We start from the raw sequence: 72,089 nt of genomic DNA on the forward strand, positions 1-72,089 counted from the left end.
TTCTAGGGATAGCCAGGGCATGTCATATCCTTCAAAGTTTCAAGTGCATGCATGACACTTCATATAACATTTGATTTTCACCTGTTTCACCTGGTGGCAGAATCAAGCAGCTGAAATGGCAGTTAAAGGGTCCCTTCTATATTACAGTCCTTACCTTCACTGATAATTTGTGGATTGTAAGAATCCAGAAAGCCTCATAGAACTGGATGTCATAACTACAATATTCTTCATAAATTGTCATGCTAATTTAAATGGGAAAAGTTTTTTTTCTTTTATTCCTACAGCATCTCAGAAATATACTGACATGAAGTATGTAGTTTTGAATATGATAGTACATAATAATTTGTTTGGAATATGATACTTTCAATTTGACAAACATTTATGATGCCTGCTATATGCAAGGTATTGTACTAGGCACAGGGGATAAAAGAAACAATGAAAATAATTTAGAAATTCATGTAGACACAAAGTTTTACTACTTGTAATAAATATGAAAAACAGATAACCAATAATTCTATTTCGATAATAATGACTGCCATTTATATAGCACTTTAAAGCTGGCAAATGTCTTTACATAGATTAGCTCATTTGAGCCTCCCAACAACCTTCTGAGGAAGGTACTAGAGGGATTATTATCCCCAATCTTATATATGAAGAAATAGAAACTTAGAAAATTTAAATGATTTTTGCATAATCACAGGAATACCAAGTATCCTAGATAGGATTTGAACCCAGGGTGCCCAACAGTTTACCCAATACGCCATGTTTGTATTGACTTCTGAAGTCTAAAATTAAGAAAACTATCTCCTAATAGCTATCCAGAACCATTGTTTCTTTGACATGTACACATTGATACAAATATTTCTCCCTCCTACTTGACCAGGAAATTCTCCTGAGATTGAAGATTGTATATTATCACTATATAATTGTCAGTGTTGACTGTTTTGTGTTTAGAATCTTTTTTTATTTTACTATTTTTTTCTAAATGTCTAGAAATCACTATGGCAGGCTTCATGAGAAGATGTTATTTGATGTATAAAATTGATTTTCAATATAAAGTAATGCAGGGAAAATTTTGAAATTCTCCATTTGTAGCTTCATGTCTAACAGAAGAACAAAAAGAAAAAAGGACATGAATAAAATATTGATCTGTTCTGACAAAATCAATGACTGTCAATCTCTTTTGGTTCATTGTCATCTATTTTACTATGTTGGAAGATTCCTTTTACTTTGATTATTTGTTTTGGTGATCATGAGGTTTTTGTAAGCAAGTTTTTACAATAAATAATATAAGAAATTAATTAAGCACATACAAACACAAATTAGCAAAGATGCCCAGAGCCAATCAACTAGACTCTATTAACTGATTTTATTATTATTATATTCATATTATCGAATTAATAATTATTTTTCATCCTTTGATTCAAAGAGGACCAATGTCTTCAAGGAGTGATGTCTTGACTTGCATGTGAATTGGATTTAAGAGAGGCAGAGTTGCACAAAATGGTTATCCTCACTCTACTGTCCCATATGGATACTAGCTTTTGAAATAATGTGTGCATTGGTAACCAGTCATTTTATGTTACCCTGTTTCATTTTGTGATATTATTTGTTTCTTGTTGGGTATATAAATCATGATTCTCTTCTTGAAGATAGTAAGCATTACATGTAGGTTAAGAATATTCCAGATAATATAAGCATTAACCCCTTTTTAAAAATTACTTAATCACTCTATGCCCAACTATGCATTGACATTGATATGTTGATTTAATTTTGAGGGATTTAGTGAGTTCTTAGGATTTTTTACATTCCCATCCTGTGCAACAGATGCTGGTATGTAGCCTATTGCTTGTCATGAGTACTAGAATATAAGATAAACAAGTGTTACATGGGATTTTGTTTTATTGCCTTTGGATGCATAGTGAAACAATGCTTTCTATTGCTTTTTTGCCTTTTCACATGTGAATCATCCTGTTCAGCTTGAACTTCCTTGTTGCTTCTGGTTGTACTTCTAGAAAGAATGCTAAGGCTGATATGAAACACCTCCTCCAGTAGTGTGCCCACTTATTGGTGATTTTGTATTTTCCTTGATATCGTGGTCAAAGAGTTCATCACTAAATACATAGCTTATTGGCAATATTTTTTGTACTTAGTTATACTGTTCCTCAGAAACAGAATTAGAGTGTTAGGTCTCTTTGCTAATTCTCTGAATTCAGTGGGAATGAAAATACTTAAAATAACCACTTTCCTATAACTCTGTCAAGACATGTGGAAAAGGATCTAGGAACATTCACTCATCTATGGTGTGATGACCCCCTGGTTCATGAAGCAGTGGATTCCTGGGGTAGAGTCACCTTCCTTGGCTAAATATCACTGGTCTTAGAGAATTTGGAACAGGATTTTGGGAGAAGGTAGTTATGATATTTTTACAATCCTTCCCTGTCACTTTTATTTAATTCCCCTTATCAATCTGTATAGTGTTCAGTGACATCTCTCATTATTTGCACTAATGGGTGATGTGGTGATAAAGGAAGATGGTAGCAAAGATCTATCATCCTCTGCAGAAGTGTGAAAGTAGTGGAGGTAGATAAGTATAACAATTCCATGGACCCTGGCAGAACACCCTTGTGTTTCATGAAACTTCCCCTGACACATCCCACCTTCTACCGCACAGAAGTACACATCTGCTTGGTCTCACATATTGTATGTGTGGTGTGTGTGTGTGTGTGTGTGTGTGTGTGTGTGTGTGTGTGTGTGTTGGGGGTTAGGAAGGAGGGAATAATTGGAAGGCATCAATTTAGAAAGGAGTAAGCCCTGCCTTGACCTCTCTCTCTTTCCTTAGACTAGTTGACTCTTTCTTCCTCAGGAGCAAACATTGAGAATCTTGACTCTTCTGCTACTCAAAGGCAAACATAGTCTGTTACCAGTTCTGTAGTTTGATCCCTTACAATATGTGAGAGAATTTATGGCCCATGGATGGAAGCTTTGAGAACCCAGAATCACCCTGGGACTACAATGAATCACAGCTCATGCATCTGGTGGCCCTCTCCCTTCTTAATAAGAAAATCATCTATTCCCAAGAAAGTAACTCATAGCTTAACATATACTTTGAATCTGCAGTTTAATAATCTTGAAACATTAAAATAATCCTATTAATAGCCCATTTTGTGATGTGACTCATAGTTTACACAGTATATTTTTTGCAATGATCATTTGATGTTGATAGTTCAAACATTCTTACTTTCACTTTATATGTAAGAGAACTGGAGCTAAGAACTACTTTTATGAACTTATTATGAAAACAAACAGAAGAATTGGAATTTAAACTGAGGTCTTCTAATTCTCGGACTATTTTTCTCTTTTCCCCACTATGTGACACTGCCTCTTACTTCAGGTTTATGAATCTGTCTGATTTCCACTTTGGATGAAATTTGATTCTATGCAACTCCAGTCATACTTCCTGTGTGCATCTCTTAATATACCCATTTGTTGCTGAATTCTTTAAATGTCTTTGAGAAAAATCTAATTCATCAGTTTAAAAAATATTATAGGATTCCTATCTATGATTCTTTATATTCATGTATACTAAATGTGTGGTGCCTTCCCCTGGCACCCCCAATTTTGTTAATTCCATAGTCATCTCTGAGAGATTAAATTTGTCTTATTGAATTTATTGTCCAAAATGAACTGTGAATACACAAATAAGAATAGAATTTGGTCATTTAATGATAGATTTATTTTCTGAAAAGTATTTTTTATTTGAACTTAGCAGAAACAGTTTAAAAAATAAAGCACATAGGTCCTAATATTGCAATTATTATCTGTACAAAATGCTATTTCAAGTATTGCAACCACAGGCTTGGTTACCTATTTCATGTCTTGCAATTATAATAATGAGAAAGGAAGGACTCAAAGTGACATAACATGGTTTTGTAGGTGACAGATTATATATATACATAAACTTGCCATTTCTTTTTGGAAAGAAATACATGTGTGACAAATATTTACTTAAAATTGCTCTATTAGATTAAAACATAACATCTTTGGACGTTCAGAAAATGTTATTTTCTCAGTGGTTTTAAGTCAGTTGGTGGCTTGAATAAATTGCAACATATACTTGAAGAGAAAACATTCCATTATTATTGACTATTATGTACATTATTTGCTTTACTTTAAGATGCTACTTGTTTCATGCAGGCTCGTGTTTTACTCTCCAGGATAACCTATTTTATTAGTCTTATTTTACCATAACATCTGGTCTTATATCTTCCTAGGAATAAAAACCCCATCATTTTGTCCATTGTCCTGTCAGCACAGCTGCTTCTCATTCTAGAAATCCCAGAAGCTGCAGGGAGCTGTCCAGAGTTACAGCTTCTTCAAAGTAACAAGAAAGTTAGGTTTAACATCATACCACACAAGCTAAAAAAGGTTCTTAATATAGTTGCTGCAACGAATATGTAAAATCACACACAGACTCTGGCTAGAATTTTAAGACTGTTTTGGACGCCAGTTTTATGAGACTCCTTCACCTTGAACATGCTTTGTTGTTTACTCTTTGAGGTTGTTCTCTACCATATTGTCAACATCGTCATCCTGTTTTGTTTTTAACTTAGAGTCTAGATAATCTTGTTTCCCTGGTTCTTGTTTGTTGAGAATATAGTATTAACTGTCTGTATCCTTTCCAAATACTTATAAAGTAAGATTTTGAGGGCTTGTCTTTCAAAGCTACTTTGGTTTCCTATCATCAAAGTCTGTGCCACGATGGCTTCTAACCACAATCTCTGACTTGTCCCTTCATACTCTTTCTCATTCAGGGACAAATCACACTTATTGAAATACAAATAGATGTATGCTAAGAATGTATCATAATTAATCTAAAATATTATTTAGCCTAAAAACTTGTGAGAGTTAGGCTTCCAGAATCTTATTACATTAAATGAGTCTTTGTAAATATTATAAAAATTTTGTCTCAGGGGATTTTTTGAATCCAATGCCTATATATGTCTTCTCAGTTCCAATCCTTTATATGTTGTCTTCTATCTTCATCTTTCAATGATTCTCTTTTTTTAAGCTCTCATATCTTTCTATAGAGGCAGCTAGGTGACACAGTGAATATAGTGCTAGGCCTGGATTCTGGAAGACTAATCTTCCTGAGTTCAGATCTAGTCTCAGACACTTACTACCTGTGTTACCTTGGGCAAGTCACTTAACCCTGTTTGCCACAGTTTCCTCATCTGTAAAATGAGCTGGAGAAGGAAATGCCAAATCACTCTAGCACCTTTGCCAAAAAACCCCAAAATAGTGTCATGAAGAGTTGGACACAACTGAAACAGCTGAACAACAACACCATTTGGGTCTCCACTTGTTTGTATTCCTGTTGTTTGCAAATATGCTTATGTATCTCCCAGCTTAAAAGAAATACTCTTATTTGACTAACCCTGATAATTCCTAGTATAATTCCTCTTTGTTTCCTTCCTTCTCTCAGAAGAAAATATACACTCACTACTTTTATATCTTTATCACCCATTCTCTCCTTAATTTTCCACATCTGTCTCTTCATATTTTTCTTCTAAAAGTCTCTTTTAGGTCATCAAGCACCTTTTAATGATTCAATTGAGTAGATTTTTCTCAGCCCTCATTGTTCTTAACCAATCTGTAGCTTTCAACATAATAACTCTTCCCATGATGCTTAGAATTCATTGGGCTTCTTTAAGACTTCACTGTCTTGGTCCTCCTCCTATCCCTCTGAAACAACTACTTCCTCCCATCCCCCAAACTGAATTATAATATTTCTGTGTTTCCCTTAATATTCTGTCCATTAGAATTATTACTTACCTTTTTGATTTCAGCTATGATCCCTTCATGGATAACTCCCAAATCTGCATCTCTAGTTTCTTTTTTCTCCTTAGTTCCAACATCTAGACATCTGATAAGCATTGACTCCTTAAACTCAACATGTTTAAAAACAAACTTTTCACGTTTTCTCCTTTAAATGACTTCCCCTCTGAACAGACCTACATCTTTCAATGATATCATGATCCTTGCAAGCCAAGATGAAAAAACATAGAATTATCCCTGTGCCCCACGACTCCTCTCCTCTTTTACACTTAATCCCCATGACCAATTGGTCACTAATTTCTATTGATTATTTCTTCATAAATTCTTGTTACTTTTACCTATTTCCATTGGTGCCACCATACTCCACAACTCAATTACTTTGCTGTTGTCATACTATAGTATCTTCCTAATATGTCTTCTTTCCTTTGGTCTCTACCTGTCATAACTCACTGAGTTATAACTCACTGCTACCAGATTAATCTTAAGACACCACTTTACTCCTGTTATCCCTGTGCTCAAAAACTAATTAAAATTGCTTGAAAAATAAGATACCAATTCTTTAGCTAAGCAGTGAAGACCCTTTTATTGTCTGTCCCCCATCTATTTCTTCAGCCGAATCTCTAACTACTCATTCATATAGTAATGTATCTTGCTATAGCCAGGTTGGTCTTATCATTGCTGTTGCTTCTTATTCTTGAGGAGGACCAATGACTTCACAGAGGTGATGTCTTCACTTAAGTTTAAATTAGATGCAAGTGAGGCAGAGTTACACAAAGTTATCATTTGGATAGTAAAGTAATAAAAAAGTGTAGAAATACAGAACCTAAATGACTTGGGTAAAGCATATACATGTACGTATACATATATGTATATGTTTGTGTGTATACACACATGCATGTGTATATATATATATATATGTGTGTGTGTGTGTATGTGTGTATATGTATGTGTATGTGAGTAGAGATAGCTATATCTAGATGTATGTATTCTTTCCCGCCCCCACTGAGCCCTTAAATTGCTTTGCTCCTATTTATGGCTAATGAAGCTATTTTCACTTAAGGAAAGGAGATTTAGTTCCAGCACTGCTGTCACTAAATGTGCAAAGGTAGGAGCTGTGTGAATATGGAGCTGACACAGTCTACCTCTGTGACATCTCATGCTGAAAGCTTGCCTGCCAGCTTGTCTATCGATTTACACATTTATACAACCTTGACAAGCATGCTATTTTAGCAAGAAACAATACAAAGGGGAAGACCAAAAAAAAAAAAAACAAAACTACTCTTCATTGCATTGAGCCTCAGGCTTATCAGGGCCTAAGCCTAAGGGAATTGAGATTTCTTCTTCCTATGGTGCTATTTGTTGTCTGGACTGAAGTTTCTGATAGACTCAAAATTCTTTTCAATGATGTTGAGTTGGAACATGACCCCAAGCTACAATTTTGTATTAAATGGGTAAATGACTATTATAGGACAAAAGATACACATATGCTAGAAATGATTAAGACAATAAATTGAATGAACAACCAGAAGAGGTATGTAACCTTATTTTAACCCTTCAGCATAACAATGTAGTCTATGTTCTGCAGTGGCTTGGAGCCTTTTGGTTTCTCTGAACAGAGATGAGCTACAGAGAAAGACTTTTGATGACTTCATTTAACAAAAGCTTTTGTTTGGCACTTTATTTTTCACCACAGACTGACACTCTCTTCATATTTTGATGTTGTAGCAGTGCTTTCATACCCAAGGAGGGTGTTGGTAAAACATATTTCATCAGTACTCAGACAAAAAAAAATATGGCAAATAGGGCATTTCCAATTTCCCATATTTCAGATCAACAATATAAAGCATGAAATTATTACTAGCATTCTGATTCAGGTTAGATATATTGATAAGAGAATTGTTATTTACATTAAGAAATGTGATAGGGATATGATCCCTGATTTCTTGTAGTCTTCAAATGATGTATACAATGTCACTTTCCACTTTTTTTAAACAGAATTATATGTAATGAATTTTATATTTATTACACAGATGAAAACATGAGTAGTTAATATCTAATAATTAAACTTTAAAAGAGGATTGATTAAACAAAATGAATGTTAATTCTATAGATCAGGAACTCAATAATCTCTACTTTCTAAGTTTCAGCTAGTTATAATACAACAAAACTCTATTCCAATTGGGCTTGAGAGTCAAGTGGAACGTCAGAAAACATGCCACAGCATTTTATCTCTTTTCTTGGGAATTCAGTAGTGCTTTGAAATATGCCAGCTGTGTGAGCTTGTGCAAGTAATTTAATTTAGCAGTTCTTTAGGCAACTTTCTAAGATGGCAAGTTGCTATTGCTCAGCTAAATTAGTAAAAGAAACTTTCTTCATTTGGGGTTTCCTGTATCAGAGGGGTCAAACTCAAATAGAAAGAAGGGCCACTAAACCATGCATAGAAATATTTGTGAGTGGAATATTGACTTAGAAAAGTACATATTAATATTATCTATGCTTTACTGTATTTTCATTTATTTTGTTAAATCTTTCCAAGTTACATTTTAATCTGGTTCTAGGAGCACTGGTCCCAAGTGTTTGACACTTCTGCCTTATGTTAATGAAATAATAGGGTAAAAAAAAAGTTGGGCTAAGTGATCTCCAAGATCTCTTCCAGCTCTAAATTTCCGTGGCTATAAATTTCATTTCTATCTGTCATATGCTAAGTCTTCATGTGATTGTGGGGGTGGAAGGAGGAGAAAAAATACTTTCCTTTTTTTCTTCTTCAAAAGGTTTCAGTTTTCAATTTTGGGCCCACTCTATTAAACAATCCATTAATAACTTTGCGAAAAGAGCACAATTGCTGTAGTGATAAACATCAGAAACATCTAGATACATTTATATTATACATTACAATGTTGACATAATTAACCTTCTTTCTTCCTCTTCATATTTTGAAACATATCACCTCCCCTATGAAATATTTATCTTTTATATCTGTTCAATTACATTACTGCTTTAAAAGAGAAACACATCCTAGATCTAAACTTTTATCGATTTATCATGTATTAATTACTTCAAGGGACAGTTCACAAATATGTTTTTGTTGAGGTGTGGATCATCATTTTCAGACTTTTGGAAGAGTCCATTACATTTCATCATCAGTTATTTTTGAGTGATCCCATTCCTCATGTGTTTTTTTTCCATCAGTTTCATCTTTAGATATGTGAAACTATGCTAAATGGATAGACTACAAATCAAGAATAAAGACAGCCAGATTATATTTCTTTAGTTATCACTGATTCAATATAAAGTTGAGTAAATCTTGTAGGTATTTCATTACACAATTTTCTCATTAGAAGAATATTAACATCTTAACAACTGAGTTAGATTTCCTTTCTCAATAAAGGAAAAATAATGTTCTCGGAGTTTTCTTTCACTTTATCCAAAGGGGAAAATATTTCTTTCCATTGCACATGAGCTAAATTCCATTATGAAGAGCAACTTTGCTTGCTAAAGAAAAGAAGGGGTAAAATTATATATCTTTATTAGCAGTCTTCCTCCCAGCCATGTAGCAATACACCCTGTACCTGAGCTTTGACACTTTTTCGCTGACATTTCGAAAAGCAAGAGGAAAATGTCAAATGCTACAACTCTACTTGAGGGCATAAATTGAGTATGAGCAGAGAATCTTCTCTGGTTTCTCCATCCTTACAAGTCCAGACTGTTTTAGTTAAGGAAGGGCAAGAGACAAAGGAGAAGAATCAAAGTAAATAAAATAATATGATAGAAAGTACACAATTTTTAAAATGCATAATTTTACCCCTTTATGGCCCTATATTCACCATGTTTTTGTCCTTTCTAATGGAATTCACTGGGTTTACTGTGCAAAAAGGGTTAAAAAAAGGAAGAAGCAGTAATTCTTCCAGTTCTTCCAAACTTAAGAATATGGGGTGAGGAAAATATTTTTAAACCACACTTTTCTCCTCTAAATGGGTGGCCCAAGACACAAGTAAATCCTTTTCTCCATTCATTTCTCTATTTTGTAGACTTGATAATCACCTAGTTGTCAGATTCTGTGAGCTTAGGGTTATAAGGTCATAGGTCAAAATCATATTAGAGCTTAGAACAGAAGCTTAGAAAAATTAGTATTAAAAAAAACTGTAAGATTCTCTCCCAATTGATCCAGCCCTATCCAGATTTAATCTTATTAACTCTCTCTATGACTGCCATTTCACCACCTCTGCTGTTGCCAACCACTTTAAACTCTGCTGCTATTAAGTTCTAATATCATTGCCTTCCATACACAGCAATATCCTTCCCAACTAATATTGAACCTTGAACTTCTTTGGCTGTGTCCTTCCTGTATTTCCAGCATTTATTGTCATCCAAGAAATTCTGTTTTTAGCCATTGATCTTCAATTCCCATCATGCAATTTTTTCCTGTGTATCTGATGAGCAAGGGTTATATTAACATACACAAATTTCACAGGGATATTTTTATACCTGTTAAAGCTATATAGACGTTAAAGACATGCAAAATGTTTATATTTCACCAAAACTCAATGAATCACAATTTTTTTTTTATTTCTAAGATATCATTTTATCAAATATCTTCTAAAGCTAATTTATAATAATAAAATGCAGGGGGGAAGAACAACCAAAAAATCTTGCTTTCTTTTTTCCCTGAATTCTGTGCTTGAGAAGCAGTATGAAGCAGTGAAAAGAGCACTGGCTTTGGAGGAGGAGGGCCTGGGTTCAAATTTTGTTTCTGCCAATTATCCACGGCCTTGGGCAAGCCACATAAATCTCTCTGAATCAGTTCCCTCCTCTGTAAAAAGAAGGAGTTGGAAAAAATAATCTCTAAAATTTCTTCTAGCTCAAAATCTCATGGTTCCATGACCTGACCAGAATAAATGAAAATCCAAATCTGCCAAATAGGAGAGAGATAAAGAACTTAAAAGAACACATTAAAACTGAAGGTAGAACTACAAGGTAATATTTCTGTGCTGAAACTTGTTCAGCAAATCCCAATGAAAGTAATACTTGAAACTGGGCGGGCTGTGCCTCTGCTCTTTCAACTGAACTCTCCTCCATTCTTCCTACAGAGGGAGGAAGAGAAGTAAGAAAAACCTCTCTCGAAAGGCACTTCAATCATTTTCCTCTCTCTATTTTCTTTGAGTGCTGGACAGAGACAGACTTTCTCTCTCTCCTCCTGTCCCATCATGAGCCACATTCATTTCTAGTCTGCAAAATGCCTAGAGGCTAAGGTGAAAGGTGCTACATACATTCTTAAATGAAATGGAATGGAGTCTTGGGGGAAAAGTAAAAAAAAAAAAGATGGGCCCTTCAAAACTAGGTTGCTTTTCCTTTTATCCATTTGACAGCACACTATGTATTTTACTTCTGCTACTGCAGAAAGGCTAACAGTAATTTGATTTTATCCTTCCTTTAAATTAAATTTTTTTCTCCAATGTGTATGTATGTATGCATGTGTGTATGTATATGTGTGTATATGCATATGTATGCCATTTTGTCCTCTTCAAGAATGGAGGACAATGACCAACCATATGTATTTATATATGTATATGCATGTGCATATGTGCACACATATGTATATAGTGAAAGATACATACGTATGAATACACCTACATATATGTACACGTATACATATATACACGCATGGTTTCAACTTGATAACTGGTTCTACAGCTAAGGTCACCATTGATTTCAATCTACAAAGACATAAACAAAAATGCTTTACAAGAACAATGGTAATAGCTTTTAATTTGGCCCTTAGGCTCTAAGTTTAATAGTTGATTGGGACTGAGCTTCCTAATGTCATATAAATTCAGAGGGAACGATAGATCAAACCCAAATATCCTTCACAGTTTTTAGCTTTATAAATTTTACCTTTAAATTCAGTGATGTACGAGAGAACAAAAATAAATTTTTAAAAAGACAAACAGGAAATAAAAGGGCACCTAAAATAAACCTTTAATATTCAAGATAAATAAAATGTATGCATGCAGAATTTCATAACTACCATTTGCATTATATTTTGCATGTGATTTTAAATTCTTACATTTATGAGTCATAGATCTGTTAGCTGAGGAGCATGAGTGTCAGCCTACTGACATTCCTATATACACTGTCAACTCAACCTTTCCCATTACTTATCTAACTTTTTAATTCTCGTTGTTTGGTTTTTGTTTTCCCCCTCTGCAATGCAGACATTCTGCATTTATTATGGAATTAATTTAAAGTAGTCTCTTGATAAGATCACAGCAAGAGGTTAGAAAAATTAAAGCTGTCAAAAACATACACAATTAAAATTTGTAAAATTAATGGGCTGCAAAATAGGAAAGGGTTTGCAGTAGGCAGTCCAGATGATCAGGACAACAGGAGACACTATTAAACTGATCATGATAAATGTTGACAGAAAAGTTTCCATGTTGAAAAGTGTTCTTATTGGAAAATCAAAGGAAAAACTCAAACCCCTGTGTGTTATGGTCAGCTTATATTGCCAATCATGTAAATTTTATATCATAAGTCTCTGTCAAAATACAAGAAACGCTTGAAGACTTCTGAACTCATACTACTATATTATAGAGAACTCATAAGTTAAATGTTTTGAGGAATTATTATAATTCATGAGCTTGATTTTCAACAAATACAATTTGTCAACATGACAGAGAACTTGAAAAAAGAATAGGTCTTAGTCCTTTTGAAGAAATAAGTAAACATATTTATATGGTACCAGTGGTTATATTCATATAACAATCTATGGAGAAGCCAGGACAGTTAGGTGGCACAATGGATAGAGTGCCAGGTCTGGTATCATGAAGAATCATCTTTGTGAGTTCAATTCTGGGCTCAGATACTTACTAAGCTGTATGACCCTGAGCAAATCACTTAACTCAATTTACCTCACTTTCCTCATTTGTAAAATTATCCCGAGAAGGAAAATGGCAAAAATGGCAAGCCATTGCAGTGTCTTTTTTTTTTTTTGCAGGGGGAGGGCAGGGCAATTGGGGTTAAGTGACTTGCCCAAGGTCACAGAGCTAGTAAGTGTGTCAAGTGTCTGAGGCCAGATTTGAACTCAGGTCCTCCTGATTCCAGGGCCATTGCTCTACTCACTGCACCATCTAGCTGCCCCCTTGCAGTGTGTTTGCCAAGAAAACCCTAAATGGAGTCATGAAGGGCCAGCCATTACTGAGCAATAACAATGAAATTGGAGATGCTACCAGATGGTTTTCTTTTTAAAGCATAAGTATAGATATTCTATAATTTTAAATTTGCTTTTGAAATATCCAAAGGGAAAAAAGAAGGCATTACTCATTTTTGAGAATTCTTTCCCTGAATTGGAAGGCTATTTGGGGAAAATATAGTATCTTAAAAAACTTAATGCTAAGAAAATTTAGAGCAAGTCAGAGATTCAAAAGATCAAATTAGATCAGCAGATCAGTTGATGTTAAATCTCCTCATTATAAAATCACTAAAGAGTTATGTATTATAGATACAAATACAACATCTCCCATTTTTCCCACTTTATTCGCCAAGATGACAGGCAGAGCAGAGTGGGCCTACAAGAGCAGAGGTGTCAAACTAAAATAGAAAACAGGGGGAGCCACCAAATCAAACATAAGGATCACTACTTTTACTTAGAAACACACATTAATATTTTATCTGTTGTATTATATTTTTATTCATTTTATTAACTATTTCCCAATTTCATTTTAATCTTGTTCTCCCGCAATTAGGAGAACTGTACATCTCTGCAGTAGAACGTTAAAAAAAAGAAACTACAAGGAGTACAAAGTTATAATTGCTACAGAGAAGATACAAGGGAGTAGAGTGACTGGGGCTCCTGAGAGGTAATTAAGAATGATCAGAAGATATATAAATATTTTGTAGAGTTTGTGCAATGGCAGAGACATCAGAAACAATCCTGTCATGCAATAGATGTGGAAACTGAGGCTCAGAAAAAAAGAAATGACATGCCCAAATCCCCATAGCTAATTAGTGGCAAAACCAGGGGTAAAATATAATTCTCTTACATTTCAGTGCAGCAGTTCTTTACTGTGCTATATCCACTTTCCAGAGAAAGGAACTTATGGTTTGTAACACTAAAGCTCTTTGAAGTTTAGAATAAAAAATTTCCCAAATTCAAGTACTGGAATCTGCTGAACAAAAGATTCAATGTAAACTGGATATTGTTTATTTTGCATATAATTGAAGAGGAAAACAGAATTTTATAAAGCAATGGTTACTAGCAGTTTTAGTCTAGTAAGGAATATATCTAATTTTTTAATTAAACACTGGTACTTTGAATTCTGCTAAAATAATTTTCTATCCAAGGTTAACAATAACTAAAGATAAGTGAATATATTCATCATTATGATTATGCTCTGACAAAAAACACATAATTGATGAGATGTGACTCACAATATGTACCTAAACTAAAGGAACAAGGCATCTTGAGAAATAAAAAACAAACAAACCTGCAAGTCCAAATCCATGTGGTGACAAAAAGTCATAATTCTAGATAACAAAAAATTGTAATGTAAGGAATGACCAAATCAGTATTTTTTTTCAGGATCTTATTGTAGGTAACATTTTTTCACACATTAGTCATGTTGTGAAAGAAAAATCAGAGCAAAAGGAAAAAAAAACACGAGAAAGGAAAAAAAGAGAAAATAGTATGCTTCAATCTGCTTTTAAAATCCAATGTTCTTTCTCTGGATGAGGGATATATCTGTATCCCAAAGAGATCATAATAATGGAAAAATGACCTACATGTACAAAAATACTTATAGTAGCTCTTTTTGTTGTGGCAAAGAATGGAAAATTGAGGGAATAACCATCAATAAGGGAATGGCTGAACAAGTTGTGGTACATGAATGTAATGAAATACAATTGTGCTGTAAGAAATGATGAACAAGTAGTTTAAAAAAACCTGGAAAGACTTATAAGAACTGATGCTGAGTGAAGTGAGCAGAACTAGGGGAACATTATATACAGTAACAGCAACATTGTACAATGATTGTCTATGATTGACTTAGTTCTCAGAAATACAATGATTCAAGACAATTCCAAAAGACTCATGATAGAAAATGCTCTCCACATCCAGAGAAAGAACTATGGAGGCTGAATGCAAATAGAAGCAAACTATTTTCACTTTTCTTTTTTTGTGGCTTTTCTCTTTTGTTATGTTCCTTCTTTTTCAACATAACTAGTGTGGAAATATGTTTACACGATTGCACATGTATAGCCTATAGATGAAAGAAGGGAGAAAATATGTGGAACTCAAAATCTTATAAAAAATAAATTTTGAAAACTGTCTTTACATATAATTGGAAAAATAAAATATTATTTACAAAAAAAAATCAGAGCTTTAAAGTGAAAGCGACTCATGTGATTACTTAATTCAACATGTTTTCCTCTTTTATGAGTGGAGAGACTGAGGTACTTGGAGAGTCAAGTGACTTTTCCAAGATAACCAAGGAAGTTATAAATAGAACCAGGAATTGATCCCATGTTCTCTGACTTGGATTCAGCATTATTTTCATCAAGCTATGTTCCTTTCCTTAGAGGTATTCATGTAAGTGTGCATGAAACACACACACACACACACACACACACACACACACACACACACACTTGCACACCCACACAATCATCCCTATAAAAAGCAATTTGACAAAACTGAATAAACATATCAATCACTTAAAAAGAGATATGAGCTACAAGCTTTCAATTTTTCCTTCTGCCCTTCATGTGATGGGAAAATAAGAATAAAACATTAAGGGGTAAGAACACAGAGGAAGGAGTATGGGTGGGGAACATTCAGAAAAAGGGAATAGTGGGACATCATCATTTGTCACCTCACATAGGTTAGAGAGAGTGAGACAGAAGTTAAAATGAACTCTTCCAAGGAACAAGGGCACTTCAGGACATCAACTTCCACAAGATGGGGCTGGGTACCTCAGTACTAATTCTTATTAGAAGGAGGAAATAAGGTTATGAGTGAGAAGGGGTCAGGGAGGGTTAAACAGAGGTCTTCCTTTCAGTGGGGTAACATCATGAAATCAAAAAGGAATAAGAAAAGAAAAGAATAATGTACCTGAGCTAAGCTATAAATTAAAAACACAAACTCTGTCAGTTCATATGAATCTGAATGACCTTTACAGATGGCCACAGTGATGGATCATATGTCTTTTATGTGTTCCAGTTTATATAAATTCATAAAATCTAATCACCAGTCTGGACTCAGGGTTAAGCGGTAACTTTTGAAGCCTATCTGTAAAGTAGTAGAGGGGTGTTGATCTGTTTTGCTTGGAAGGGCACTAGTATTAACAAAATCTCAGAACCTCAGAGTATTGGAATGCTATGGTGATCATGATCAAAAAGATGATATGCTAATCTCATTGATGGGGTTGCTCAGTGACATTTGCACTAATGTAAAAGTAATAAGACTATCTGGAAAGTATTCGATTATCTTTTCATCTTGAATTCTTAAGTGAATCTACTTCATATTAAACCTATCTGTGTCTACATATGTAATACTTTGTGGATTACCTTCATATTGAATCAATAGAAAGCTATTACTAAGAATTTTATAATGCCTTTTACAAAATAATTAGAGCCAATGTTTGTGTAGAACTATTGATGGTATTCTTCTTAATTTAATGCATTCACACATTAAATAGATTAAAAAAATAAAATAATTTTACTTGAAAGAGAAAAAAACTATGCTACAAATGAAAAATGTAAAGGAGTAAAAATTTATCTTTAGTCTATTTATAACGTGACAATAAGAATATATAATTTCTCACATCACAATAAGAATACATCATATTTCATATGCACATGGCACTGAGCAACCTTATCAATGAGATCAGTGTTATCATCTTAATCACCATCATTACAGTATTTCAATATTCTAAAGTTATGAGATTTTGTTGATCAGTACCAAGTGCCTACAAAATGTGCTTTACTTTACTATTAAGGCAAAACAGTTTATGATTGAACATTTCTTAAGAAGGTTGATATTCACTGCTAAAATACCTAAAAGGGACAATTTAATGGAATTCTAATCAGCGTTATAGAATATTTAGCATTATTCCTAATTAGCAAAATACCTCTTCATTCCACAAATATTTAAGTACCCTTAGCTCAGTGGGAGATAGATCTGCAAGAGTATTAAAACATTAAGAATTGATATACGTAATGTGAGGTAATCATCCTGATCATTGGCTCCTTTTTATCTCCCCCCACAAAATAAAGGAACTATTGCACCTTCAGTAAGTATTTTTGACTACTTTCAGAGATGCTGTCCTCACATCTGGAATAATCATGGCAAAAGTAGTTAAGTGTAATAGTTATGACGCTTCCATTAATACCTTCATTGTCTCCTTGAAGGCTGGGGATGCATGTGGCCATTTGAGTTTTCAGTTGTTTGTTCCGTTGTCTGAAGTGGTTGTCATTCATCCTTCCTTTTCAAAGAGGGTCACTGACATCATGATGGTGATGTCTTGACTTGCACAGGAATTTGGATTTAAGTGAGGCAATGATGGGCAAAGTCTTGAGCTAACTATCTCCTACACAGTCATCAAAGTCCAGTGGCAAAGGTCAATATGACTGATAGTGTGACCTTGGGCTTTTTAAATTAAAGTCTTTCACAGGTCTCAGTTTGTTTGAAGCCATGCCCATTCAATGACTGAGAGCTAGGTAAGAGTTGAGACAAAAGTTGACTCAATACATAATTACAAAGTTATATATTTAGGAGGTGTCAAACTCAAATAGAAATCGAACTTTATAGGATGTATATTGACTTAGAAAGTCAAAAATTAAGATTACCTATGTTGTGTTGTATATTCATCTAGTTTTGGAGTGTAAGGGCAGGTAAATTGGGACATTTTTTACTGTTTTTCTTTCTTTTGGAGTGCTTCTCAGCATTAAGGCAATCAAGTTCCTTAGAGTCTTGCCTTTGTTTGTAGGTAGGCCCACACACTTTTGCTAATTAGGTCACAGGAGGTGTGAAGCCCTTGAGAGGTATCAAGGTGTGAAGCCCCAGGGCCCTAAACAGGGTATATATGCTCTGAGATTAGCATTTTGTTTGGGGCTCACTCACTCATTGGAAAAGTGTTGCTGTGGAGACTCTGGATAGTTGTTAAGGAGCCCCTCAACTTTGAAAACCCTGATGTTGGTGCTTCTCTCTTTGGTAATGATGGTATTGCTATGGTCAGACAGAAGTCTGTCTGATGATTTGTGTCATTTTTTCTGTTAGTAATTTCTGTTTATATTTGCTGTGAAGTTCAGGGTGCTGACTTTTTCCCCTGAACTAAGCTAATGATATATGTATGTTTGATTAAAGTAAGATTGTTTACTCATTAAAGTTGCTTTCCTTAGAAAAGCAGATCAAAGAACTTGTGCTAGCATCCCTCCAGTGCGCTGATGTTATTCGTCTTACACCCCACAGCAGCTGCTAGTCCCATTGCTGTTACAAAATGGCATGGTCAGTAGGATCTGTGAACTAAAAGGAAATCATAGGGGCCTGGGATACTTGTTCACTGTTTCCCAGTTGTGGTAACTATGATTCTGTGGAGCCTGGAGCAGGAGAAGTGAACTACCTGTGTGAGGATCGCAAGCTTTGCTTTCCCAGAAACAGAAACTTCAGACAGGGGCCCCTGGAGCCTACTGTCAGGCAGGAGCAGGAAGAACTTGAAGTAGAGCAGTCCCCATGAGCTGAGACAAGGAACAGGGGGAGAGAGCTGCCTGTGTGAGAATCCAGGCAAGAACTGGGAGCAGTTGGCCCACAGAGGAAGAGACATGGGACTTTAAAGTTGACCTTGGATCAAGATGAAAAGAGGACTTTAGTTGGACTCTTCGCATTGACTGAGGAGACTGTAACTTGCTGTGACCTAGGGGTGTATGGTGTTTGTATTTTCTGCCACCCCTTAAGGATGGTATGTTGTGTTAGGAAAGACCCTGGCCTGGGACCCCCTGCTTCTGTAAGCAAGTATTTTGGGGAATGGTACTGAATGATGTTTTGCTTAAGGATGTTGATATGAATATTATGGTTTAGTTTATTGAACAACGATATGTGCTGTGTAGGTATTTTGAGAAATGCTATAAGATGTACTGAATGATGTTTTATTTAAAACTATGTGGACACCTTACTAATAAGTTATTATGTGATGGGATGGCAAAGTACAGTGCCTTTATTTGTTCCAGGATCCATGGCCATTTAGATTGTAAGGCCAAGGATCCTAGAGGGGTGGAATGTAAGGGCAAGCATAGTGGGACTGTTTTACTGTTTTTTTTTCTTTTGGAGTGCTTCTCAGGAGTAAATAAATCAAATGCCTTGGAGTCTTGCCTTTGTTTGTAGGAAGGCTCACACTCTTTTGCTAATTAGGTAACAAGAGATGTGAAGCCTTTGAGAGGTGTCAAGCCCTGCAGAGATGTGAAGTGCCAGGGCCCTAAACAGAGTACATATGCTTTGAGGTTAACAGTTTGTTTGGGGCTCTGGAAGAGTGTTGGTGTGGAGACTCTGGGTAGTCATTAAGGAGCTCCCTGGCTTTGAAAATCCAGATGTTCATGCTTCTCTCTCTGGTAATGTTGTACGTATTGTTATGGTCATACAGAAGCCTGTCTGTTGATTTGTGTTGTTTTGTAATTTCTGTTTATATTTGCTCTGAAGTTCAGTGTGTTGGTAACCAAAAATGGGCTCCTTAGCACTTAGTCAACAAGTGCCCTTGACTAGTTTGGCTTTTTCCCCTGAACTGAATGCTGTTTGTATGTTGGACTGGAGTAAGCTTGTTGGCCCCTTCACCTTGCTTCCCTTGCTTAAGCTGATCAAAAGAACCTGTGCTTTCCCAGTCAACCCCTTCACCTTGCTTAAGCAGATTGAAAGAACCTGTGCTTTCCCCAGCGTACCTTACCCCGCCCCCCCCCAGAAGCCAGATGGTTAAAAACAGCTTCCGTTGGAGCCAGAGGCTGCTACAGCTACAGCCACAGCCGAAGCTGAAGCAGGAGCTGCCAGTAGCAGAGCTGACCTATGGGAGGAAGCTGAACAAGGACTTGAGGCCAGTGGGTAATCTTTTTACCATAGAGGGGAAGCATGTATATGATTTTGCTTTACACCATCATGCTTCTCTGTGGCCTCCTGGTTACTCTTGTGAGGCGGACTTATTGGGCCTGGAAGCTTTTGATCAATATATCAAAATGGGGATGCTGGTTCATGGGTTGGTTACTGTGGAGCCTAAATATATGCTTCGATTCTTCTGCCTCCTACTTTGAGAGTTTCTTATATCCGGCGGTTCCGAACCTTTCAGACATATATATGATCCTCTTTGAGATTATAAACTCTGCCCTCCTAATACATTCAGGTACTAACTTTTTCCTCTGAACCAAGTGAATGATATATGTATGTTTGATTAAAGTGAGATTGTAAACCCCTTAAAGTTGTTTTCCTTAGAAAAGCAGATCAAAGAATCTGTGCTAGCAGCCCTCTTGTGTGCTGGTATTACTGGCTGTACACCCCCACAGCACCTGCTAGTTCCATTGTTGTTACAGGAGATGGGGCATCACTGAGGAGTTTTGTGGCCTGAGACTGTTTTGGACTCTGCTTTAGACCCTAAAGCATACAAGAAAAATAGTCTCTATTCTCAAATTCTTTATTATATTCCAATAAAAATGAAAGAAAGTTTACTTTTACATTTTTATTATTCACTTTTCATTTTGTCTGGCACAAGTAACATGAAATATGTTAGAAAAAAGAAAAGTATGATTTCTTTTTTTAAATAATTTTAGATTTAAAGATTTTGAAGCAGGTGACAAAGTTTGGAAGATATGGAAGGTTGTCCAAATGAGAGGGAAATGTATTCAGCTGATTCTGGTTTTTACTGAATGGGACAACAGCAGAAGAAACAATTTTATCTCAAAGTTGTTATAGTATATAAAAAATTATTCCTCTCTCTGTAAAATGAAGAGTACCAACTAAAATGTTCTTGGAAAGTGGAATTTTGATAGAATCTAGATTTTAAGTCAATATGAAGATGAATTTATTATATATTTTATTGGAATAGCAAGTTGTACATAATAGGTTTGTAGTTTCATGTGCAGTCATCTGTTTTTATTATATACTAAGTTATGGAAATGCTTGGTTTATCCAATAAATTAAAAAAAAGTTAAAATATTTTTTTAAAAAAATTATATCATTCAAAAATTTAGAATATAAAGGTTATTTTTGCACACACACACATGCACACACACACAAAGATATCCTAGCCTATAATTATTTTAAAGAATTGACCTGGAAATTTTTACAAAAGAACCTAAAATCATTCCTTCTTTTGAGGAAATACTACAAAGATCATTTAGATTTTGGAAATACTCTAACTGAAAATTAATGACAACTGTCTTTAACACTTCAAGGAACTATGATTAAATAGATTTTAGGCCTCTTATTTAAGCTGGTATCAACTCCTCTACACCTTAATAGATTGTCTTCATGTCTTTTTGTGACTGAAAAATTCATTACTGTATACAGACTTTTGCTAATGAGCCTCCAAAAACACATAGGCTTTCTCATTGATAGATGCCTTTTATTTCTTCTCTTCCATGAGGTTAGAGAAAACATTGAATGTCTCTTAGAACCTAAAGGTATTTCCCACATTAAAAGAACTCTTCAACCAAAGGCACTAAAAGAATGTGAATCCCCAAAGTCCATAGATACCAAAAAAATCTTTAAAAAATTAGGAAGTTAAAAATAGTTTACTTTTATATAGTGTTTTAAATTTTACAAAGTATTTTGTAATAACAATGCTGTAAGATCAGTCTTATTATCTTCATTTTACTCCAAGGTATGAAGTGACTTTGCCAGATTCTCTCAGCTGGTGAGCATTAGGTGCTCTCACCCTAAAAGTTTCCTTACACTAGAGGAAGCTAAAAGACAAAAAAAGGACTGAAGAATCTTTACCTTTAAAAGTTCTAGATTCTTTTCAGTTATGCTACTTTCCCTCAATCTTATGTTGATAATATTTGTACGTATTAAGGATATAAGAACAAAAGGGGGGGAAAATCCTCCTTCCCCAGAATCCCAGAGTGGAGTTATAATTGTTTTGTGATTATATCTCATTTATTTCTCTCATAGCACAGTGGATAGAGCAGTGACCTTGGATTCAAGAAGACCTCAGTCCAAAGCCTGCCTCAGATGTTCCCTAGTTGTGTGAACATGGCCAAGTCACACAGCAGCTTTCATTCTGTTTCCACATTTGTAAAAAAGGAGAAGAATATCAAAGTATATTTCAGAGGTGTTTTTGTGATATTCAAATGAGATAAGATATCTAAAGAATGTTTCAAACTTTCAAGTGCAAAATAAATATCAGTTATTGCAATTATTATTATTGCTATTATAATCCTTTTATTTTAGGATTATTATCATTTCATAAATTTCAGTGTTATTTTAATTTTGTAGTCATACTGTATGCCTTTCTTCATATTTTCTTGCATTATATGTAATCTGATATTTCCCCAAAATCCACTCTAAAGATTCTGGAATTAGGACCTCTTTAGAAAATATATATTACTTTTATTTAAAACTGTTTTAGAAATAATACTCTAGCCATGTAATAGTAGATAATATTTTGCAATTAACATTTTTTTCAATGGTCTCATTTTTTATGTAAATGTTTAATCCATTCCTACTCTGATTAAAATATACGTACATTAAAACAAGAACTTTACTGTTTTTCATGTTTTTGGTATATAATATTTAGTAAAGTTAGTCACACATAGTAGGTGCTTTGTTTTAAAAAAAGTTGAGTTAAAATGAATCTTGAAGCCACTGACATTCATTAAATCCAGTATTACATGGAGATGAAAGCAAAAGGAACCAGGACCAAAAGAATGAAGATCCAGTCAAGAAGAAATTGTGTCTAGACATCCATGGGACTTTTCAAAGGGCATGGGATTAGATATTCCATTAATTGAAGAAGGAAATTAGATAGTAGATGTTACTGCTTAGCATTTATATAGTGCTGATTACCATAGTTTCTAATCACTTCTTCATTTGCCATTAATAGAAAACAACTTTCTCAAAGACTTGGGCAGTAATTTTAGCAGTTATCCCTTTAAAAATCTAATGCACTGAGCTTAATGTTATTTCTCTTTGTTAAGACAAAGCTGAGGATTATGCATTAAATTATGTATGCAAGGTCAAATAAGTCAGTGGCAGAATTAGGGGTATAAGTTTTATTTCCTATTCTTACTCATTGCCTATGGTAGTAATTGCTATAAAATCTTTCATTAGATGATAAAGATATTTAAAATTATATCTGTCTTGATATCCAAAGCAAATGATAATGTCAGCCCAAATTGTTGTAGAATCTATTTAGACCCTTAGAATTGAAAAACGGGTATTCCTAAATTCTGAACATATGGTTATCCCATGTGTTAAAACAGAGGTGATCTTAGTGACAATATAGAGACAATAGTCTCAGTGTGGTTCTCCCGCAGTATACAGAAAAGGCTTTATTTAGTCTCTTGATTCAGTGGCTACTATTGTCAATAGTAGAAGTCAATAGACTTCTGATATTTTTGAATGTGATTTAAAGAATATGTAGATTAAAGGGCTTTTAAATAGCAAAGAATTGGAAGCAAAGTAGATTCCCATCAACTGCACTATGACTAAAGAAACTGTGGTATATTCATGTAACAGAATATTATGCAATAAGAAAGTAAATATTAAGGATCCAGAGAGATATGGAAGATTAAATGATTTTAATTAATTTAAATGATATAGGACAATGTGAAATAAGAATCAGGAATACAAAATACACCATGACACAATACTTTTGGAGGAAAAATAGCAGCAACAATTTTTAAAATATTGCAGTGCTATTGAGCTTGGCCCTAAAGATGAGAAAGGATATGACTGTAGATGTGAAATGCTTCATCTATTACCAATCTAAGAAGACTTTGATTCTAGCTGGACAATGGGAAAGAGATTGGGGCCATGAAACTGGCTAGCTCTGCTTTGATTAGAAAGGGTGTGCCAAGCTAAAATTTTATTTGTGTATGTTTATATATATATATATAGACACATATATGCAGGCACATATGTACGTAAGCACTCATAAATATACATATGGACATCCGTATCCTGTATATTATATACAGGTTGCATATACATATATATAGTTATAATCTGTGTGTACATATCTCTATATATGATTATAATATATAAAATAAATATAAATATATAAATAATATAAATATAATATAAATGTAATAATACTAAATTAATATAAATAATAAATATATGTGCATATATGTATTACGTGTGTGTATATGTAAATCGATCAATAAACGTTTATGCACCAGATACTATACTAAACACAGGGAATACAAAAATATTCCATAGACAGTTCCTGCAATCAAAGAACATACAATCCTATGGTGCAGAATATACACATACACACACAAACATATGTACATCTATATATGTATACACATATATAGGTTTATACATATATTTAATTATATCATTTATTAGATGTTATTAACCTATAACTTCCACAGCTCAATGGAATATGAGCTATATTGTGGATGCTTACCCAAGATGAATACGTCATAGTGGAGTTCTGACAAAAAGAGATCCACTGGAGAAAGAAATGGCAATCTGCTATAGTATCTTTGCCAAAAAAAAAAACAAAACCCAGGGACAGTATTAACAAAGCCATTTTCATAAGCCTCTCTTCATTGGTGGAGAATAATTACTGGCTGGTCTGTCCCTGTGTGAGGGATGGAGTGGGTGGAAGTTTGAGAGGGAAGAAATCCTTGTTCTTCTGGCAGCCAAATTTGAAAGAGGACGCATATGTGATTCTGGTTTTCTTCAGGGAAAAGTCCCTGAAGCTAGAGAAGGATTTTAGCAAGAAGCAACAAAATTCCATAAGTTAAGGATTTAAATTTCTTTAATGACAGATCTAGTTCCTCTTTGATTATGAACAACTGCAAATAAAATGAAAGCATGAACTTTTTTCAATATATTTAACAACAGCAAATAAGATTCGAGTTTTCAGAAAACAGATGAATGATTATTTTGTATAAGATGTACATATATCTTTATAAATGGGTTTAAGATGGTTTTAATTTTTAAAAAGTCTTTGTAAAATGTTATTTCAAACAACATCTTGAAATACACAGTACCTGTGGCATATTGATGTAGAACTAACAAGTGTTACAATGATAACAAGAATGAAGAACAACTATACTTCTATTGATTTAAATAATGTCAGCTCTCCACTTATATATAACTGTTCTTTTCACCACAGGGATTTTAATGTGAGGGAAAATTAGGTGTATTTAAAATGATTTGGAAAGTAAAGAGAAAATTGTTTTTAATTTTTAAGTGGAATTTATCTTTTGAAGATAAATGATTTAGGTTTGATTCTGAATGACTATAAAAATAAAGATGTAAGCAAAACCAATCACAAAGAACTAGGAGTTCCAAAAGAAATGCTTTTCAACCTGTTGGAATAGTATGGGAAAGAAAATTTGAAGAATGACCTAAAGACAAAAATCAAAAAAATCATGTAAGTCAATGTGACATTATGAGACGGTTGGTAACCAAATGGAAAGAGAATATGAATTTTAATCTAAATAAGGGGTATGGCCAAGAACTGTGAAGCTCTACAGAGGATATGATGGAGTAAAAAGTGCAACCTTTTTGGAGGATGTGGTAGAAAGGATTTCTGTTCAATTACAGGTTGGGCTAGATGGGCTCTGAGGTACAGTATAGTCTATAGCTCTAGAAAACAATTTCTCTGCAGGGAGAAGTGAACTATGTAGAGGGGGTGGGTGGGGGGAAGCCCTTGATAAGGAAAGTCTAGGCAGTTCCTTAGACAGTGTTATCTCTGTCTCATTCATTCTTAGCTCTACCAATGAGCTGTCTGGTGAGAGTTACATAGGGAGCTGGTAATGTGTTCAAAATTTGAAAAAAAAGAATGTTCTTAAGATTCCTACAGAGGTCAATATATGGAAGACAGTTTTGAGAAGGGAAACACAGAGACCTAAGCCTATTTTTCCTAGCTCATGTGTTCCTCACAGGGGATGGGATCTAGTTTAGTCTAGATTAATAATCATAAAGTTTCTTTAAAGAGCATACCTAGTTTTCTCATCACAAACATCAGATTGAAAACTTTTGACAAAAAAAGAAAATAGCAAATGCTGGAAGTGCTGTGGGAAACCATGTATAATAATGCACTATTTTTGAAACTATGGAAGGAGCAATATTAAACAAGAGTATAAATTGTTCTGATTTTTTCATCAGAAAACTGCCTGTTCATATCCTTTGACCATTTATCAATTGGGGAATGACTCACATTCTTATAGATTTTACAGATTTCTTTATGTATTTGAGATATAAGACCTTTATCTGTGGAACTGTCTATACTCCCCCTCTCCCGCCACCCCCTGCCCCAATTCTCTGCTTTCTTTCTTATGTTAGGTATATTTGTTTTATTTGTACAAAAACTTTTTAAATTATTGTATTCAAAATTGTCCATTTTACATCTCACAATGTTCTCTATCTCTTGATTGTTCATGAATTGTTCACCCATCCATAAGTCTGATAGATAATATGTTCCAAGTTCTTCAAGTTTTCTTGTAATATCTCACTTTATATCTAGGTCTTGTATCCTTTTTGACCTTATTTTGGGAAACAGTGTAAGATAGTGATCTTGCCCAATTTCTGCCAGATTGCTTTCCAGCTTTCCCAACAAATTTTACCAAATAATGAATTCTTGTCCCCAAAACTTAAGTCTTTATAGTTGTCAAACACTGTTACTATACTTGTTTGCTGCTGTAGATTGTATGTCTATTCTGTTCCACTGATCTAACTTCCTATTTCTTAGCCAGTACCAAATAGTTTTGATAATTACTGCCTTACAATACAGTTTAAGATCTCATACTGTTAAATCTCACATTTTTCCATTAGTTTCTTCAATATTTTTGAACTTTTGTTCTTCCAAATGAATTTTGTTATTATTTTTTCTAGCTCCATAATTCTTTTTGGTAATTTAATTGTGGTGGCATTGAATATATATATATATATATATATATATATATATATATATATATACACACACATACACACATATATATATGTATATATACACATACACACATATGTAAAATTGTCATTTTTATTATGTAGGCACTGCCTATGTATGAACAATTAACATTTCTCCATTTATTTAAATCTGATTTTATTTGTGTACATTTTTTTTAAGGTTTTGTTCACATAGATCCTGTTTTTTTTTTTCATTCTATGTGTATTCTCAGGTATTTTATACTGTCTAGAGTTATTTTAAATGTGTATCTCTAGTTATCTCTTCCTGCAAGATCCCGTTGGTGATATATAGAAATGCTGATGATTTCTGTGGGTTTACTTTATTATTCTGTTACTTTGCTCAAATTATTAATTACCTTGGTTGACTTTTTAGTTGAGTCTTTAGGATTTTCCAAGTATATCATTATGTCAGCTGCAAAAAGAGTTTTATTATGTCATTCACTATTCTGATTCCTTCTGTTTTTTTTTCTTTTTTATTGCTATTAGTAGGATTTCTAATACAATATTGAATAATATTGTTGACATCAGGCAACCGTAATTCCTATCTGATCTTACTGGGAAGGATTCTAGCTCATCCCCATTACAAGCATTGCTTGCTGATAGTTTTAGGTAAATGTGTCTTATCAATTTAAGGAAAAGTCCGTTCATGCTATACTTTCAAGTGTTTTTAATAGAAATTAGTGTTGTACTTTATCATTTTTTGCACCTATTGATATTATCACCTGATTTTTGTTACTTTTGTTATTAATACAATCAATAATTTTAATAATTTTCCTTCTATTAAATCATCTCTCCATTCATGATATGAATCCTGCTAGGTCATAATGTATAATCTTTATAATGTATCATTGTAATCTTTTAGCTGACATTTAGGATTTTTGCATCCATATTCATTAATGAAATTGGTCTATTATTTTTTTTCTGTTTTTACTTGTCCTGGTTTAGGTCTCAGTATCATATTAGTTTAATAAAAGGAGTTTGGTAAGACCCCTTCTTTGCCTGTTATTCCAAATAATTCATTTAATACATTTGATAGAATTCACTTGTAAATCCATCTGGTCCGGTTGGTTTTTTCTTAGAAAGCTCATTTATGCCTTGTTCAATTTCTTTTTCTAAAATGGGCCTATTTTTTTTAAATTGAATTTGATTTCATTTCAGTTAATTAAATTTTATTTATTTTCAATCAATGAAAGTCTGCCTTCTTTCTCCTTTCCCTTGCCCCTCCAAACTGAGAAAGGAAAACAAAACCTGAGCTAAACAAATGGTCAAATGATTGTCTCTAAAATAAGTCTATTTAGATATTCCCTTTCCTCTTCTGCTAATCTAGGCAGTTTGTGTTTTGCAAATATTCTTCCATGTCACTTAAGTTGTTAAATATATTGGCATCTAATTACAGTAAAATAAGTCCTTATAATTGCTTTGTTTTCATCTTCTTTAGTGGTATATTCATCCTTTTCATTTTTGATACTAGTAATTTGGTTTTCTTCTCCCTTTTTGAAAATCATATTAACCAATGGTTTATCTATTTTATTGATTTTTTTTTGTAATACCAGCTCCTAGTTTGGTTTATTAATTCAATAGTTTTCTTATGCTTAATTTTATTAATTTCACCATGGGCTTTTAACACTTATTCAATCAAGTGCCCTTGAAGAATTTGGCCTTTATTTCCTTGATTAAATTAGGAGTCCTTGAAGACCTCCTTGCCTCAAGGGAAAGCCTAGTTTACATGGGTTTGGATGACATGTTTGTGACATCAAAGGCTTTTAGACCACGTGAGTTTAAGTTGTGTTTTTGTGATGCTTTTAGGTAATCTGGGTGAGTCATATATGTGACTCACCTTTGACCCTGAACAAGATGTATAAACCCAAAGGTTGGCATTCTCCCTTGAGGCCCTCACTCCTCGAGGAGTGTTGGTGTGGGACTCTGGCCAGCTGCTGTAAGAGCCCCCCGGCTCACCCAGATGTTGATGGTTTCTTGGTAACTATGAATTGTATTTGGTTTGTTTATAATATATATTTCTAATTTATTTGTATTTGCTCTGAAGTTCAGGGTGTTGGCTTTTTCCCCTGAACTAAGTGAATGATATTTGTGTGTTGGATTGAAATAAGATTGTTAACCCCTTAACGTTGCTTTCCTTAGTAAAGCAGATCAAAAGAACATGTGCTGGCAGTGTTCTTGTTGTTGGGCTTGAGTTGGTCTTTCACCCCCATAGCAGCTGCTATCCGAATTGTTGAAACACCAATTTAGTGCTTAATTGGGAATTTTTAATTTGTTCTTTTCCTAGTTGTTTTTGTTGTGGTTGTTGTTGCATACCCAGTTTATTCATCTACTCTTTCTCTTTTTTTATTGATATAAGCACTTAGGGATACAAATTTTCCTCTGATTACTGCTTTTGCTATATTCCATAGGTTTGATATGTTGTTTCATTGTTGTCATTTTCTTTAATAAGATTACTGATTGTTTCTATTATTTGTTTTTTAACCCATACAGTTTTTAACGTTAGGTTCTTTAGTCTCCAATTAGTTTTTCCCCTATGTTTCCATAGTCCTTTATTTAATATGATTTTTATTGTATTGTTGTCTGTAAAGGAAACCTTTAATTTTCTGCTTTTAGCTGTAAAATCTGTGTGCCCTAATATACGGCCAATCTTTGTAAAGGTACCATGTACCATTGGGAAAATGGTGTATTCCTTTCCATTTCCATTCAGTTCTATCCAGATATCTATCATATCTGATTTATCTAAAACTTTATTCACTTCCTTAATTTCTTTCTTATTTATTTACTTAGGTTAGAATTAGCTAGTTATGAGAGGGGAAGATTAAAGTCCCCCACTATTATAATACTACTATCTATTTCTACCTGTAATTCATTTAACTTTTAAAAATTTAGACACTATGGTATTTGTACATGTAAATTTAGTATTGATACTGCTTTATAATCTATGGTTCCTTTTATCAAAATGTATTTTACATGTTTATCTCTTTTAATTAAATCTATTTTAGCTTTGACTTTATCTCATATCATAACTGCTACTCCTGCTTTTTTGCATTGGCTGAAGCATAATACATTCTACTCCAGCCCTTTATTTTAACTCTCTCTGTATCACTCATCTTTTAAATGTGTTTCTTGTAAGTTGAATAATGTTGAATTCTGATTTTTAATCCATTCTGCTACCTGTTTCCATTTTGTGAGTTAATTTATCCCAGTTACATTCAAAGTTATAATTGCTATTTTTGTACTTCCCTCCACCCTATTTTTCCTCACTATCTTCATTCTCAGCTTCACTTTTTACCTTATCCCTTCCCCAGTTTACTTCTAACCACTATTTCCCTATTCCACAACTTTTTAAAGAATCTCTCCCTTCTCACCCCTAGCCCTTCTTTTCCTTAATCTTCCCACTCCTATAAGGGTCCCTCCCTTTTCTTTTTCAACCACCCTCCTAAATCTTAATTTACATACCATTCTATGCCCCCATCCTATTCCATCACCCTCTTATTTATATATAAATTTAGAAGATTTTATACCTTTCTAGATGTAGATTTTCTTCCCTCTTTAACCCAATCTTATGAGAGTAGTGTCCCAGCACTACCAGCCACCCACCCTTCACTTGATTGTCCTTTATCAGTTCTTCCTCTTGCATCTCCTTTGTATGAGATGATCACTCTTTTTACATTTTCCTACCCAATTTTGCTTTTTAGAATCATCATATCATACTCAGCTCCTCCCTAATATTTCTTTCAAACCACCCAATTACTAATGACAGTCTTCAGAATGTGGTTTACATTTACACATGTAAAAATGTAAACAATTTGTCTGTATTGAATACCCTGAAATTGCTCTTTGATGTTTACCTTATTTTTGTCCAGGATCTAATATGTCAATTTTTCTATTAAGTTCTGGTCTTTTTTGCAACAAAATCCTGAAATTCTGTCAGTGCATTTTTTGTAGTTGTTGTTGTATAGTATTATACTTAACTTTGCTGGGTAAATTATTTTTAGCAGCAACTCCACTTCTTTTGCTCTTTTATATATGATGTTCCAAGATCTGCAGTCTTTTAGTGTAGCAACTTGCTAAATCTTGTGTAATTCTAATTGTGACTCTGCAGTATTTGTTGCTTGTTTGTTTTTCTCATAATATTTTTCTCCTTAGCCTGGGGTTTTTGACATTTGACTATCATAATCTTGTAGGTTTTCATCCTGAGATCACTTTCAGGTGGCAATTGGTGGATTTTTTTTCTATATCTACTTTCCCCTCTTGTTCTGAAATCTTAGGGCAATTTTCTTTAATTATTTTCTGTAATATTATATCAAGAATCTTTTTGTGATCATAGCTTTCAGGTAGTCTGATAGTTCTTATGTTTTCTCTTCTTCATCTGTTCTCCAGATCAGTTGTTTTTCTTATGAGATATTTCACATTCTCTTCTATTTTTTCATTCTCTTTTTTTGTTTGTTTTATTGTTTCTTGGTATCTTATAATGTCTCTGCTTCCCCTTGCCCAATTGTAGTTTTCGAGGAGTAGTTTTCTTCCTTAAGATTCTGGATCTCTTTTTCCAGGTGGTTGACTTTCTTTTCATAATTTTTTGGTTTTTTTTTTCATTATTCTTTTTTTCCTAATTTTCCCTCAATCTCTCTTATTTGTTTTTTAAGTCCTTTTTAAGTTCTTCCAAGAACTCTTTTGTAGCACTTGACAATTTGACATTACTCATTGAGGTAGAAGAGGCTTTTTTGCTTCAGTATCTTCCTCTGAAAAGGAAACTAGGTTTTCTCTATCCTTGTTGCAAGCTGTCTATGATTGGGTTCTTTTTCTGTTGCTTACTCATTTTTATTTTATTTTATTAATTTTTTAAAAAAAGTTAGCTGCTAGTTATCATAATTACCTTCAGTTCTGGGGTATGGAGGATGGTACCTCTTGCCTGGTGTTCTTCATAATGTTATTTTCTGAGCTTTCTCCTGGGCCCAACCTCCTTTTCCCCTCCAAACCATAGCTATGTCTCCTAGCCACAATATGCTCCTCCCTGGGGACCCTCCAGTGGCTGCAACCTTTCCATTCTCCCCTCTGGCTCCCCATTAATAGGCCCTGTGACCTGCTTATATCAGAGGAAGCCTAAGTCACTTGTGGTAGGAGGAGCTTGCTGAACAAGAGCAACAGGAAAGGGTAGAGCAGGAAATGATCAGAGCAGTTAGAGCTGAGGGAGAGAGCAGATGTAGGCATGCTAGCTGTGCTGTGAGTGTGTTTGTGGGAAGGCCCCAACAAGGGGAGGGTAGAATGTTATGGGATGGCAAGGATCGATGCTGTGATATTGTGTTTAAAGTTCCTTGCTGTTATGATAAAGTGAACTTACTGGTTTTAAAGAGTGGTTGCTGCTTGGTGGGTTGGATTTATTGATTATGGGATCTGGTCCTCTTGTGTTTGAATAAATGTTTTACTTCTATCTTCTATATGAAGAGTCTCTCATATTGTGTGATACAGAATTACACAGGCATATTCACAATTATCGTCCATGTTGTGTTTGTTACAGTTGCTGATACACTGGCCTGGAATAAAACTAAGAGCTCAGCTCTCCTGTAAGTGTCCCTAGCCAGCAGAGTTCCAAACCCACTGCTTCTGTACTCACCAGGCATATGCTGGTTCCTTCTCACTTTCAGCCACAGACCAGGACCTCCTCTTGACAGTATAGCTTGGCCTGGCATCGCTTGCCATCCAAGGGTCCTTGAGCTTTCCCCTGCTCAGATATCTGACCCTCCTCACCTCCCTACACGCACTGTCTGTGAGGTAAGAATTCTTGTGGCTGAGACTGAAGCTACTCCCTGCCCCAACCTTTCTGCCCCAAGATCTGCTTGTTTATTGTTTCAGTGGAGATAGCCTGTAGGTGTTTGCACTTCCCTCAGGCTGAACCTCCATCCCTTGGGGTGTTTCCTCTTCTCATCTGCAGTTCTCCTAGGAGGAGCACAGCTCTACCTCAACTCTTGTTTGTTTTTGATGTTCTATATTCACCCTGAGGTGCTGTTTTGTCTTGTTTGTGGAGGAAATCTGAAGAGCTTGGAATTTTCTGACCTACTCCTCTATAGTCCTGGAATCTCCAGCCAGGACCAATGCATTTATTTATTTATTTTCTATGCATTCTTTTTTTGTTTGTTTTATTATTTAATTTTTTTATTTAATATTTTTAGTTTTAAACATTGATTTCCACAAGATTTTGAGTTACAAATTTTCTCCCCATTTCTAGCTCCTTTGACTGTCCAGAATATCATATTCCAAGCTCTTTGGTCCCTTAAAGTACAAGCTGCTTGATCTTGTGTTATCCTGATTGTGTTTCCAGAATACTCAAATTATTTCTTTCTCGTCTGGTTGCAATATTTTCACCTTGACCTGAGAACACTGGAATTTGGCAACAATATTCCTAGGAGTTTTCCTTTTGGGATCTTTTTCAAGAGGTGACTGGTGGATTCTTTCAATTTCTATTTAACCCGCTGGTTCTAGAATATCAGGGCAGTGCCCCTTGATAATTACTTGAAAGATGATATCTAGGCTCTTTTTTTTAATCATTGCTTTCAGGTAGTCCAATTATTTTTAAATTCTCTCTCCTGGATCTATTTTCTAGGTCAGTGGTTTTTCCAATGAGATATTCACATTGTCTTCCATATTTTCATTCCTTTGGTTCTGTTTTATAATTCTTGGTTTCTCATAAAGGTACTAACCTCCACTTGCTCAAATCTAATTGTTAAGTTGGTCTTTTCTTCAGTGACCTTTTGGAGTTCCTTTTCCATTTGGCTAATTCTGCCTTTCAAAGCATTCTTCTTCTCATTGGTGTTTTGGAGCTCTTTTGCCATTTGAGTTAGTCTATTTTTTAAGGTGTTATTTTCTTCATTATTTGGGGGTCTCCTTTAGCAGGTCATTGACTTGTTTTTCATGATTTTCTTGCATCACTCTCATTTCTCTTCCCATTTTTCCTCTACTTCTCTTACTTACTTTTCCAAATCCTTTTTGAGCTCTTCCATGGCCTGAGGCCAATTCATATTTTTTTGGAGGCATTTGATGTAGGCTCTGTGACTTTGCTGACTTCTTCTGGCTATATGTTTTGATCTTCTTTGTTATCAAAAAGATTCTAAAGTCTGAGTCTGAATCTGAGTCCACTGCCTGTTCGTGTTCCCAGCCAACTACTTGACCCTTGACCTTTTTGTCAAGGTATGACTGCTTGTAGAGAGTATTTTGTCCCAAGTTTACGGGCTGCACTGCTGTTTTCAGTGACTTGATGAGAAATCAAGATATTATAAAACAGAACCAAAGGAATGAAAAAATGGAAGACAATGTCAAATATCTCATTGGAAAAACCACTGACCTAGAAAATAGATCCAGGAGTGAGAATTTAAAAATTATTGCATTACCTGAAAGCAATGGTTACAAAGAGATCCTAGATATCATCTTTCAAGAAATTATCAAGGAGCACTGCCCTGATATTCTAGAACCAGCGGGTTAAATAGAAATTGAAAGAATCCACCAATTACCTCTTGAAAAAGATCCCAAAAGGAAAACTCCTAGGAATATTGTCACCAAATTTCAAAGCTTCCAGATCAAGGAGAAAATATTGCAAGCAGCCAGAAAGAAAAATTTTGAGTATTGTGGAAACATAATCAGGATAATACAGGATCTAGCAACTTCTACTTTAAGGGACCAAAGGGCTTGGAATATGATATTCCAGAGGTCAATGGAGCTAGGATTAAAACCAAGAATCACCTACCCAGCAAAACTGAGTATAATGCTCCAAGGCAAAATATCAATTGTCAATAAAATAGAGGACTTTCAAGCTTTCTCAGTGAAAAGACCAGAGCCAAATAGGAAATCTGACTTTCAAACACAAGAATCAAGAGAAGCATGAAAAGGTAAACAAAAAGAGAAATCATAAGGGACTTACTAAAGTTGAACTGTTTTGTTTACATTCCTACATGGAAACATGATGTGCATGATTCATGAGACCTCAGTATTGGGGTAGCTGAAGGGAATATACATGCTTACATACATATACATATATACACACATATACATACATATATACATATACAGATATACATATACATACATATATATGCACACACACACACACATATATATACATATATATACATATATATATATATATATATATATATATATACTATATATACATATTTAGGGGACAGGGTGAGTTGAATATGAAGGGATGACATATATCTAAAAAAAATCAAATTAAGGGATGAGGGAGGAATATGTTGAGAGAGGGAGAAAGGGAGAGATAGAATGGGGTAAATTATCTCACATGAAAGTGGCAAGAAAAAGCAGTTTATTGGAAGGAAAGAGGGGGCTGGTGAGGGGGAATGAGTGAATCTTGCTCTCATCAGATTTGACTTGAGGAGGGAATAACATACACACTCAATTGGGTATCTTACCCCACAGGAAAGGAGGAGGAAGAAGATTAAAAAGGGGGACAATAGAAGGGAGGGCAGTTAGGGGGAACAAGTAATCAAAAGCAAACACTTTCAGAAAGGGACAGGGTCAAGAGAGAAAATTGAACAAAGGGGGATAGGATAGGAAGGAGCAAAATATAGTTAGTCTTTCACAACATGACTATTTATAGGAGTGTTTTGCATGTGTGGCCTGTGTTGAATTGTTTGCCTTCTTATGGAGAGTGGGTGGGGAGGGAGGAGGGGAGAGAATTTGGAACTCAAAGTTTTAAAAGGTGATGCTCTTCCATGGCCTGGGACCAGTTCATGTTTTTCTTGGAGGCTTTTGTTGTAGGCTCTATTACTTTGTTGTCTTCTTTAGGCTGTATGTTTTGATCTTCTTTGTCACCAAAAAAAGAATCCAAAGTCTGAGACTGAATCTGGGTGTGCTTTCACTGCCTGGCCATATTCCCAACCAACTAACTTAACCCTTGAGTTTTTCAGTGGGGTATGACTGCTTGTAGACTAACGAGTTCTATGTTCCACGTTTGGGGGGGAGGTGCCAGCTCTGTCACACCAGCACTCCTCCTTCCCCAAGAACCCCCAGCCCGGGCTGAGCTTAGATCTTTAGCAGGCTGTGCTCTCCTGCTCTGATCCACCACTTAATTCCTCCCACCAGGTGGGCCTGGGGCTGGAAGCAGCAGCAACTGTAGCTGCCCCACCTCCGCTGCCCCCGGGGCTGGAAGCTGAACCTCGAACTCCTTCCACTCCCGCAGCTTTTCCCACTAACCTTCTCCGCAGTCTTTGGTGTTTGTGGGTTGGGGAGTCTGGTAACTGTCGCAGCTCACATAATCAGGGCGCTAGGGGCCCCATCCGCCCGACTGCAAGTTTGGTTGTTCCGCGCCGCTGAGGCTGGGCTCTACTCCACTCCGTTCCCAGGTCCCAGCTCCGTGTGGGATAGACCTCATCCAGAGCACCATCCAGGCTGTCCTGGGCTGGAGCCCTGCTTCCCTCTGCTGTTCTGTGGGTTCTGCCGTTCTAGAATTGGTTCAGAACCACTTTTTATAGGTTTTTGGAGGGACTCGGTACAGAGCTCGCAGTAGTACCTGCTTACCAGCCGCCATCTTGTCCCTAACCTCATGGAAGAGCTCAAAAAGGATTTGGAAAAGTAAGTTAGAGAAGTAGAGGAAAAATTGGGAAGAGAAATGAGAAGAATGCGAGAAAACCATGAAAAACAAGTCAATGAATTGCTAAAGGAGACCCAAAAAAATACTGAAAAATACACTGAAGAAAACAACACCTAAAAAATAGACTAACTCAAATGGCAAAAGAGCTCCAAAAAGCCGATGAGGAGAAGAATGCCTTTAAAGGCAGAATTAGCCAAATGGAAAAGGAGATCCAAAAGACCACTGAAGAAAATACTACCTGAAAGCCATGATCAAAAAAAGAGCCTAGATACCATCTTTCAAGAAATTACCAAGGAGAACTGCCCTGATATTCTAGAGCCACAAGGCAAAATAGAAATTGAAAGAATCCATCAATCGCCTCCTCAAATAGATCCCAAAAAGAAATCTCCTAGGAATATTGTCACCAAATTCCAGAGCTCCCAGATCAAGGAGAAAATATTGCAAGCAGCCAGAAAGAAACAATTTGAGTATTGTGGAAACCCAATCAGAATAACCCAGGATCTGGCAGCTTCTACATTAAGAGATCGAAGGGCTTGGAATGCGATATTCCAGAGGTCAATGGAGCTAGGATTAAAACCTCGAATCACCTACCCAGCAAAACTGAGTATCATGTTCCAAGGCAAAATATGGATTTTCAATAAAATAGAGGACTTTCAAGCTTTCTCAGTGAAAAGACCAGAACTGAATAGAAAATTTGACTTTCAAACACAAGAATCAAGAGAAGTATGAAAAAGTAATCCAGAAACAGAAATTGCAAGGGACTTACTAAAGTTGAACTGTTTTGTTTACATTCCTACATGGAAAGATGACAAGTATGATTCATGAGACCTCAGTATTAGGGTAGCTGAAGGGAATATGCATATATATATATATATATATGTTTATGTATATATATATAGGTGAATGTGTATATATATATATGTATGTATGTGTGTATGTGTATATGTATGTGTGTGTGTGTGTGTATATATATATATATATATATGTAAAAGAGAGAGAGCAGACACAGGGTGAGTTGAAGATGAAGGGAAGATATCTAAAAGAAATAAAATGAAATTAAGGGATGAGAGAGCAACATACTGAGAGAGGGAGATAGGGAGAGATAGAATGGGATGGATTATCTCATATAAAAGTGGAAAGAGGAAGCAGTTCTGTGGGAGGAGGGGAGAGGGCAGGTGAGGGGGGAATGAGTGAACCTTGCTCTCATCAGATTTGGCCTGAGGAGGGAATACCATACATACTCTGTTGGGTATCTTACCCCACAGGAAAGAAGAGGGAGGAAGATAAAAAAAATAAAAGGGGGGGGATGAGGGAGGGGAGGGCAGATAGGGGTGGAGGTAATCAAAACAAACACTTTGGAAAGGGGATAGGGTCAAGGGAGAAAATTCAATAAAGTGGGATGGGTTGGGAAGGAGCAAAATGAAGTTAGTCTTTCACAACATGGGTAGTGTGGAAGGGTGATACATAATGATACACATGTAGCCTAGGCTGAATTGCCTCGACTTCTTAGATAGGGTGGGTGGGAAGGGAAGAGGGGAGAGAATTCTGAACTCAAAGTTTTAAAAACAGATGTTCAAAAACAAAAAAAAAGTTTTTGCATGCAACTAAAAAATAAGATACATAGGCAATGGGGCATAGAAATTTATCTTGCCCTACAAGAAAGGAAGGGAAAAGGGGATGAGAGGGGAGGGGGGTGATAGAGGGGAGGGCTGACTGGGGAACAGTGCAACCAGAATATATGCCATCTTGGAGTGGGGGGGGGAGGGTAGAAATGGGGAGAAAATTTGTAATTCAAACTGTTGTGAAAATCAATGCTGAAAACTAAATATGTTAAATAAATAAATTTAAATTAAAAAAAAAGAAGATAGAGGTTAGGCAAAAAAAAAAAAAAAGGTGATGCTCAAAAAAAGGTTGTTTTTGCATGCAACCAGGGAATAAGATATAAAGGCAATGGGGTATAGATATTTATCTTGCCCTACAAGAAAGTAAGGGGAAAGGCGATGGAGGGGGGGGAGAGGGAGTATTGAAGGGAGGGCTGACTAGGGAATGGAGCATTCAGAATATATGCCATCTTGGAGTGGGGGGAGGGTAGAAAGGAGGAGAAAATTTGTAACTCAAAATCTTGTGGAAATCAATGCTGAAAACTAAAAAATATTAAATAAAAAATTAAAAAAAAATAACTAAAAAGCACTCTACTTACATCCTAACAAAGACTAGTGTAACTCACACTTATATACATACACGCAAATATACTTGTAGAAATTTTGATAAATGATATAAGGACAAAATTTAAAAAGTCAGTACTTTTGGTCATTGTGATTTCATGAGATGGGTGGTGAACCAATGGAAAGAGAATGTAGCATACTTTATTTTATTGTGCTTCACAGATATTGCATTTTTACAAATTGAAAGTTTGTGACAACTCTGCATTGAACAAGCCTATCAGTTCCATTTTTCCCACATGCTCACATCATGCTCACATCATGACTCTGTGTCATTTTTAGTAATTCTTGCAACATTTCAAACGTTTTCATTATTATATCTGTTATGGCAATTTGTGACCAGTGATCTTTGATGTCACTATTGTAATTTGGGATGGGGCACCACAAACCATGCCCACATAAGACAGTGAATTTAGTGAATGTTGTGTGTGTGTGTATTCCAAGTCCTTCACCAATTGTTTGTTCCTCATCTCTCTCCTACTCCTCAGCTCTCCCTATTCCCTGAGACACAACAGTATTGAAATTATGCCAATTAATTACCCTGCAATGGCCAATAAGTTTTCAAATAAAAGGAAGAGTTAATCAATGTGGCAAATAAACTTTATTGTTGTCTTATTTTAAGAAATTGCCAGGGCCACTTTAGCAACCACTAATTAGTCAGCAGATATCAACACTGAGGCAATACCCTCTACCAGCAAAAATATTATGACTCACTGAAGGCTCAGATGATAGTATTTTTAACAATAAAGTATTTTTAATTAAACCCTGTACAGTGGATATTTTTAGTATTTCACACTTAATAGACTACAGCATGGTATAAACATGACTTTTATATGTCCCAAGAAACAAAAAATTCGTTTTATTTTGATAATCACTTTGTTGCAATGATATGGAACTGAACCTGCAATATTTTTTAGATATGCCTATATGAATTTTCAACCTTTTAGAAAATGAACCAATTAGATGATTGGAAGAACTGAGAATGAATAAGAAAGAAAACATATTCTAAGCAACTGCCTTGACTTTCCTCATCAAGGATGTGTACGTGTGTATGCGTCTATTTGTATCTATGTAAATTATGTTGATCAGAGTTACTAAGTTTTTTTCAAAGTCGTTTGTCTTTGTAGTATTGCAATTATATAATTTTTTCTGGTTCTCACTTTATTTTTCAACAATTCAAACAAGTCTTCTGAGGTTCATTGGAAAATGTGTGTGTGTGTGTGTGTATAAACACACATATGCATATGTATATGTATCTGTGTGTATATACACATATATGCATGTTTCCACAATCCAGCTAGCAGCTTCTGTGGGGGTGTAAGATCCATCCACAGCCAGCACCCAGAAAGCTGCCGGCATGCTGGGAAAGTACAGGTTCTTTTGATCTGCTTTAATAAGGAAAACAAGGTTAAAGAGGTTGAAAAGCTTCCTTTAATTCAGCACACAGACAGCATTCACTTAGTTCAAGGGGTAAAAGCCAGCACCGTGAACTTCAGAACAAAATACAAACAAATTACAAACATCAACAGACAGACCCAATACAATTCATAGTTACCAACATCTAGGTTCAGCCCGGGAGCTCGGAACAAGGGCTGGCCTAGAGTCATGCGCCACCCTGCCCAGGAAAGAGCTCCAAGGAACAAACAGCCAACCCCTGGTTTTTATAACTTTTTCAGCATCAGGGGTGAGTCACACATGCGACTCACCCACAGTGACCTAGAAGTATCACAGAGAGGTGGACTTAAACCCACGTGGTCTAAAAGTCCTCTGCTCTCCCAGACATGTAAACTAGGCCCTCCCTGGAGTTAGCCCCACCTTGGGCCCCACTTTAGTTGCCAATCCACACCCACTAAGGTTTTACACCAAATAGGGGTTTGGGCCTAGGGACTTAGCACCTAGTAAGACTCAATCAAAGACACTGAATTAATCAAAGGAAACAAAGGCCAAACTCTTCAAGGGCACTTGTTGAACTAAGTGCTAAGGAGCTCATTTCGATTACCAACACAATGCATATATGTATACATATTTTTTCTTCAATCCAGAGGGTCCCACAGCCAAAACTATTGATAGGAAGCACATTTTGAACTAACTGCAGAGTAGCATCAAAGGAACACTGAATTTATAATGAGATCATCTAGGTTCCATTCTGGGTTCTTCCCTATGCCATTGTGTGGCTTGGAGATAGTCACTGAATCTTAATTTTACTCATCTTATAAAATAAAGATGAGATTTGCACAATGGGGACACCAGAATTGTTGTGAGAAATTCATTTTTTGAATCTTAAGGTGTTATACACCTGTAAAACAGGGATACTAATAGCCTCAACTACATAGGGTTGTTGTGAAGAACAGATGAGATAGTATATGCAAAATACTTTGTAAACCTTACAGAGCTAATGCTGATTATTATTTTGGTGACAATCCTTATTATTATGTACCTCAGTTGTAAAGGCTAGAGTTTTATATCCAGTCCACATATGATTGGGTCAGTTGATTCCAATTCCAGCATCTGGAGGAAAGGGACCCATCAACAGATACAGGGAGAATAAAAAAGATAAAGGCTTTGATTCTTTTATACTTCCATGCAAGACTAAAAGGAAGTTTTAAGGTTTCAATTATTTTATAACTTCTTTATATTTGTAATTTTAAGCCCGCACAAAATGCCTTGTCTCAATCAACATTAAAAATCAATTTAATAAACTTTCAAAGAAAAGTTTATGCTGAATTCAAAAAAGCAAGTCAGGAGAAGTGAAAAACATCTGTGTTTCCACCTTTAGGAAAAAAGTGAGTGTAAAGAGTTCAGAATGGGAGCAGGGTAAGCAGTAGTAAAAAGTCAAAGGATGGGGAACAAGCAAAGGCTTGGGGTTTCTTGTGACAAAGAAATCATCACAGGATTGTAGAAGGCATGTGATAACTCAAAATCAATAAGATCACTGCTAGCTCTAAAATTCTCTGAATTTCTATGAATCTCATGAGAATTTCCCCTTTTTTTCAAATATGAAGTAAACATAAGAAATTTGGATGGCAGAGCTAATGGGTATTAGAAGACTAAGTTGACTCAATAATGCATAGTCAGAGTTGACTATGTAACTGAGAACCTGATAGATTAGAGCTAGAGGAGGTGATATTTTTGCTTATTTTTAATTCAAGGAAAGGAACTCTGCTCCACTCTCTCAGGTATTCCCAGGCAGCAAAAATGTGAAACGTGCCCTGGCACTGGAGTCAAGAGTTTGTAGTTCTGACTACAATTAATGTTTGATCTAGCTCAGATCACTTAAGTTTTTAGGCCTTAGCTTCTTCACCTGATAAATGGTGGATTTGAATGAAATGCTCTTTATACTGCCTTTCAGATGTAGAAGTTCTATAATTCTATGTAATAATATTGCTTCTAGGGAATGCATAGTTATTAAATAGAATTTAGATCAAGGTGCTACTGTAACTACATATTTACAAAGAAAAATGTATTGACAACCTTGTAAATAATAGCATAAAAATTATATCATTTTTTTCTTTTCCCCACACATTAACCCACTATCACTTATGCATGACAGCAAACTGAACAAAATCAGCATTTCAGAGTATCAGAGGTTACTCACTGGACAAGTAACTCCTTCCAAGAATGCTCTAAGTGACATCCATTTTAACTTGGCTCAATACAACTAGCACAGAATTGAGAAGCAGGAGACCTCTCACACCAATTCACCCAATTCACTATGTAATGCTAGAGTACTTGCTTCATTTCTAAAATTTTTCATTTCTTAATTTATATAATGAAAGATTGAACTAACAGGCTTCTTTGGTCCCTTTCAGCTCTGAAATTCTAAAACTCTTTACATTTAGGATTTATGTACGTGTGTATGCATGTATCATGTTTGAGAGATCACAGGTGACTAGATAGATGTTGTGATTGTTTCCACTCAAAATATTTTCCTTTCAAATGGTATCAAAGAGTTAAAATTATTTGCTTTTTTCTTGATTTTCAGGCCCAATTTCCATTTGCTATCCATTCTCAGAGACAGTTCTCAGTCAGCACTTTTACTATTTACAGTCCTAGCTAAATTTAACTGGATAAAAGTTGAAGATAGGAAAAGCAAAACATTTAGGAAGAAAATAGATTAGACATTTAAACTCATAGCTAAAGAAACTATAAAATCACTTGAGCTATACTTTAAAAAAAGAGCATTGGTTATCATTGAAATGCAATGATAACATCTCAAATGCAAACAAATGCTTCATTGGGGTAGAGTGACTCTGCCATATGATGAGAAATTTTTGTTTTACTTCAAATATTGTAAAAGCCTATATGCATATATAATGAACTGTAGAATGAACATGTCTCAGGGATCAATATCAAATAATTACTTTAGAACATACATGCATTCATATACATATGTAGCTTATCATATATATATATATGTACTATATATGTAAGTGTGAATATACATATGTAAGCCTATGTGTGTGCATGTATATATTACAGTAAATATTAACAGGCATCATGAAGCATAGAACCAAGGTAATTTCCCAAGATGTAGATTCCAATAAATATAATCAGTTTGCTTTAGGTATTTGGATATTTCAAGCAGCTAACAGCTAGGTTCAGGAGCAAAATTTTCTGTTTTAAAAGAATGAATTTTCTTATAAAGCTGTTCAATTCGTTGGAAAAAATTTGAAAGAATTTTTCATTCTTCATTTTTCTTCATTTTTCATTTCAACTGTTGTTGAAATGACTACTTTGCTTTTGGAGAATATGGGAATAATCTTTACTCTGTCTAGAAGGGAAGAGAACACAGTTCTAAACCAGGAGTATCCATGCCAATGAAATTAGGGATGCAACTATCTCCTGACTCTTCCTCCCCAGATTGGTTCAAACACTTCCTGACTATGACACTGGGATAGGATAGCTATTCAGTCAAAGTCTAGTATGTAATATTTGTCTCCATGTCTGCTTGCCTCTTTGTCTGCTATGGTTGTCCCCAGGTCCATATTCTGAGCATTTGTCTCTAGTTAACTGCCTGAAGGTTTATCTCTTGGTCTGAAAAATTCTTACTCCACTTCTGTTACTTTTTCTCCATTTCTTGGTCTGGATCATTACAAGAAAGATTGAAATTTTCACCTAAGCAGGATAATAAGCCATTCCTTCAGTAAAACTTCACAACGTCTTCAGTGGCTCGTAAAGATATTACACTAAAATGACTATGGATACATTCAAACAATTTTCTGTGATAATTAGAAGATTGTTTTTAGATTAGTTAGATGAATATATTGAGATGGAAGACGTGTCCCTTCAAAATGCTGGAGCTTTGAATTCCTTAATACAAATCTATTAATGCAAGCTCACATCATTCCATTTGATTTTTTTATTATTTTGAGATATCTGCTATTATGAAGTCACAGGTACCACTGAATGATAATCTTAGTGTTTTGCATTGATGGTTCAGAGCTGCAATTTTATCACTATAGAGGATCCCCCAGTATGGAAATATCATCAACTAGTGTTGATCTACAGTTTATATGTAGTGTAGTCTTATACAGTCACCTGGGATACCAAAAATCTCAGATATTTGCCTAGTATCACACAACTAATATGTGTCAAAAACAGGACTTCATATATCCCCTATGCTTAAAGATGATATTTGTAACCTGTGAGACTAAAATAGTTGGAGAGAGTGTATATATATATATATATATATATATATATATATATATATATATGTGTGTGTGTGTGTGTGTGTGTGTGTGTGTGTGTTTGCGTGTATGTGCACTGTGCATGCACATATGTGTATATATGTATATCTAGATATGTGGATACACATATACATATATACATAAACATATATGTGTGTACACACACATGTATACACACACAGTGGGCACAGGGTGAGTTGAACATGAAGGGATGATATCTAAAAAATAAAATTAAGGAGTGAGAGAAGAATGTACTGGGAGGAGAAAGGGAAAGGTAGAATGGGGTAAATTATCTCACATAAAAGAGGCAGGAAAAAGCTTTAGCAGTGGAGGGGAAGAGGGGAGAGGGGAGAGGGAATGAGTGAACCTTACTCTTATCAGATTTGGCTTAAGGAGGGAATAAGATACACAATAAATTAGATATGGAAATCTATCTTACCCTACAGGAAAGTAGAGGGGTAGGAGATAAGGGGGGAGGTTAACAGAAGGGAGGGTAGATTCAGGGAGGTAGTTATCAGAAGCAAACACTTTTGAGGAGGGAAATGTTCAAAGGAGAGAATAGAATGAATGGGGAGTGGGATAGGATAGGATAGAACTGTAGTTAGTCTTTCACAATATGACTATTATGGAAGTGTTTTACATGACTACACATGTACAACCTATGTGGAATTGCTTGTATACTCAAAGAGGGCGGGTGAAGAGGGAAGAGGGAGAGAATTTAGAACTCGAACTTTTTAAAAATGAATGTTACAAACTGTTTTTACATGCAATTGGGAAATAAGATACACATGCAATGGGGTATGGAAATCTAGCTTACCTTACAAAAAAATGGATGGGAAGGGAATAAGAGAAAGGGGGGCAGGGTTGATAAAAAGGAGATTAGATTGGGGGAAGGGGTAATCAGAATACATGACATCTTGGGATAGGGGGAGGGGAGAGATGGGGAGAAAATTTGCAGCTTAAAATCTTGTAGAAGTGAATCTTGAAAACTAAAACAAATAAATAAATTGAAATGTGAAAAAATGAGAAAAATAAAACAGGACTTTAGCCTAGGCCTTTCTGGCTCTGGCTTTGGTCACCTATACACTATGCAAAGCTTCCTTTTTTAAAATTTCAATGCAATAGAGACTTAATTAGAAGGTTTTATCCATAAGGCAATAGAAAGGTAAATTATTTAATATTGGGAGGATCCTTTCCTTAACATTTTCTCCCATTTAAATTACTGAAAGAAATTTACTTTCTCAAGAAAAATCAAGTTTTCTTCAAAGTTGTTCAAAGTAAAATAGGTTTCAGCTTTTTTCAGAAAATTTGATCTTATCTTTACAAACACACAAATTAACATTTAATACTTTGGGCAATATAAAAAAATTGAACTGTGTTTAACACCCAAAAAAATACAAGTTATGTATGATAAAAACATTTTAAAATTATATTTTTAAAATCATATCCTTTCATAATTGAAAGGGCCATCAGACTCCATGAAGTTCAATCTATAGCTCAATGAGAATTCCTACTACATTATCCCAAATAAATAGTTAGCCCTTTGCTTGAAAACTTTTAGTGGAAAGGAACCTATTAACTCCTTTTAAAAAAGGTCTTTTCAGCCTCATCTCCAAAATATATAGACAACTGAGTCAAATTTATAAGAATACAAGTCATTCCCCAATTGAATAAATGATCAAAGGATATGAACAGGCATTTTTCAGATGAAGAAGTTAAAGCTAACTATTGACATATGAAAAATGCTCTAAATCACTTTTAATTAGAGAAATGCAAATTAAACATCTCTGTGGTACCACATCATAACAGGAAGATGATAAATGCTGGAGGAGACGTGGGAAAATTGGAATACTGTTGATGGAGTTGTGAACTGATTCAATTCTTCTGGAGAGCAATTTGGAATTATGCCCAAAGGGCTATAAAAGTATGCATATCCTTTGATCCAGCAATAGCACTTCTAGGTCTGTGTTCCAAAGAGATCACACAAATGAAAAGGACCCGCATGCACAAAAATATTTATAGCAGCTCTTTTTGTGGCGGCCAAGAATCGGAACTTGAGGATTGCCCATTAATTGGTGAATGGCTGAACAAGTTGTGGTATGAATGTAATAGAACACTATTTATCCATAAGGAATGATAAGGAGGCAGACTTCAGAAAAACCTGGAAAGTCTTGCATGAAATGATCCTGAGTGAAGTGAGCAGAACCTGGAGAACATTTTAAAAAGCAATAGTAACGTCGTGAGATGACCAACTTTGATAGACTTAGCTCTTTTTAGCAATGATGAGACAATCTAAGACAATTCTGAAAGACTCATGATGGAAAATTTTATTCATATCCAGAGAAAGAATTATGGAGTCTGAATGCAGATTGAAGCACAATAATTTTGTTGCTGATGTCGTTTCTTCTTTCTTGTGGTTTTTCCTTTTGGTTCTAATTCTTATTTACAACATGACTAATGTGGAAATATGTTTTTTTTTAAAAAGGCCTTTTCAGGAAAAGGACCCATATGTACAAAAATATTCATAGCTGTTCTTTTTTTTTGGTGGCAACAGCTTGGAAATTGAGGAGATGCCCATCAATTAGGGAATGGCTTAACAAGTAGTGGTCTATGAATGTCATGGAATACTGTTTTTCCATAAGAGATGATAAGCAGGCAGATATCAGAAAAATCGGGAAAAACTTGCATGACCTGATGCTGAGTGAAGTGAGCAGAACCAGGAGAGCATTGTACACAGCAACAGTAACTTGTGTGATGTCCAGCTTTGATAGACTTAGCTCTTCTTGGCAATACAATGATCTAAGACAATTCCAAAAGACTCATGATGGAAAATGCTATCCACATTCAGAGAAAGAACAATTGAGTCTGAATATAGATCAAAGCATACTATTTTCTCTCTTTTTCCCCTTTTCTTGTGATTTTGCCCTTTTGTTCTGATTCTTTTTTCACAACATAACTAATGTGGAAATATGTCTAATAGGATTGTACATGTATAGCCTATATCAGATTGCTTGTCATCTTGGGGACTGGTGAGCAGTGGGAAGGAGAAAAAGTTCAGAACTCAAAATCTTAAAAAATGAATGTTGAAAACTATCTTTACATGTAATTGGGAAAAAAGTAAAATATTATTAAGTGGAAAAAGGCATTTTTGCTCTTGGTAAGCCCTATTTTAATTTTTTCATATTAATTATATATGTGAAATTATGCAAAACATATTTCCATATTAGCCATATTGCAAAAATAAAGCAAGAAATATAAAGAAAGCAAAGTATTTCCACTGCTTTTTCTTGGCCCTTTTTTGCAGCATTGTGAGCTCTATTATAAACAACTTTTTCATTGCATTAAACTGGAATTAATCTCTCTGAAATTTCCACCAGTTGTTTCTAGTTCTGTTTTATAGGACTAAGTAAGTCTAACCCGTTTTTAATCTGAGATCCCTTTATTCACTAGGTCTTATCCAGGTTAAATATTCCCAGTCCCTCTAATTGGTTCTCCAGTGCCATTCTTGTTATCTAATTCTATATATAATATTCAAGTTTGCCTATGTTCTTCCTAAAAATCAATAGGCTCTATTCCCTCCCATGTTCTGGACTCTATGTCTTTCTTCACATAGCTAAAGATAGCAATGGTTATTTTGTTTTCTATGATTTAGCAGTCATTGTTAACTCATATTGAGCTAACATCCACTGGCCAGTTTTCCATAAATCTGAAGTGTGATAATATGGTTTCCAATCTACAGTTGCAAAGTTGATTTGTTGAATAAGAGTATAATATAAGGAACGTAAGAAGTTATTTACAGTAATAGGCTTCTTCTACAATATCATGATTCAGCTCTACAATAAAAGAGGAATGTAATGGACATGCAACAACAATTATTCAAAGATTGGAGGGGGGGGGAAGGTCTGTATAGAAGATAGAAATTAGACTTTCAAAGTGAGGTTATGGGATAATAGATTTAGAATTTGAAGGTACCTTGGAGACCATTGTAAGCATAAGCAAAGTGGATTTTTGTTAGTATATTTTAGAGTTTGGTTTTCCAGGATCCATGGCCATAATAGTTTCTTGTCCCCAGGTATTAGATATGAGTTCTATGGTTCAAAACATCTCCACCACAACCCATGTAGATTGTAAGGGCAAGGTGTTGCCTGTTAGATTGTAAAGGTCAGGAGGACCTTTCCTGGAGGAATGGAGTGTTACTATAAAGCAGGTGGGCACTGGTAAGTGAGTGGAGAACCTTTTGGGTTGAAATGCACAAGCTAAGATGCTGTGTGTGCCTTGATTGGCCCCCATCAAAGCTTGGGAGGAATCTGTGTTTGCCTCAACTGGCCCCCGTTGAGGCTTGAGGGGATTTAGGGGAATGCCCAAGTTGTGCCTTTCTTGATTGACCCCATTGAGATGTAGGGGGAGTTGCTCCCCCAACCTGCTTCTCTGAGAAGAGTGACTAGGTCTAAATAAGGTGAATTTTAGTGTCAGTTAGGTAGATTTTAGTGTATGTAAAGTAGAAATTTGTTATTTATTATTCTTAGATTCTTAGTTTCCCAGGATCCTGTGGCCATAACAATCTCTGTTTCCCAGGTATTAGATGTGAGTTCCCAGGCTCATGGTTCAAAACATCTTCACCACACTTGTGCAGCATTATATAAGGATAAATAACATAAATATGTGTGCTGAAACTGTAAACATTCACTGCGACTGTGCAGTGAGATATAGGGATGAGGTGATGTAAACTTGTGAGGCTATTGCTGACAATATGCCTTCTTTGTCTGATGCCCTATAAAACAGGTGGTCAGTGGTCAGTGTGTTGGGGAAACTTTATGGCTGAATGCACAAGCTGGGATGCTGTGTGTGCCTTGATCATCCCCTATCAAGGCTTGGGAGGGGGGAATCTGTGTTTGCCTCAACCACTCCCTATTGAGGCTTGAGGGGATTTAGGGGAACCCTTTAGGGTTGAATTCACAAGTTGTGCCCATCTCAACCAGCCCCATCGAGATGTAGGGGTAGTAGCACCCCCTTCTCACCAGCCCCCGTGAGAAGGGTGACTAGGGAATGCTGTAGGAGTTTGTAGTGCTTCCATTATCAGCAATACTGTGTGAGAGAAAACTAGACTAGAATAAATCTTATTATCAACCCCTTTGAAGCTTTCTTTCCTATCTGACCAGATCAAGAGTGAACCTGTTAGAGGCTGAAGTCCAAGCCTCAGTGCCTCCTATGTATTATCTGTCTAACACTAGGGAATGTTAGTGCTCAGCAACTCTTGTGAGAAGGACAGATAGAATAAAGTCTGCATTGTTTAATTAAAGTAGAATTGTTAACCCCTTTTGGGCTGTCTTTCCTTTATAAAAGCAGTTCAAAGAACCTGTGTTAGCAGACCATCCTAGGTGTGCTAGGGTGATGGCTAATATAACCATCCAGTCCAGATGTCTTATTCTGCAAATGAAGAAACCATGGCCAAGTTTGGTGAAGTGACTTGAGCAAATTCATGTAAGTTGAAAGGTCAAGAGATAAGATTTGAATTCAGGTCTTTGTACATCAGATCTAGCATTATTCTGAGTATACTATTTTAAAGAATTAAAATAAGTTTCTTTAAGTATACTGCTAAGGATGTAAAACTGGTCAACTGAACATTGTTGTTCTCTATATTGGATACCAAGTAAAAGAAAGAAAAAAAAGGAAATTCACAATGTACCATCTCATCCTCACCAAAGTTTAAACTTGTCTGGGCATTTAAGGCTTTCCATAGTATATCTCCAACATTTCTTTACAGCCATATCTAATGCACTTCCCCTATGTATACTATCCATTCTAGGTAAACCGGACCAATTGTAGGATCATAGATATAGACTTAATATTATGGTTTTGTGTACAGAGATACTGAGGCACACAGAGATTAATGACTGCTCAAGTTAAGACATTAAGTAGAACTTGGATTTGAAATCAGGTTGTTTGACCAAAAACCAAAAAAAAAAACGTCCACAAAAAACTATAGCATTACTTCTACTACATCTTTTCTTGACCAATCTTCTCCAGTCTCTATACCTCTGCTCAAGACATCTCCTGTATCTGGACATTTTCGTGCCTGATCCCAGCTACCAGAGAAACAGAGCCTGCTGCATATCTTAAGCTCAGGAATTCTGGACTGTATTGGGCATGGGTCAATTAGTTGTCCAAAATAAACTTGGCATTAAAATGATGAGACTCTGGCCCTCAAAGGTAACTAAGTTGTGTAAAGAGGGGTAAACTGGTATAGTTCAGAAGCAGTAGGTCAGAGCTCAAGGACTAGTCACCTATAGGAATCAGATTATGAGTAGCCCATGTACTTCATGGCTGGGCAAGATTAGAAGATCTAGTCTTTAAAAAAGATTGTTTTCTATACCTGCAACATACTCTCTGCTCCCTCAATACAATCTTTTCTTGTTAGAATTTCTCCTGTCCTTCAAGACTAAACTTGAGCTTTCTCTCCCACTGAAGGAATCCTAACTATCACAGCAAACAAACAAGTAGTACCCCTCTTCAAATGTAGCATTATAGAAGCAGCCTGAATTTTATCATAGTTATTTGTGTCTTATCCCTATTACTAGACTATGAACTGCTTGAAGAAAGGTTTGTGTCTAATTTCATTTTTCTAAGAAGTTTCTGTAGTTTAGCACGACGCCCTGTACAAAGTAAGGATCTGATAAACATCTGTTGGACTGAATTGGGTTTAGGTGAGATATGAAAATAAATTTTGACATGAATAAATAAAGCCTTTATTAAGTACTTATTATGTACACAACACTGTGCTAAACCCTGAGGATACAAATAGGAAAAGTAAGAAAGGAACATTAAAATTTCTTTGCTTTGGAATAAATTGTCAAAGAGGATACCTTATCTCTTTATCTGGGTAGTAAAGATAATTACCTGTTAAATCAGTGATGTGGATGAAGAACTGTATAAAGCCAAAAAATCTAGTCTTGTTGAATTTCCAAGTTATATTAGCCCTATAATTTTATAAAATAATAAATAAGTGACTATACTAGAATCAAACTAAGGATATACAGCACAGGTTGCTGTTTAATCTGTAAGAGTTCTCTCCTTCAACACTCCACAAGTGGTAAGCACTTTATTAATAAGTAATCCAGAGAATATGCTTATAAAATGGCAATTATTATCATGTTATCCCTATTAAATTGAAGAGGAAACTAAGGTCATGTTTGTAAAACTGTAATAGAGTTATCTATTAACTTGTAAACCTATGTCAACTACGTAATAATTCTAGAATTACAGTATAGGCTTTTTAAAAGCTTAATAGAAAGGTTTTTTCTTGTTACCTCATCTACCATAAACTGATGAATACTTTTGAAAAACAGAGTGGCAGGTTTGACAAAAGTTCTGCAGCAAAGAGCTGTGTATAAATATGTATACATCTATATTTATGCATGTGTGTGCCTATATATGCAAACACATTTACACATTTATAACTGTATACACATACATATAAATATATATATAATAAACATTTATACATTCATAACTATATACATATTATATAAATATTCTGATTGATATATCATAAGTGGAATAAAATTATTGTAATTTGAAATTAATGAAAGAGAGGAATGTATTCCAAAGGCCTTACCTAAATATTGCCTTTAAGCCATCTGACGTGACTGAGAAAAAGTATTATAAGATAATCATGCTAAATCTGAAGCTTAGAATTCTTCTTTTGGTCAGGAATCAACAGAACTGAATTAATAGAATTGTATAGTTTTAAGAAAAGAAACTCATAGCTTATCTTATTGAGCAATTCCCAAGAAAGATATGCCAATCTCCAATAGATTTCCAATGTAGTTGCTGCCATTATGTATACCTCTCCACATTTCATCATATAGTCAAAAGCACTGTTTCCTATTTTCTTTCATTCCCTCCAATCAGGGACTTGATCGACTACACTCCTCCACTCCAGTTTTATACCCAACCCTTTAGTGATTTCAAGACTTTGGAATATTAAAAGTACTTTCAGAGAGAGAGAGAGAGAGAGAGAGAGAGAGAGAGAGAGAGAGAGAGAGAGAGTTGATCTATTCTAACCTCTTCATTTTGCAGGTGATAAATCTATAAATCTGATACCACAAAAAGATAAAGTGACATATAATATTCACTAACCAAGAGCTGACAGACACAAAACAGGATTAGAGTGATTGAAAAGGATGAGGGAATCACCCTCCCACCTAAGAAAAGATGGTTTGAATCCAAATTAGGAGCCAAATAAGTACAAAGGAGTTTCTTCAGGCAGGGTAAAACTTAAACTGTTGAGAAAGAAGCAGGACAGAGTGGAAGTCAAAGTTAGCAAATCAGTAAGCATGCATTTATTAAGCCCTTTCTCTGAATCAGGCATGATGGTAAATTTCAGAGATCTGAAGAAAAAAGTCCCAGCCCTCAAGGAGCCCATGTAATAATGGGAAGGAAAACTTATGCATAACAATATTTATATTTTCAGTGTAAGGTAATGTCAGAGGAAAACATTAGCAGTTCAAGATAGAGAGGCCAGCATGCAATTGGGAGGCACATTTTCAAAAGTTTTGGTAAAAATATTACTTGTCACCTGTAATCAGCCTCTGTTTTTCTGTTCCTGTGGTTGGAAGGGGTCTCAAAGCCTATCTACTGTGCCTTCTACTGACTTCATTGCACCAGTGATGTTTGTTCTGATAATGTCAACAACAACAATGGTAACAAATCCTACAAAAACATCGATTTTCTCTGGCATGCTGTGAGGAGCAACATCAAACCAAGTGAATACTAGACAGGGAATTGGAAAGTAAAGGTTTTGTGTACCCTGATACAGTTATGATAGCTGTGAAGGCCTGGGAGTAGTTTCATAAATATATCGGTTTACTCCAAGCAAGACACAATGAACATAAATCTACCATAGAGAAAGTGATGGCTGTTCATATTGAGACTGTTATTCACATCCAGAAGTCGAAGCTCAATGGAAAAAAATACTTAGGTCAATTAACACCTTTGCAATAACAATCTTAATATGCAGTGTAGGGACTTAAATTGGATGACTGCTTGTCTAGAAAGCATTCAAACAAAAACCCATACAACATCAATGAAACATGGGACCTATTACCTCATGGCAACTCAAAAAAAGTGGGCACATCTTTGTTAAAAAGGACAAAGTGAACTGCTAGATACTTTCAGAGCATTGACAAACAACTGAAAAACTTACAGAAATACAATGGGGCAACAAATGATAGGAAAGCCATGCAGAAAGTCTGGCTAGAGTAAAGGATCTAAATGCCTAACATAGGAGCTTATCCTAGATTCAGTAAGAAGTCATTGGAACTTCTTGAGCAGAAAAGTGACAAAGTCAGAACTCTGCTTTAGAAGTACCACTTTGGCCGCAGAGTGGAAGATGGACTGGAGACAGGGAAACCCGTGGCACATAGTTTTATAATTTTTTTTGGAAGTATTGAATGGGATGCCAGTCGCTCAAGTTTGTAAGTCACTAATCTGTATTTATGTGGGGTGTGTGTGTGTGTGTGTGTGTGTGTGTGTGTGTGTGAAATAGAGATTGAGGTCACAGGCACTATTGACCCGGGAACATTCAGGGAAGAACACAAAGCAGAAATTCTTGAGGCTAGTAGCAAATTTCCCAGGCAAATATGAGTACTGGGGCTCCTTACTGACATTTAAGTCAAAGAAAAAATATAGGATTGCAATTTGAGTGGAAATAGATCTTGGTAGACATCTATTGCAATGTCTTTATTTTATAAGTGAAGAAACTGAACCCATGGGAAGTCACTTGACTTACATACATTAAACATCAATATCTAGGGAAAAAAACTGGTAAATTGAAATATGTATGGAATAATCTACATATGTCTATTTGTATTTGTATGTGTATATATACATATATACAAATACATATACACATATATGTATGTCTATACATATACATACACACACCCCTATTTTTGTCTAATGATACCCATGGGGGGATTATGAAATAAATTCATTATACACTTAAAAGGAATAGCAAATTGTATGTAACAGATTTGCGGTTTCCTGTGCAATCGTCTTTTTTATTATACCATGTTATGGAAATACTTGTTTTATTCCATAAATCAGAAATAAAATGAATAAATATGAAAAAAGGAAAAATATATATGGGATTTGAACACATATGCTTGCCTCTTGAATGAGCACTCTGATTCCTTGTATTCTATCACACTGCTTGTCATTTATACCTGGAGTTGCTGCCTTCTAGAAAAGGAATTATAAATAAAATGGACTTTTTATCTTTAAATATGATTTGGCCATTTATTTGATCTATCAAAAAATAATAATTGAAGAGAAAAAACACTATGTGGAGACTGAATGAACCTTGAACGGCAAAATAAGAAACATGCTTCTTCTGGGTTAACTTCCTTTTCTTGAAATTGAAATCAGATGGGTCAACAGTAAAGCTTAAATAATACTGAACAAGTCTTAATGTGATTAGAATTTTAGGCCCTCTTATAACACCTTTGTGACCTCCTAAGTAGATCAGCATACAGTTCAAGCAATTCCCAGGCTTACAGATTCATGTTTGCAGTGCAGCATCTCCTCTTTGCCTTTGGGGATTGGTTCTCCATTCTACTAAGGCAAATAATTACATAATAAAATGAATTAAACTGTGCAAAGATAGCACAGGCCAATTCACTTATATGTCTATTTAAAGTTTTAAATGTTGACTGTTTACTTAAACCAGAGAGGAATCTTTTCTAATAGGACTGAAACAGCTCTCTGTGGTTTGGGTTCCTAATAAATCTAAATTTTAAGATAAATTTGTTATATTAGTGTATTGACTCTGAAGGGACTATTCTGCCAAGGCAGGTCTCTAGTTAAAAAATGATAATGAATCATAGACACAAGCTAATATGTCTAATTTGCTGGGAACATTTGCCCATTTAAAAGAAGTCCTACTCAACATAGAAAGAAGAAAATGTGTTGTAAACTATTGAATGTATGGAAACCATTTTGATCTGTGACAAGATTTCTTGTTTTCATTTTATTTTGTTGTCTCATATTCTTGGGAATCTAAGCATATTGGATCATGTTTCAGGGAAAAGTTGAGTGTTCTCTGATAGTTGTGTTAATGTATTTGAAAAGGTGTGTAATTGAAATAATTGCAAACAGCTGCACTCACCCCTTCTAACCATAGGTTTTTGATATTCTCAAATTTCAGGAAGAGGAAAAAAACATTAATTCTAGTCTTGAAGGGAAAACAGTGATAATGATTTTAAAATTGTTAGCTTCAAATACAAATCTTCATGTAGTTTAGGTATAAACAATTCTAGATTTTCCATCTTGGATTAGATTTTCCTGTGACTTTCCATGGTTATAAATGAAGTTTTCCAAGAAACCGCCTTAACTCTTTCAAGAGAATAAAATATTTATACTCCTCAGCTGTAAAAATTTTCAAATTTTTATTTGTGATTTTTTAAATTTTAAAATATGCTATCTCCCGTTCTCACTAGTTATGTTTTATATATGACACCTCATCTTTAATATAGACATTCCTTCTTTTTCATCCCATGTGTACTGGACGATTAAGACAAAATGAACCAGAGGAAAAACATATTTTAAAAATTAGGGCAATTATCTTCTCTTTCAACCCTTTTTTTCCCCCTTCAAGTATGGTAAGTCATGGGATTTTTGGTATCAACAAAAGACTGAAAGCTAGAGAAAAAATAGATCTGGACTAGGCTCTTTCTCAACCTCAGTTATAGAATTAATTCTCTCTTAGAGGTTTGTCAGGCAATCTGATAATCAGAGACCTAACTCAATTTTCAGCACTTGGGTCTGGAACAGCTTGAGTTTGGAAAGATGTTAAAAGTCACCGGGTGTATGTCATGATGAGCACACTGTGAGATAACTCCTCAAACTATCTTTCAAGATATAGAGTGGAATTATAACAACATTCTTGCTAATTAAAAGTACAGAAAATTTTCAAAGTTGCCAGAAGTACATATATTCCATGGTTTTTAAAAAAAAAAACAATGTTCTGGACATTTGTGAGCATTTTTGATATTTTTAAAGCTAAATACTCAAATTCTCTAGCAAGCATTTAAAAGTGGGCTTGGGATGGTAGTCTTTTTTAGGATTGCTAGAATTTATGTAATAATTCACTAAGTATTTGTCAAGTGCTTACTATATACAATGTACTCTGCTATACACTGAAAATAAAAAGGTGAAAGAAAACAAAAACATGAACATTGAGGTATTTCCAGTGGAGATGAAGGAAAAAAAATGATAGAAAAATCCTGAAAGGACAAAGAAAAGGTAGCCTCAAAAAATTTCAATGCATCAGTGGATCTATGACATTATTAATTTTGTTTTCTGAAATAATGAAGATTAGAATCTGTCCAAAAATTCACTACAGGGCACCAACAAAACATATTATCATCTTACTAAGATGGTTTTGCCATTTTAGAAAGTACAAGAAGGGAAACATGGATTGTCCATCAGATATCTTTTATTTTCTCAATGTGAACCCTCCATATTCTTTCTTGTTCATTCACTTCTTTTCATTTATTTCTTTATGACATGTTTTATTTCATTTCTCTTTCTTAATGCCCTATTTTTAATGCATTTTAGCTTTTTCTCTCTCCCTCCCTCCCTCCCCCCCTGCCTCTTTCCCTCTGTCTTTCACACACACATATCACTCAACCTAAGTTATAAAATTTAAAATCATATTACCTCATATCATATGGGCATACAATAATACTGGATAAATATTGGTATTAAGATGATAAGCCCTTGTTTCCTGGAGAACTTTGGCAACATTAAAACAATGCTACTTTCAGAAGGCAATTAAGCCTAATTTTATTCAATATTGGACTGAGTTTAGTGTCCATTTGCAGTGTCTGTTAAAGAAGTGTGTATGTATAACACACACATTTATGTTCAGTGCACACAAATGTACACATATGTATGCATATGCATGATTATGTATCTAAATTGTACAAGTGTATGTATATATATTTACATGCAGAGAGAGTCAGATGGGGGGGGGGGAGGAAAAAAGAGAGGGAGAGAAGTAAGGAGGAATCAAGATTCTACAATTCTTTTATTTTGTTAGGCTTTCAGAGAACTTCACTTCAAGGTAGGGAAATATTCCTACCCTAAAGCACTATGAGAAATTTTCTTTCTCATGGGAAATCTTGCTTCCCACTACACTATAATCACTTATCTGTTAATATTTTACCTTATTCCTAAAACCTTTACTCAGATGCTGAATTTCTCTGACTCTTTTGTATATCTTCATTTATCTCCCAAAGTTCTGTATCTTTAAAAATATCCTAACTCTGTACCTTCCTCTCCCACCCTCACTAAACTTTGTATTCTCAAAATATTATTAATCAATAAATACAAATTTATTAAATGCATACTATTTGCAAGGCACTGTTCTAGACACTGGTTATTTAAGTGCAAAGGCTTGTAGATGGGGCATGGAAATGTCCTGTGTGAGAATGCAGAGGCCCGTTTAGCTAAATCAAATAGTTCAGAGGGGTGCTTAATGTTCAGTGGAGCTTGAAAGATATTTTGGGGACAGGCTATGAATGGTGATAAAAACTAAAGAGAGGCATTCCTATCTTATCATAGAGGCAATAGGAAATCAAAGGAGTTTACTGAGTAGGAGAATTATCTCTTTAGATCTACACTTAAGAAAAATTACTTTGTGCAGGATGGACTGGATTAGTGAAAGACTACTCAAGGAAACCAATTAGGAGGCTGTTGCAGTTTTGATGCTCTAAATGTGAGACATTTTGATGAAAGAAATCCCTAAAGTTAAATGTTTTTTTTTTTTAAAGTAGTCAACAAACAAGTATAGTGGCCATTTTTCTTCTCTATATGTTTCGGTCAACTGAGTGTTGGTATCTAAAGAGGTGTTCTACTTGGGGAAGATGACATTTCAAAACCTCTCTGCTTATTTCTGATGTCTCTAAAGTGTTTTAACTATTTGCATGTTTATATTGAGTCATTTTTTATAATAATTTCTGAGGTTTTTTCCCCCATTGTCACTGGTATTCTTCTATTCTTAATATACATCGACACTTCTAAATGCCTTTAAACACTGACAGCAAGGCTGAGAGCAGCTGCCTCCAGAGATAGCATGAGGCATATTCACAGCCAGCATGTCCAAGGTGCAGCCAAGATTTTGAATGTTCCACTGACATCTACTGCTAAATTGCCCGGACACATTTCCTCTGTACAACCGCTACCAAATCTTAATCTCTTAGTAATAGTTATACTGAATTCATGATGGCCTAAAGCTACACTAAAACCCTCCTCTCCTAGTTCCCTTTCTTTCATCTAAATCCGCCTCATCTCTACCCCTGCCATGACCCACTCCTACTCTCCCACCCTCTACCTGTCCTTTCCATTCTCCTCTTTCAAATCCCCATTCTATCATTATCAAACTTCCATTTGTTTTAGATTCTTTTTCTTATATCCTCTCCTAGCCTTTAATTGTAAAGATTAACTTAACACTGGAGTTCCTGAAATTCCAATTTACGGGTTAAAAGAAGGAAGCAACCATAAATTACAGTTCCAGGGATTCCTGCATCATGTTTATTGGGACAGTCATGTGTAGCACTCAATAAATACTGTATCCTGCTGCTAGGGGTCATTGCTATACTCAGGTCTAGAAATACAAGGGACAGAAAATAAGGGAAAAGGCTTGGTCCACAGACCATGCGTATAGACATAGGAAGGATGATAGTTCTGCCAAGAATCCATCCTATTGGGCCCCAGTCTTAAAGAGGCAGCCCTCTGGTGACTAGTCATATAAGCTTTCTGTACCATATCATCAAACAGCAAAGTATATGCATAAATCCCATGCCCTTTAATCTCATCAAGGTATATTAGAGGGGAGGAACATGAAACTCCTTATGTTTAACAGTATTCCTGCAAACACATTCTCAAAGTTTGTCAGCAACTGAAGATGAGCTCACACATCTAAATTTTGCAGGTTGCATTATTTTTCCTCTTTTGAAAATTAGGACATTTGCCCTTGTCCAAGAGTACCCATCCCATTGTCATTGGTCTTTCAAAAATCACTGAAAGTGGTTCGGCAACAATATCTGCCAGATCTTTCGGTAGCTGCAAATGTAGTTGATCTGAACCAGGTGACTTGAATTCATCATTGTCTAGTAGATGTTCTTTATCTCCTTACTAATACTGGGTTTCAGCTGCCTGTCAGACATTTTTGTTCCCTCCTTTCTTCTTGGCAGAGAAAATAGAAGGAAAATAGGAACCAAAGCAGATCTGATTCTCCTCTTTCATTGTCTTATGTAACCCAGGCAGCAATCGCATTCTTTCTTTCTTTTCCTACACACACACATACACACACACACACACACACACACACACACACACACACACACACAGGCACACTTTCATTAACCTGAGTTTTCCTTGCTAGCCTCAGCTTATTCTAGGATTTAGTACTCATATGGCTGCTCTTTGCTCCTGACTGAAGTAAAGTTATCAAGTTGGGTCCAGCTAAACACACATATCCTCCTCCTCCCTCCTTGAAGATCTCAAGATATTGACTGAGAAGAGGGTTCACCTTCCTTAAAATTAATCCCCAGGGAAATGCTACTGACAAAGGAGGCTGTCTACTGCAATCCTCTCACCCTTCCAAGAAATATTCCAATCCAAACAACATTTTTGAATTTATCTGGTTGCTCACACTTACCCCCTTATACTTACCACCTCGGTAATATCACTTAAACTCTTTGGTTCTCAGTTTCCTCATCTGCAAAATGAAGGAGTTGGACTCATTAGTCTCTGAGGCCTTCCCCAGTAACACTAAGTTTATGATCTTAAATTAGCTGAGGTGGGAAAAAAACAAGCTCCAGAGAGCATAGTACTCTATACTGCCACTTTGAACTTGGAGGAAGAGAGAAGGATATCAAAAGGAATAGATTGGGGTGGGGGGAAGGGAGAGACAAAAGAATGGAACTATTCTACATGTGGATCAGTTGAAGGAACTGGGGATTTTTAACCTAGATAAGATGAGGAGAGGGGTGTCAGGAAGGGGTGGCATAGAGGGCAGCTGTCTTCAAATGTCCTTCACAGATGGTACGTTTCTGGCAATGGGATTGGTCTTTTTCTGCTTTATCCTGGAGGCCAGCGTTTGAACCAATGGGTGGAAGTGACAAGGAGAGAGACTTCTACCTCAGGGGAAAAAAGGAGTTGTCAAAAACCAAAGTTATCTAAAATTGTAGTGGACCTCTTTGAAAAAGTGAATTACTTTTCCCTGGAGACCTTCCGGGCTTGATAATTACTTGTCAGATATGTTGTAATGAGAGTTCATTTTGAACTAGATGACCTCAAATACGTTTTCCGACTCTTGGATTCTGAGGAGAAAAGAGAAATAAAGCTAAAGTAGTAAGAAACATATTATATTTGTATCATTGATTGTGAGTGTCACTAAATTCTACATATTCACATTTTATTATAAAGGTGACAAATTTTCATTAATTTTATTTATCATGTGGAACTAATTTTTCGTTCAAAACTTAAAAGACATAATTTGTTTCAGTTTTCCTCTATAAACTTTGATTAATAATGATACAGTAGTTATATTTTTCACTTTTTTCATTTAGATTTAAGAATAAAATGAAATAAACTACTTAACCTGTCCAATTAAAGTGTATCCTTCTCAATCTTGCTTGTTTTTAAATAACTCTGTGGGTAGCTAGATGACACAGTGAATAGAATGCTGAGCCTAGAGTCAGGAAGACTCATCTACCTGAGTTCAAATCTAGCTGTGTGACCCTGGGCAAATCACTTAACCCTGTTTGTCTCAATTTCCTCATCCTCAGTAAATCCTGTGTAGCGTGATTTGCGCCACTTGTATTTACATTATTTCATTCTCTCAAAGTCCTTTAATTGAACACCCATAGTATTTGTACTAAAGCTTTCTGTAACATGTTTGGACGACAATTTATCTAGCTAAACTGTCTTTAGATTTAATTACTCTGAATGTCTGTTTGATTTTATCTTGGTGGTTCATATGGCTCTGATATTCAGTTTGTATTTTTGGAATTGCTTTATTTAGAATTAGAACAGACCAACAATATATGTTTGTATTAAAAAAAAACAAAAGAAAAAAAAACATGATAAGGAGTTCACCCAACAAACTAGGGGCCTTCCTTAATTTCATATAACATGTGTTATACCTTTCTCTTCTTTGTTTTCATTAATATCGATCTTTGTGGACTTTTTGTATTTTGTTCCTCTTTGATAATTCCCAATTTGTAATGGGCTGCACTATGGAATATTTGTACCAGTCATGTGCCTTTCTGTTGCTCTCTTCAGTTGATACTCATTTTCATTTCTTCAGAGAGAGTGGTGTTACATATCTCGGAGCCATTTGAAAAGTAAGAATGTCAGTATTGCGAAGATGGGTCCTTTTTTCAGGGACAAGTTAGGGATAATAAATTTTCCAGTTCTTTTCTTATATAATGCTAAAGTCCAAATCACTCTCTATTTGCAGCATCTCTTTGAAATTTGTATATTAATGGATGAACTCTATAGGCTGTATATACAACTGCATATCATTGTTTAGATAATAAGCATTTTTCATGAGCTGGTTTTTTATTTCTCATATCTATCTCCTCTATATATACAGCAGCCAGCACCCTATTATAGCCCCTCATCCCCTCTTACAAAAACAAACAAACAAACAAACTACCTAATTTATCTTCCTACCTTTAGGGTCCCTCCCTTCTCTGATATTCATAAAGCACAAGTTTGATCATTTCACTCTTTCCTCTGACAAAACTCTAGTTGCTTTACCTTCTTTCCTTAAGGCTAAAATTACTCATCTGTTTAGCATTTAATGCCCTTCACAGTCACGCTCAGGGCTACTTATCGCAACTTTATTGTACATTAATCCCTTTTATTCAGGGGCATGCTGGAGCCAGCTCATGTCCACTCAGGAGAGCAATTGTTAAATTTTCAGCGTGGGCATTTACAACTTGGAAACCGACAAATGCTGCAAATCTGTGCTTGATTTCTCATACTTTTAAATTGGTCAGTCAGCCAGTCAATAAACATTTATTAAGCCCCTGCTATGTGCCAGACACTGTGCAAAGCACTGGGGTTATTAAAAAGAAAATAAGATGTGAAAGCTAGCAGCTAATGGAGGAGAACACAAGAAAACAAAGTTGTGTAAGCAAGCTATATATAGGACAAATAGAAATAATTAAGAGATAGAAAGACTAGAATTTGGAAGAATTGGAAAAAAAACTTCCTATAGAAGATGGGATTTAAATTGTGATCTAAAGAAAAGCATGAAAGCAAATAGGCAGAGATGAAGAAGGAGAGGATTCCAAACGTGGGTGACAGCCAGAGAAAATGCATAGAGCCGACAGCAGTGTCTTGTTCACGGAACAGCAAGGAGGGCAGTGTCCCGCAATCTTAAACCCCTAAGAGAGGGTTTAATTTGCACTTTTGGAGATTAGGGCCTTGGTTCTCCATATGGGAGGGCAGGCAGACAAAGACCTGCTTTTGTGAGTGTAGGTTGAGGCTGCATGAGTCAGCTCAGAGAGAAAGAGAAAGGGGAAAAGGATGTTGCTGTGTGCTATACAGATTGCACAAATGGGCTCGATGCCATATACTAGAGTGATATGACAATAGACAAATTTGTTTAATGACCACAGATCATTAATATCAGATCCTTCATAAAAATAGAGATGCATCTTTGTCAAAGTTATTTGCCATTATGATGGAGGAGCTCCAGGCCAGAGCCCATGTCAAAGTGATGTTCTTTATGGACAATGAAGTCCTTCAGATATTCCTTTTTTACAGATGACTTTATGTATTAAACACTAGGACATTGCAGTGCCTCTTGGGTAACAACCATAACTACTCAAAAGGATTTGGCCTTTTCATAGAGTAAACAAGCATTTTTTAAATACATACTAAATACCATGCACTTTGTGAGGCCCTGAGTGTACAAGACCAAAAATGAAACAGTTCCTGCTTTCAAAGAACTTACATTATTCTTTTTTTGGGGGGTGGGGATGCTATAGAGGCTGGGTGGTAGTGGAATAGTGCATATGGAAGTAAGTAAATGAGAAATATTTTCGAAGTAAAGAGAATGTGATTTTGTAGTGAGAGTATTAGCATATAGGAATGTGGACAGAGAAGGCTTCATGGAGGGAGGGGCATTTGAACTGAATTGGGAAGAAAGATAGGGTTTCTAAGAAGTAGATATGGAGATTATATTCTAGGTATTGATCCTAGGCCAGATGAAGACACTAAGAACAGAGATGGAATATATGAAGAAAAAAGCAAATAAGTCCATATGAAGGGAATTTGGAATTTGGCTTGTTCAGGGAAAAAAAAAATGTAAATATAATACAGATTAAAGTTTAATCTGCATGGATAACATTTTCTCAATAATTTTCTTAAGTATAGACAAGAAACATTTTTTATCTCCTCTCTGACTCCTGCTCTCATACTAGGGGACATCAAAATACATATTGACTATCCATCAAGCACCCTAACCACTCAGTTTATCAACCTACTCACTTCCCATGATCTATTCTTCCATCCCACTTCAGCTGCATACTAAGATACCTTTGATCTTGCCGTTACCTACAAATGTATCTTGCCCATGTTCAAAAAAAGAGGATGATGAACAGTAGAGAAATGAAAAATGATTTGAAAACAAAAACATTTTAACAAACTGTTTCTTCCATCAAGGACAACAAAACCATACCACTTGGACCTTAACAAACTCTGATGTGCTTATGTTTGAGGTAGAAATGTCACTAAAGAGAACAATGAACAGAAAAACAGCCAAATTAGACCAAGTGTATATAGTTAGAGGATGTGTGCTGAAGGCAGCATAATTTTGAAAGCACTGGAGGACAAATATAAAAGGTATCTTCAGAAAGGGAAAATGCTACAAGCACAAAAAATGTCTCAGATCTCTCGTACTAATTATTATAAAGGAGAGAAAATCTTGGAAAGTGATATTCCAAAACACAAAAGAAAAAGATATATAGCCAAGAATAATTTACCCTGCAAGTCTGAGTACAATACCATACAGAGAAAAAACACCTTTAATGGCACAGAAGACTTTCAAGCATTCCTAATGAAAAGAGAAAAATAGAAACCCTGAAATGAAAATCCCAGAGTCAAGAGAAAACTAGAAAAATTAAGAAGTTAATGATAATAAGATGCTTATTTTATAAGAGATAAGTGGAGAGACAAGTGCCCCTTCAGAAATCTAATAGGAGTTAAGTAAGACTAAAACTGGTCTTAGGGGTGGTTTTGTTATATTTTGATTGCCTTAAGATAGAAAAGAAAAGGTGTGTGGAATGGGGAAAATACATCAGGGAAGAAATGAGGAAGAAAGGAAGGCAACTTGATATTTATCATAATTTAGACCAGAATAGGAATATATCCACATGAAGGAAGAGGTGGGAGGAGCATGAAAGTTACTCTTATCTGAACCAGACAAAAGAGGATTTTACACACACACACACACACACACACACACACACACACACACACACACACTCATTGCCAGGGACTAGGAGAGGGGGGAAAGAAATTTAAAAGGGAGAGCAGAGTAGGGGAAGGAAGAGCAACAAGCAAAATAACAAAGTGGAGGAGCAAAAGAAAATATTTATATGAGTAGTGATTAAGGTCTAGACGAAATAAAGAGAGGAGGGCAGGAGAGTGGATGCAGACCCCTTCAATTCTAACTTAAAAGTAGTAATCACAGTCATCCTCTTTGTCTATTTTTTATTATCTGTAAAGAGCCAACAATAGCCAAAGAGGAAAAAGCAGAAGAAGACACAACGGAGTAAAATAGACTTATATGCTTAATAACCATGCTTTGGGTATTCTATTGTACGCCTGTAATCCCTATAACTAGGGAGGCAGAGGTTCTTAGATCTCTTGAACTTGGGAGTTCTGAGATGTGGTGAGCTAAATAAGATCGGCATTGCCTGGCACTAATATGGTAAAGCCCTATGAACTGGGGGACACCAGGCTGTTGAAGAAGGGGTGTTCTAGACCAGGTCAGAAATCGAATAGAACAAAGGGCATGTGCTGATCAGGAGTGGGAGCTTCCGATGAGTGGCCACAGCAATTCAAGTCTATTGTTATGCTAACGTAACAATACTTACCTGAATTTATATAGAAATTTTTTTTTCAATTTTTTTATACTAGAATTACCTCCATTATCCATGAACTTTCTCTAGGAATGGAGGCAACATTGAACAGCTCATATAATTGATGCGTTGCATAACTCCACAATTTGTCAAAGATAGCACGAAAAAAAATGTGAGTAGAAAAAAACAGCCTAGCTTTAAACTTCTTTTTACATCAAGCCATACATCTCCTACTTGGACATTTTCTTTCATTTAAAAAAAAATTCAAGTAAATGAAGTAAAATTTTGTTTGCATGAAAAAGGGAACAGAAATATGTAAATCTCTAAATCTCAGATCTATTATCTTCTTTTAGGGAGTATAATATCCACTATTTAGAGGTCATCTTCAGTTGCCATTATAGGAGCAGCTGTTATTAAAAATAATAAATCCTAATGATACAAATAGTATATGTTATTATGATAACATATGTTGGTAATGACATACTTATTTAAAGATATGTGTATAAATATGTATACACACAGATATATTAGTTAGTATAGGATAAGATGTCGTCCTCTAAAATTGACCAAATATTCTAAGATTTTTAAATGTCAAGTTGACTTGTAATCTATTTACCAACAGGAACCCTCAATCAATTGTCATTTTCACATATCAGCAGTATCACTACTGATGCTCATAGTGATGATTATGAGCTGAGATGCAGAAATGCCCTCAGAATTGAGAATTAAATCAAATTCAGTATATTTTGGGTGCCAAGGGCATTTTATTTGTTCATAATTATATGAAATTACATAATTAATATACATTTTCACAGAGGTAGAATATATAAAATATTAATCGCTCTATTAACCAGCACATTTGAATAAACTGAACTCCCTATTCCCCAACCATGCAAGAAAACAATTTGCTCTATCTAACACTATCAATTAGCTTTTGATCCCTGGAAACTCTGAGTATTAAATATCACAGTTCACATTCAGAAGCTCTGGCTGAGGCAAGTGCTGATTTTTCACAAGTTTTATTCTGTCTTTGGGAGATAAGATAATGATCTCAAATAAAACTTTTCACAATCCTGCTGCACTTCCCTCATTTTCTAAGTTGAGCCTCTTGTCAGCCCCTGGATCTTGCTCCAGTAAAATTTTAGGTAATTCTGCTCTCCCAGAATGATGTGTTCCAGAGCACTTAGGTAATTGCCAACCAGCTGGTAGAACTTCAAGGGACCAACAAAGAAATTTTTAAAAGGTTAGTTAAGAACCACTTATGTGCTGAAGTATCCTGTTTTCCTCACCATTTACAGCACTCTGTACATAAAATAAGTTAGGGATTAACTAATTAAAAATGAGATGGGGGGCAAGGTTTGCAATTTACCTTTAAGTAACAAGCATAGTTTTGTAATAACCCTGAAGCTGTATTTTTCCCTCTAATGCTATTTCCTGACCAAATACATGCTGAATTCCAGAATACTTTCACTTGTAAATCTATTGGGGACTACTATTAATAATTAGTTCTTTGCTATTTATGGAGAGAACAGTCCAGTTAAAATAGTCAGAAAAATCTCATTATTTAAAATGGCTATAACCCTGACTGGTGAAAAGAGCATATATGTTATCACTCAAATCTCATAATTTACCCTCTGCTAATCACATTGTAGTTTTTATTTCCCCTAAAATATTTGATATACTGTAAGATCTAAAAATAGGTTCTAAAACGTAATTCTGATACCTCTCTTCTTGACTAGCCAGTAAAGAATAGTCTATACTTTTTATTACTTCAATATGTGAAAAATTTGTGATTTCATCATTATAGCTTCTCTTTCTGCCACCGCAGATTTCAGCCCACTCTAAGCTTCAGTACATAGTCATTATGAACTGATGTGGCATAAGGGAAAGAAGAAATCACTTAATAGCCACTCCCCAGTCCAACCAACCCCCCCTCCCCCTCCCATGACCGACTGTTCTGGTCTTTGGATGGCAGAACAAGAGACTGACTATACTTAAAGTCTTTCCCATTTGTTAGGACCTGGCATAACTTGAGCTCCTCTAACATAGCTTCTAATTACCAAGCATCCCCCTCCCTGCCACTTTGAGTTATCTGATCTAAACTTTGGTAGAATATATTTTATTATACTCATTTAATGTCATTATTATATAATATATTATAATATATTAATTAATATTATACTCTTTTAGCAGTTGCATATTTCTTCCCTCTCTTGGAGAAGGACTAGCATAGAGTTAGAGATAATATCCTAAAGGCAATTAAAGATATATTTGTATACATATAGCATAGGAGCAGGATTGAGGAAAAAAAAAGATTGTTTTACAATAATACAAAAGTTTGGATTGGCTACTGCTATGCAGATTATATGCTTAGATAGACATTTGGTGCTATGTGGATAACAGAGACTGTTTTTCCCAAAATGTATTCTTTTTCTCTGCATTTTTCTCTTTTTATTTTTCTAAAATTCACTTATGAAATTAAAAGAATGCATATTTTCTAATATTAACAAGGATTATTTCTTAGGTTTTATATTTGAGATACTAATATATAAATTGCTTTTAAAGTCTTTAAAATGCACAAGATCTGTCTTCCTGTTTATATCTGTTCTACTCATTTCTTTTTTATGCTGCTAATATCTGTCACTATTAGTACTCATGATCAGTCAACAACGAGCTTTCCTAATCACTGATCAACTCCAGAAGGGAAGCAGATATTGTCTATGGAAATGGATAATTTTACCTTTTTCCATTTGGCATGATATTTTAAGATGGTTGTAGCAAGGGACCATCTCAAAAAAGCCTTAAGGGAAAAGAATGTGGACTCTGATAGTAGTATAACATTTCAAAATGTGTGTAGCACTCTTTTCTATTTGAATGAATTTGAATTAATGTACAGGCTTTCTGGGGAATATCCAAGTATCTGCTTTGAATTTCTATAAGCATCCTATTTCCTGTGGTATTTTATGTAGGTAAGTAATATTCCTGTTAATTCAGATGGCCCCTTAGCCTATGACTACAGAGATAAAGTAGAATGGACAGTTAAGCAATTATTTATGGATAAAGATGAAAAATAACATAGATAAAATTCTTAAAAAAATCACTTTTCCCCCAAAACAATCTTATTTCCCTTATTCTCCAGAGTTTTGTTTTAACTGAACAATTCATTTAGTCTGCTTAGACTTAGTGCAAATAATTTTATTAGTCTTTTGGTTGGACCTCTTTTTTTTACTGTTTATACATTTTCATACAACCCTAGGAATTTTAGAAATACAAAAGATCTTCTACCAAAAAACTTTCATTTTAAGAAAAATAAAACAAGGCCCCCCAAAGTGAATTTTATTAAGTCACATACCTAGTTAGTAACAACTTCCACGAGGATTTAAGGACTTCTAGCTCTAACATATAAGGGCCTTTTGACTACCTATTGAATTCCACAGAGTCTGAAGAGTATGAATGATGAAGGGTGGCACCTGGAAGGTAGTTCACCATCTTTTGGTATACAACAAATACAAAAGGCATCAATAAAGCATTAAGCAAATACATAAAGAAAAGGGGAAAAATCAGAAAAGGATACAAACAAGCAAACTAATTGTGTTAGCACCTTCTTAAGTAAACGTGTTAATGTGTTCCCTGATGCTTTATCTCCTGAGGTATTTGTTGTTTATTTGTTTTTATAGAGTAAGCATGTCTATTTCTGTGTGAAATGGAAGGGCTAGGACAATGGCCAGGATGAAAATTGGTCACGGGCTACTGGATAGCTTTAAATTTTAAGCTAAGTTGTTCTGGAAGGCACCAACAGTCAAAGAAGAACCTGCCTTCCAACACAGAATTGTCCTTTCTGGTGTATTGTGGTTGGGGTGTGGAGTGGATTTCTTTCTCTGTTCTACTGTAGACCACGGTATCTATAAATGGAGCTAGACCCCAGAGGGAGATTGTCCATGTAATAATTGGAGAGGCAGATTGAAAGACTTGAAAGTTTTATATACATATACATGTATTATGAGGCTAATAATAACTATAGGGCCTACCTCAGCACCATTACTAAGCTGATACATCTCTAAGAAGATTTTCTCTGCCCTGATCTCTCACCGGGTACCTTCATTTCCCTCCCCTACTTTTCATTTCCCTTTTACGTGTTGTCTTTCCCCATTAGAATGTAAGCTTCTTGAAGAGAATGGCTGTCTTCTTTTTGCTTATATTTGTATCACTAGTACTTAGCCTACTGCCTGGCACATAGTAGGTGCACAATAATTGGTTATTGATTTGATTTGACTTCAACTTCTGACTTCTTCACTCGAAGTTTGAGTTACCATTGAATACATAATTAACATGTCTGATATTATTGTAATCCTAATCCTTCTTGACCTATCTGCTATACATTGATGACCCTCTTGCTCTGTTCCTGCCTGTCAGATGGCTGATTTCCAGTTTCCTTTGCTGGTTCATCATACATATAAGGCCCTTGACTTTGTATCTTCCCTTAGGTTCTGTCCTGATCACTCTTCTCACTCTTCTCTCACTCTCTCTCTCTGTCTCTCTCTGTCTCTCTCTCTCTCTCTCTCTCTCTCTCTCTCTCTCTCTCTCTCTCTCTCTCTCTCTCTCTTTCTCCAGTCTCTCGTTAGTTTCCATGGGCTTACCTATCATCTTAATGCAGATAGCCCCCAGTTCTACATATGGAGCCCATGTCTCTTTCTCTGAGCACAAGATTCATATTTCAAATTGACTTTGGGCTTTTAAAAATTGGATGCACCCTAAACATTTCAAACTCAATTTGTCTAAAAGTAAACTCATTAACTTTCCACCTAGACCATCCTTCTCCCTTCTTCCAAACTTCTCTACTTCCATCGGAGTCATCACTACCCTTCCAGTGTCTCAGGTTCATAATTCCCAGGATTCCTCACTGTCTTTCACCTTCCATATCTATTTGTTTGCCAAATCTTGTCATTTCTACCTTCGCAACATTTTTCATATCCCAACCCTTCTCTTCATTCACAGTTACCAAGTTAGTTCTGGCCATCATCACCTCTCAGCTATATTATTAAAATATCCTCCTAATTGCTCTCACTGTCTCAAATCTCTCACCCCATCAAATCCATCCAGACACTGTTGCCAAAATAGATTTCCCTAAGTACAGATATGTTCACTTAACTTCCCTACTCAACCAACTTCAGGGACTTCCTATTAATTTTATGATAAAATATAAATTCCTCTCTTTAGCTTCCAAACCCCTACACATCCTGGCCCCAACCTAGATTTTCAGCCTCATTGGACATACTTCTACTAACCATGAACCAAACTGGACTATTTTTTCCTCGGTCACAATGATCCACCTTCCATCTCCACGTCTTTTCATTGGTTATATTCCATGCATGGAATGTACTTCCTGCTTACCTTTACCTCATAAAGTCACTCTATTACTTTGAGATATAGCTCAGACACTATATTCCACAATAAACCTTTCTTGATCACCCAGTTTCCCTCTATTGCTGCTGCATTCCCTCACAAACTATCATGCTTTTATCTACTTTGCATCTATATGCACAAACACATATACACTTATCTTTACATGTTTTTCTACAAATGTATGTAAAACATACATATACATATATGCACATGTATACATGTGTGTGTATATGTATATTGTATCTTAACTTTACATTTATGCTATATTTTTATACGGTCTTGTCTTACCCATTTGAATGTAAAATCATCTTGAGTAGAGGGTTTTTCTTCTGTTTTGCTTTTTCGTACTTGTATCCCCAATGCATGCCATAGAGTAGGTATTTAATAAACAACTTGCCTTCACTAGCCTAAATCTTTATTAAAATTTTCCATAATGTTTTCTAAACTAGTTGTGTCAAACTGAAATAGAAACTGGATCAATCAAATCATACATAAATATCCCTGCTGGCACATATTGACTTAGAAAACCACATGTTAACGTAGAATACATTTTATTGTATTTTTATTTGTGTGTTTAAATATTTCCAAATTGTATTTTAAACTGGTTTTCTGATTGTACTCAAGAGTGTTGTGGGACACATTCCTCTGTCCCCCACCTGCAGTGTGTTTGTCAGCTCTGTTCTAAACCATCAATTTTCTTGGAAGTCTCTTTTGAATCTTTCTTAAGAACTCTAATATTGCTTTTTATCTCTTCTGTCAATGATTTTACTAAACTCCACAAACGCTTCTTGTGTGTGTTTATTTTATTCCCTCTCCTAGGGTGCCCAGTTATTATTTAATTCCTTCTTTTAAAACATATTCTTTAGCAATTATTCACATTTAGTCCCCCAACCCTCTAAAGGCTTCTCCAAGTTAAGAAGTAATGTGAACTAGCATCCACTGAAAACTATAGTTCACAATCACCTGGATTTTTTCTTTTAGCAGCCAACCAGAAGACATGTTGATTCAAAATAAAAAGCAATTATTCAAAGTAATTCAAAGTAAAAGCAC

Source organism: Trichosurus vulpecula, chromosome 4 (assembly GCF_011100635.1).
Source record: "Trichosurus vulpecula isolate mTriVul1 chromosome 4, mTriVul1.pri, whole genome shotgun sequence".
In the NCBI taxonomy this organism is placed as follows: domain Eukaryota; kingdom Metazoa; phylum Chordata; class Mammalia; order Diprotodontia; family Phalangeridae; genus Trichosurus; species Trichosurus vulpecula.